At 37.4% G+C, this 66,473-nt stretch overlaps 4 protein-coding genes across 9 annotated transcripts; 2 read left to right on the top strand and 2 right to left on the bottom strand.

Moving 5' to 3' along the window:
- Positions 1–19,346: 19,346 nt before the first annotated feature.
- On the bottom strand, positions 19,347–34,574 carry elac2 (elaC ribonuclease Z 2). Of its 2 annotated transcripts, XM_042505800.2 has the most exons (25): positions 34,482–34,574; positions 34,041–34,261; positions 33,220–33,270; positions 33,057–33,127; positions 32,152–32,216; positions 31,961–32,018; positions 31,806–31,874; positions 31,627–31,716; positions 31,260–31,315; positions 31,112–31,170; positions 30,346–30,418; positions 30,149–30,261; positions 29,971–30,069; positions 29,724–29,862; positions 27,823–27,908; positions 27,411–27,532; positions 27,159–27,255; positions 23,726–23,864; positions 23,577–23,615; positions 23,366–23,475; positions 22,631–22,730; positions 22,427–22,547; positions 21,880–21,958; positions 21,387–21,531; positions 19,347–19,771 (listed from the first exon to the last, which is right to left on the bottom strand). In XM_042505800.2, the coding sequence occupies exons 2-25, from the start codon at positions 34,247–34,249 to the stop codon at positions 19,532–19,534; spliced, it is 2,430 nt and encodes an 809-aa protein (XP_042361734.1). In that variant the 5' UTR covers positions 34,250–34,261; positions 34,482–34,574; the 3' UTR covers positions 19,347–19,531. The 2 variants fall into 2 exon arrangements, with proteins under 2 accessions (XP_042361734.1, XP_042361733.1); XM_042505799.2 differs by having other exon boundaries at positions 34,041–34,560.
- A 942-nt stretch (positions 34,575–35,516) lies between these two features.
- map2k4a (mitogen-activated protein kinase kinase 4a) lies at positions 35,517–49,859 on the bottom strand. 5 transcript variants are annotated; one of them, XM_042504694.2, is made up of 13 exons: positions 49,394–49,859; positions 48,478–48,513; positions 46,488–46,520; positions 42,946–43,048; positions 42,683–42,857; positions 42,483–42,602; positions 42,268–42,387; positions 42,130–42,181; positions 41,918–42,045; positions 37,543–37,620; positions 37,229–37,377; positions 36,941–36,986; positions 35,517–36,301 (listed from the first exon to the last, which is right to left on the bottom strand). In XM_042504694.2, the coding sequence occupies exons 1-13, from the start codon at positions 49,542–49,544 to the stop codon at positions 36,188–36,190; spliced, it is 1,305 nt and encodes a 434-aa protein (XP_042360628.1). In that variant the 5' UTR covers positions 49,545–49,859; the 3' UTR covers positions 35,517–36,187. The 5 variants fall into 5 exon arrangements, with proteins under 5 accessions (XP_042360628.1, XP_087947364.1, XP_042360629.1 ...); XM_088091238.1 differs by lacking the exon at positions 46,488–46,520 and having other exon boundaries at positions 42,946–43,036; positions 49,394–49,858; XM_042504695.2 differs by lacking the exon at positions 46,488–46,520 and having other exon boundaries at positions 49,394–49,858.
- Positions 49,860–51,392: 1,533 nt separating this feature from the next.
- Positions 51,393–54,130, top strand: tmem220 (transmembrane protein 220). The gene is made up of 6 exons (XM_042505661.2): positions 51,393–51,552; positions 51,639–51,668; positions 51,763–51,823; positions 52,117–52,240; positions 53,552–53,611; positions 53,745–54,130. Exons 1-6 carry the CDS (start codon positions 51,445–51,447, stop codon positions 53,875–53,877), a joined length of 516 nt encoding a protein of 171 aa, XP_042361595.1. The 5' UTR covers positions 51,393–51,444; the 3' UTR covers positions 53,878–54,130.
- A 140-nt stretch (positions 54,131–54,270) lies between these two features.
- Positions 54,271–60,596, top strand: sco1 (synthesis of cytochrome C oxidase 1). The gene is made up of 7 exons (XM_088069269.1): positions 54,271–54,683; positions 56,145–56,264; positions 57,744–57,834; positions 58,187–58,384; positions 58,476–58,568; positions 59,844–59,959; positions 60,078–60,596. The coding sequence occupies exons 1-7, from the start codon at positions 54,513–54,515 to the stop codon at positions 60,210–60,212; spliced, it is 924 nt and encodes a 307-aa protein (XP_087925395.1). The 5' UTR covers positions 54,271–54,512; the 3' UTR covers positions 60,213–60,596.
- The last annotated feature ends 5,877 nt before the right edge of the window (positions 60,597–66,473 follow it).

Consider the following 66,473-nt stretch of genomic DNA (forward strand, 5'->3'; position numbering starts at 1 on the left):
CCCCGCCTCTCGCCCAATGACAGCTGGGATAGGCTACAGCCCACCTGTGACCCTTGAGAGAACAAGCGGTTACGGACAATGTTATGGAATTGTAAGCATGACAGCAACCGTATTCCACAAATTTAAATGACACATTTGGATATTGACTTTTTTTTCCATATTTGTTTTTCAAGACTATCCAGGATGTGAAACCCATACAAGATAAACCTTATTGTCAGTAATAGAAATTAGCATATTTCTTTTTTTTTTTTTTAATAAAAATGATAGACACAATGAAAACCTCCCATCACAAGTTAGCAGAGTCCAAATAGATGTCTGAATCTGTTTATTTACTAACATGACAACAAGTTATTGTCAGCCTGCTCAAGGCAGAAAAATATTTCTCCTGTCCCCTATTTACACATAAACACATTTCCATACATATGAATTTCTTCCATAAGTACAGAGCACAGAAGAGCAACTTTGGAGTTCATATGTTTTGCTTAAGGCCACACAGGGGATGTTGGATTTGGCAGGTGTAATAACTAACCCCCCTCCAGCTACAAGCCCACAGCTGAAACTCACCTGCCAGTCAGAGCTGGGGACCAAAAAGTCCATCTTCAGGCCATCCTGCATCACCAGGCAGATTACAGCCAAATCAACAAATTTATAATTAAAGAGCTCCGAGGTTCTCATGAATGTGTATAAAGCCTATACTCTATGTGTACTTGACTTGTACGTGCGGAATGAATCAAAACCAGCTTGTGTCGCTCTGCAGCAGTAAAAGTTTTTGTAGCATATAGTAAATTTAAACCAAGGACACAGCCAGGGATTTATAGAAAGGCTGAGATTATATCACCACACTGTACAATGATAATAAGCCTCCACCAATTCATCACCACAGCCAGGAACCCTTACCTCAGCTAAAGTCTCCATTCATTTCTCCTCAATAGAAACTGTTCTGTTTTTTTTTTTTTCCATTTCTGATTCTTCCTCATGATAAATGAAAACTTCCCCAACTCAGAAACACTTGACTTCCCTGTGGATTTGTGTCTATTCAGAAACATTTCACTGAGTTCATTCATTTGTATTGTAACATTCCTCATTCAGCAGACACAAACAGCAAACCGCGCTGTTTGTACTCACTTAAAAAAAAAGATCTGATCTGAATGCTGTTATCAAAGATTTGTCTTCATTCTGAGAGCACACAGCTTTGTTTGCTCCTGTTCAGACATAAATGCGAAAGGTTATAAACATAATATAAAATAATTCTCAATTTGTCAGTGAGTAAGCATTTTCTTGTCAAACAAAAGAACAATTAGAATGTAGTGTTTAAAGGTCAAGGTCCCTGTGACCTAGTGTCCATCTTATTTTCATGAATGCATAAGATGGCCTTAAGGGAGTTTCCTCAAATTTGGCACAAACCTCTTAAACTCAAGAATGAACTGATTAGAGTCTGGTGGTTCAAGGTCAAAGGTCAAGCTATATGTTTTTTGACAGTAGCTCAGAGCTTATATGCTCAAAAATCAGACAAGGCCTCAAAGATATAATTTGAGGCCTTGTCCTTTTATTTCTAAGAGGTCAAAGGTCACATGTGATATCATAATGTTCTGCAAAAACTTGAGTGGTGCATGGAGGGAAACAATCGTGTGGCGATATTTCTAGTTTGACAATGAATTCCCAAAGTCACCCAAAAAAATAGACCTGAAAAAGTATTTTAGAAAAACCTTCTCAAACCTTTTACCAGTTTTGATATATCATAAGTGAATCATCGGCCTGTTTGAAAAAATATCAACTTTATGGCGTTTGGATACTTTAAATCTATGACATTACTTAGCTCTGATTTCCAAACTTGTCATAAAAGCAGTGTTTTTAAATGCTTTCATGCTTCAGTTGTCACACTTGTCATCTGAAAACACTGGTACACTAAATCCTTGTCGTAATCTCTTTTTTTCTGACAACTGCACTGAATCACAGCCTTTATTTTGAAACGGTTTGTCAGATCAGATTTGCAAACACACTCCAAACAACTTCAGCACAGTCCAGACAGACACACTACTCATAAACAATATTCAGGATTTTTATGAATCTGTTCTTTAATGTCCTGATGGAGGAAAGGGGCTGACATCAGGCTGAGGTCTTCACTGTCTTCTTAAATCAACCTCTCACGTATGTCGCTGTTAAAGAAGATAAGACAAATCCGTCTTTGTCTGCCTACCTTCCTCCCCCCGAGGGAGATATGTTTATCTCCTCATTGCATCTCCACACTGACGCCACTGCAGAGTGTGATTATCCTTTTCTTCTTCTGCTCAGCGGTAAAGAAATGTTGTCGCTCTTTTTTCCTGGCTGCTGCTCACTTCACTGCTGATTAGCTTTTGTGGGGAAAAAAATGTTCACATTCCTCACTCTGAAGAGAAGAATTCAAGATCACAGCCCTTTTATTTCAGAAAGGTGGGAATGTTCCTCTAACTTATCATAACAAGGACACAGTGTGATGAAGCATGGGTTTTCCTTCGTCTTATCAGGGGTCTGAAGTAGCATCAAGAAGCGAGGAAAGCCTTTTTTATTCTGAAGCATAAATGCAGCAGGACTGTAGGGAAATCAAAGCTGCGGAGGTGGATGAGGAAGCTGAAGGCCAGTGGGCACAAAAACTCTAAAGATTTGACATGAGGAGATGTGAAGTGTTGGAATAACCGGGGTAATTGGAAGTCCTTAACATTGTGCTGAAGAAAAGAGGCGTTACATTCCTGATTGCACCGACGGATCCATCGGCTCCTTATTCAGACTCACTTTTACATTAGTGTGATTCTGCATTTAGTGTGCTCTAAAGGAAGCCAGTCAACAAAGAATTCATGATAACGTCAGACGAGTGTCTAGTCGCCCTTGTTTTTGCGATGTGTCCCACACAGTATTGGCACTAGTCTGCCTTTGACTGCAAACTCAATTTAAACTTGATTTTATATCACTTTAAATAATAAATAAATAATCTTGTAATTAATTTTACCAATTTATGTTTTATCTCTGTACTCTTTTATTGTAAATCTGTATCCTTTATTATATTTTTTTAATTTTATAGCCCTGAAAAGCAATTTCCCTGTTGTATGAAATGTGCTAAACAAATAAAGCTGCCATGCCTTGACTTTTTGGCCCTTTGGATTTTTTTCAGCGTGTTGATTTAGCATTGCAGCTGGCAGAGCCTGGTGGTAAATGAAGTTGCTCTGATTGGCAGTTCCGCTCTGGCGAGAGAAAAAGTTGTGAGGAAAACAAACAAACAGCTAAGTCAAGAGGGTGTGAGATCCAAACAAACTTGCTATATTAGCCAACTTTTATGTTTTTGGGCTGCCCATCTGTCCGTCTCACTCTCATGATAACTCAACAACACCTTGAGGGAATATCTTAAATTTTGGCACAAATGTCAACTTGGACTTAAGGATAAACTTGACACAGGTCAAGGTAATTGTGACCTTGCATAAGTCTCATTCTTGTAAACACAATATCTCGCTTTCCTAAAATTGGGCACAGAAGTCCACTTAGTTATGATGCAGTGTCATAAAACTGATGATTAGCGTGGGTATATATGAATAGACTGGGGCTGCTTGTAGAAAGTCAAGATGGTGTGAGATCTAAATGAACTTTTTATATTAGCAAACCTTTTTTCTGTTTTTGGGTTGTCTGTCTGTCTGTCCATGTAATTCTCATGATATTTCTTTGAATTTGGCGCAAACGTCTACTTGGACTTTAGGATAAACTGATTTGATTTTAGTAGTCATAGGTCAAGGTCCCCGTGACCTTGCATCCCTCTCATTCTTGTGAACACAATATCTTCAGCCGGGATTTCCTAAAATTTGGCACAAATGTCCACTTAGACTTAAGGTGGTCAAAGTTCACTGTGACCACAATTGGGGGCCCTATAGGCAGAATTGGACTTCCTTTCACACACCTGTTGTCCTCCCAGTAGACTGAGGCTGCTTGTAGAACCTGAAACAAATCACAATGTGTGTTTTGTTGGATCACAGACAGTAAAAATGCACTCCTTTTTTCACAGTGAGTGACTGAGTGTGTATGTGTTGTGGTGGGAGATGTCTACATGTCTCCAGTCACACACCTGCTAACAAGCTTCTCTACACACTCCCTCACTGTTTACCATAATGAATGTTTTTTTCATTATATCATGTGTAGCTTCTTTGGTAAAATTGCCCTGACGACATATTTACAGTCCTCTCTTTCTGCTGAGTCTCATCTCTTCTTTCCCTGTTGATCATTCAGCTCATCAGATAAAGCTCGCCAACAGCAGAATACTAGATTTAGTTTCTTTAAAAAATACAATGGAAAAAGAAACAGAAAATACCTCCCATATGACTCATTGTTGCCTGAGAGAACACTAAACTCAGGTGTTTCCTAATGAGTACAACAGAAAACCAATTCAGCGTTTTGTCAAGCTAATAATGTGCAATGACAGAGCCGGCGCTAGTAAGAACATACTGATATATTTGTCTCTAAGCGAGCAGTTTGGTAAACATTTATGGCAAAAACTTTTGTTTGCCAAGTTCTTTAAAATCATTTTTCCCTGTTTTTCCTCTTAAAACTCCCAAGTTTACCAGTTAGGGAATAAATAAGTGAAACAGGTGTGGACGTTAAGCTTGGTGATGAAGTGATCACCTGCAAGGTGAGCTGTGAACTGCTGTAGCTTGAGAGCTAAATGTAACAAAAGCTCCCAGAGCTTCTCCCTGTTTTCTCTCTACTGGTGTGCTTACCTGATATTTCGTTCACCATTGCACACCACTGTCAGTAAAAAATGAAAGAAAGATGGAGATAAAGCTACAACAGGATAAAAAGTTCACACAGTTTATTCAAAAGACAAAATCATTGATCAACTCCTGTTGCATGACTGTTTCACAAACCAATGTTGTTTTGTGGAACAATTTTTAACCGACAGAGGAGGCAGAATAAAACTGATGAATGGTGCAACACATAAGCTATGATAGGTCCTCTACTTTGGACTCTCTGGTTTTCCATCCTTCAAAGGTCAGTGCTGTCAGGACAGCTTGCTGTTTGTCAACAGCACAAATTTGCATGTCAAAATTCCCCAAAATTGAACAATTGGGCAGATTTATTTGGCTGATTCAATTGAAATGTATTAAATTTGCCACAAAATATTTCCATTTAAAATCAATCCCCGTTCATAGTTCAACCTGTCTTTTGCCTTGTCAAGTTAAGGTAGTCACGTCTTGACGACAGTCCTGGATTTAACAAACCGTATTCCAATCACCTGTGTTAGTCCTGGTTAGGGAGTCTATGCACACAGTATTTGGCTTCGGGCCACTTGTAGAAACTTCAGTAAATGATGAAAAAAAATCTGGAATTTCTTGAAATTAAAAAGGACAATGTTAAAGCAAAAATCAATAAAATCAGATTTTATGTGATAAATGGTTCAAGAATTGACCAGTAAGCTCTACTCGTCTGCCTGTTGGCCTTGATTAAAATGCTGCAGATAATTCAGGTCTTTTCTTTATCTGAATTTAATTCAGGCTGTCATTAGTCCTGGGCAGGATTCACAAAGATAATTTCAACCTATGCAACAGTTTTAAAATAAAATGCCACATTTCAAATCGAATTTCTGAGCTTGTGTTTACGATGTTGTGTAAATGAAGGAGTGAACGTAGAGCTCAGAAAAAAATCTCCATTTATGAGGTTGTGAAAACCAAAGGAGGAGACATTCATCTCTCTTTTTATTTTACAGATTTCAATTTGAACTCAAAAGTCTAAATTCATTCACAGCACAAAGCTGTTTTTTGTGTCTTATTTCCACGAGACAACTGAAAAATCACAATTGTCCAAGAAAAAGTCCACTTTAGAGTCAGGCTGAGCTTGAAGCGGACACTTAAAGCTGTGTGAGAGTAACCGGATAAAAATGGATTATCTTATCTTAAGTGCATTCCTGTAGTGTTTTACTCACACTGTTTAGCTTCTATATTTTCAGTTTTAAGTGACTTTTTCCACATTTTGTAAATGTCATGACAGTATGTATTAAAAATACGCCTAGAGATGTTATATATTTGTATTATTGTCAACAAATCCCATGAAAAGACCTTCCTTGCTATTCTCTACCTGTCCACCAGATGCACTCCACCTGTCCCTGTCACCTGACTCTCTCCTCCACCTGCTCACCTGTTCCTCATTCCCAAATTATCTCTGGCAGTATTTATACCAGACCATCTCCACCTGTCCTCTTTGCTGCCAAAATGTACCAGTGGTGACAAACTGATTCTACCAAGTATTGCCTGTGTATCCAAGCCTGATTTTTCCTCTGTGTGAAGAAGCTCTGGTGTGGTCCAAAACCTATTAAAAACTAATCAATGAATCACACTGTTGCACTGGGTGACATGCTCCTACATTAACATGAACAAACAAACATTGTTTTATTTTGACTCAATCCAACAAACACCATCCTGCTGCCCCAAATACTCATTGGTGCAACAAATGTGGAATAATCCACTGCTGAACATATTCCCAGTCAAAAAAGCATTATTTCCTACTGTTTGTTTGATCAAAACTACATCAGGTGTTTTAGTAAATGGAACCTATTTTTGAAAAAAATAAACTTCATATTTTTTAGTTGTTTTTATACATTTTTCAGTAGCAAACCGGAACAGAAGTCCAAAAGACGAGACAAACTAACATATTCTTGTTTTTTGTTTTCGTTTGGAATATGTTGACTTATAGGAAGTATGTAAGAACTGCTGTCATCCTTTAAACAAGAATTTCAGCCTCATGGTTAAAGTAATTTCTTCTTCATGGCAGACACCTTGTCTTATCATAGCAGGAACAGCACAGGTGTAATTCATAACATTTCCATTTAGTTGTGCCAGAAAGCCAGCATGCACAAGAACCAGAGATGTTTTAACTGAGAAAATCTAAATGGACTCCAGCCATCATGATTGTAATTAATTCCACCTGTGCTTTTTCCTGCTGCAACAAGTCAAAATTACTTTTGTTCGGCAGATGTATTCTCTCTTTTCTCTTCGCCGTTCCCTCAGGATGGACAGGCTGTCGTCTCCTCTGTTCAGAGCACCTGGATCGAGTGCAGATTGACTGACTGAATGTTTTTGATGTGCAATTTGCCATTATCCTCCTCCTGTCTGATTTCAGTTCAGAGACACAAATGTCCACAATGCTCTAGCTAATTGCTACACGCCAGCAGGCAGTCAGGTGCTGGCAGCTGTGTGCAGCAGTGTCTTCATCCAGGCTTTCAAAACCTACTTTTATGGAATCATAATGCATAACAAAATGCATTTTTATACATTGTTTGCATTATATTCACCTGTTGTTTCTATAGGCTATAAAAAGCATTGAAAGTTGTATTTTTTCACTAAAGAGGCCAACAGGGTTTACTTGCACAAAAAAATTATTATTCCAAACATACTGAAATATTTCAACTAAGCTGTTTAAAGTCATTCATTCATACATTTTCCGTAACTGCTTGTCCTTGTAAGGGTCGCGGGGGGTGCTGGAGCAAATCCCAGCTGTCATCGGGCGGAAGGCGGGGTACACCCTGGACAGGTCGCCAGACAATCGCAGGGCCGACACATATAGACAGACAACCATACACACTCACAGTCAAACCTTAAGGGCAATTTAGAGTCACCAATCAACCTGACCTGCATGTCTTTGGACTGTGGGAGCAAACCGGAGACCCTGGAGAGAACCCACGCAGACACGGGGAGAACATGCAAACTCCGCACAGAAGGGCTCCCGTGCAACTGGGTTTTTAACCAGGTCTCTGCTGTGAGGCAAAAGTGCTAACCACGACGCCACCGTGCTGCCCAGGCTATTTACATATCTAGTGAAAATTAATATTCAATTAATACTCCCGTTTACATGCAGCCCTGAATACCTTTATAAACACCCTAAATATTAGCCTAACAAGTTGTTTATCATGTCAAAATATCAAAAAGTGGATCAGCTGGAGCTGCTTATCAATTTGCCTCTTTGCATCAAAAATAGGGTTGTTTTTTTTAAAGTCTCCTCCTTTCAGTCATCTACCACCTTGATGAAAAGGCTTGTGTTATATTTGTGCCTAATCAGAACCTGTTGATATACAAGTCTTAAATAATGTTTAAAAGCAGATTTGTGTCTTCCTCTGAGCAGAATTGTGGGTTTTTCTTCAGGGCATGCATCTTTCCAACGTATCCATTACAAGGCACAGAGCCAAACGTCAACAGACAAGAGGTCGTGTGCTGCAAACAGCTGTAAAAAAAAACGTGTAGTCCCGAATGCTGTAAACATACCAAAATAATGCTATAAAAATCTGAATAATACTGGCATATACCACATCATAACCAGAAAGTGCTATAGCCAGAAAAAGGCCTACTACCAAATATGTAAATATGACCCTGCTCAAATTCAGAATATTGTCATTTTCCTGATAATATTGGGATATCAGTATGCATGTAAACGTAGCCACTGATGCATTGACCTTCTTATGTTACGCAGGTCCCCTGATTCCTCTCCAATTCTCCTGCAGGACACTTTTCTCTGTGAGCTTAATGTGCAGCTCTTGTCTTGCTTTTTCTGTCTTCTCTGTTCTCCTGACAACTTTGCCCAATTACTGTACATCTTTACCAGTGTGTGTGTTATTAGAGTTGACTGTCAGTATCACAATGTGTGTGCTCTGACGTTACTAGGATAAGAAACAAGTGCCAAAAGAAAAAGAAGGAAAGAAAGTGACTGATATATAAAAATGAAATCGGACAAATACACATAAGATACAATAAAAATAATATAAATAAAAGAAATATTTTTAATGTTACTGAGCAATTATCCATACAGTATCTCTATAAGCAAAAGATACAGTTGCATGCAAACGTTTTTCATGTATGTCCATACAACACGTTTTTATCCCAACTTGTGAAATGGTGACGATCTGTCAGTGACCTTCCACATCTACCTATTATGTTTAGGAATTCTTCTCTATCAGCTGTTTACACTCTGGGATGCAAACTGGTTACTGGCAGCGTTATTACCCGATGCTGGCCTTCAGCATTTCATGCACATGCGATAGTTCCGTCGAGCCGCGTTCTCAAGTGATGCCACACGTGCATGTTGCATGTGTCCAAGTGCGTTCTCATGTGATGCCATCCAGCCTTGTTGCGGTTGGATGCGGAAGGTGGCTTGTGGCATCACGCTTGTACACCGAAAGCACTGACACAGCAGCGCTATTTGACAACTTCAGAGTGAAAACGAGCTGGTCTCTCTGTATATATGCAGGAGTTTTCCCCACAACTGGGCATTTGACCCCTTGTTTCCTTCAAGTGGGTGATATTACTGGAAGGAGGAAATAGTTGATGTATTAAAGAATGAAAACAAAGGTCTGTGGAAAAAAAAACATCTTTTGGATGGATTGGCACAAATATTTGTACAGACATTTATAGTTCTCAGATAGTGAGTCCTAAGACTTTGAACATATGTTGACCTTTTCTCCAGTGCCACCATAAGGTTGACATTTTTGAGTTAAATTTGTCAATAACTAGTTTTAGTATTAGATGGATTGCCATTAAATTAGGTACAGATATTTCAGCCTCAGAATAATTTTCAATCACTGTGGTGATCTCTTGACCTTTGATCTAGCCCCATCAAAAGGTCAGAATTTCAATTTGTCTGATATTTTGATTTGTGACTGAATACCTGCAAAACATTTCCATCACCATCAGCTGCACTTTGTGTTTTGCACTAATTAGCAAATGTTATCATGTAAACTCATGGAAAGCCCCTTTTACACATCCTGTTCAAGGTGGGAATGTTATTGCAGTGCAGTTATTCCTCCAACACCATTTCCTGTAAAACGTACAAACATAGAATGGTGTGTTCCACCACAATGGAGGTAATGACAGAGCTGAACAGTCCCTCCAGGATTTCACAATCACAACAATTAATCATCATATCCCCATGAATTTTGTGCGACCTTGCAAGCTTGACCAATAACTGCATCTTCATTACAAATTTGAGTATCCAAAACTAATTAAATCTAATTTCACTGTGGAGTTGCAATCGGTGTATTGATTCACTCAGCCTCTCTTTCCGTTTATCTTGACACTGCTGCTGCAGGATTGCAACTCTGTGACCAAGTCCCTGCTACACAGTAACAGGGCTAACTGCTAGCATCACACAGGTAGCAATACCCAGCAGTTGCAGTTTTTATTTCTCCCACAATTTTTTTTTTGCAAAAAATGCCTATAAACATCATAACATGCATAGTAATTTTTCAGAAAATCAGTTGTAATATCATGCTGCAAAAATCACAAAAACAGCTCAGGAGATCTTGGAGTGACTGGCTAAATCAATGTTTGTTTAAAAGTTGGGAGCCAGCAAGATGCCGATTGTGTTATACGTCAGGGCACTTTTGCTTTTGGAACTTCAGTGAAATCCAAAACTGAAGAACAGGGGGACTTTAGCAATGCTAGCACTGTGTAGCTCAGTGAACAAAAACAAAACCTCGGCATCAAGGAGGATCTTCTTGAATCGCAGAATCTCTGTTTAAAAAATATGGCAAACATCACACCTGCTTAACATCAGCCTGTTGGCTTTGTAATTTTGAGTATGTATCCATACTGACATTAGATTGTAACTCAAAATTGCTCCAATAAATCCATAATGCATTCACATGAATAATATGTCATGACTTTGTTGTATAAATAGAAGTCTGGATTGATGCAGTAAATAAAAGAGGTTGTTGAATTGGGCTGCAAATGCACTTAATGTGACAAATAAAAACCTACAAGTTTATTCAGTGGGATTAAAGATGTATTTATGAGTCACTGAGGACCTTTATAGATTTTTATTAATAGATTCAGAGGCATAATTGAAAGGGAAATGTACAAGTCAATAAACTGGCGCTGAGAAGACTTCCTGCAACAACAAAGACATGTTACATTATAGGAATGAGTCACCGTGGCCTGATTCAGCCATATTTCACAACACATTTTTTTAATTAGTACATGATTGACTGCAGCAGGAAGTAAATTACTGTTTTGAATCAGACATGCTCATTATTGTACCAATGGTTCAATAAACACAATAAATGGATCAGCACAAAGAAGATGTCCTATGTGTGATTTTGTTGTGGTTTATTTTCAGTTGGGGAGTGTATTTTATTTATCAGAGTAGGAGGATGTCTGGGATGTGACTTTGATTTCTCTATGATAAATGGTGTGATTATGGAGATTAAAAAAAACTCACATGTATTTCAAACCCACTTGTGGGTTTGAGGGTTCAGACGTTTTTTAAACCCTTCATAAAATCAGACCTCCCGTGGTCATTGTTTGCATGATGCTGTTTAATTAGATCTAAAATAAAAACCATACCAGCTAGAGCATTCATCCTTTTTTGCAGCAGAAAGCAAAGGCTTCCCCATCATTACATCATGACCTCACATTATCTTACCTTACATGCCGTGCAAACGTGGTATTTGCCATTATTATGCCAATAGCTCTGTCCATGGGGGATCGCTGTTGGCATAACCCTGTATATGTCAATCTAAAATGAAACTATAATAGCTATAATATTCGTCCTTTTGCTTTGAAAGCTAAGACGTCTGTCTTCCATTTCATCACATAGCACACTCTTAATGATGTCATTGCATTATATTACCTGCAGTGCAAAAATGTGTGGTGGTGCCAGAGGAATGAATGAGGACTCTGCTCATAAAAAAGCATATATCAAAAAATAACTTTTGAAGTGCTAAGAAATATTTAGTTTGTGTTTCAATATTTAAAAATCTTTTGGATTAATATTTTTTTTTTTGGGGTGTAAAATCTGATGACAAATGATGGGGGTTTTTTTAATTAACAAGTTCAATATTTTCATCAATTATTATGGTTGACTGACTTAGATTGGGTTGCAAGTATTTTAGAGATATGAAGCATTTGAAAATACCCAAAAAGATACAAATGGCACTGGCTGACCATTTCTATTGCAGAGGTCAAAAAGTTAAAATAAATACAAAATACAGCTATTTAATGTTGAATGCCTCTCCCCTAAGCCAAATCAAAAAACATAATTCCCTCTCCATGCTTGTAAAAACATTTAAAGTGCCTCCTTCTCATAAATAAGGAACAGTCCCTCAGTGAGCTTAATCGGCACTAAAGTGAGACTTCAGCAGGAAGGCCAGCAGGCAGTGGATACTATCAAGAACCATTAAAATAAAAGTCTGACTTAATGAGGGGTGTAAAATATGCTAAGCCAATAATATAATGATCACTTATGTCCTGTTAAATGACTGCAGGCCTGAAGAGAGGCCTCTTCTCCTCCATCTGCAGGACACGAGTGCTCTTGATAGTTTTGTTAGGAGTCAAAAAAATTAAAAGTTCACATGTTGTTTTACTATCATATAGGACACTTGAAACATAAAGCAGCACCTCACCTTCCTGTCACCTCTGTGGAGACGTTCAAAATGAGGCTGTTACATCTTGTTCTTAGTCGTTTTCTCCAGTTTGACATGGTGCCTCGAGCTGTATGGGAGTTTTCAGAAATGCTGAAATTCATCAGTATTCCACCACATCTGTGTCAGTCACTTCTCATACTCTAAACTGTCTGATTTTGGAGCAGCAGCTACGATGTTTTCCTTCATGAACAAAGCATCAAAAAACAAGAAACTTGACCCAAAAAAAAAGCTGCCTTAATCCTCAGATTGAGTGATATTTTGAGGAGAATTTCCCTAATCCACACATTGCACACAAACTCTCATGGGAACTTTATTTCACAAGTTAGGAATAATGCATGTCAGACATCTTTTTACAGTCTCACAACGGGCTCCTTAATCCTCTTTATCTGAATGTCAAAACAACAAACAAACAAGGAAAAAAAAAATCAATGTTAGTTTATCCAGCTTGCCATGTTAAAACAAGGATTTTCAATGCTGCCTCCTCGCTTCATTCTGTCTCCTTTTTTTTTGTTTTTACGAAAGCAGCAGCAGGCAGGTGTGATTTGTGCGGCGACCGCTTGTGAATATCAGAACAGCTGATTGTTTTCTCGGATGGGGGAAGATCTTTACTTTATTCACATGCAGGGCCAGGTGGGTTCCAGTGCTTTCCGAGCCTCCTGAGGTTTCTTTCTCAGACGGTGTGTTAATGGCGAGCAGCCATGCTGGAGGGGGAGAGGCTAACCCAAGAAGTGCATAGAATATTAATGTCCTGTGTCGCGCCGCCTCTTCTATCCGTGCACAAAAGCTGCTTTAGAAAAAAAGACACAATCCTGAAAGTTATCAAAGGTCTGACTTTGGTCTTTGATCTCTTTTTTTGTGCTTGGCAGCAGATGGATAAAGGTGTCTGACTGTCCTGGATGAAGATCTAGATGTGAGGTGGCAGCTGATGGACAGTAATGCAGGAATCCCGGTCAGATCTGCAGGGATAGATCTTCTGCCCACAATTGCCTGGACTGTGACCTCCAATCTGAGAGGCTCAGGGCCCCAGTGCCCCCCCCCCCACTTTTTTTTTCTCCCTCCACACACAAGTCCCCTCAGATTACCTCACACTTTGATTCCTGCCAGAGCAGAACGGGGGCTGCTCTCTGAATCAGCAGCCAGGCAGAAAATGTGAAGAGAGGTGGCGAGCAGGGGCTGCATAATTGACTTTGGATTGAAGCGGAGGATTCAGGTGGAGGAGGTGTATCTGATTGGTGGCGTCCCGCTCTGTTCAGATCTGTCTCCCTTCATTCCACAACAAATAAACAATGACAAACATGAATAACGCAGGTGTCAGTTAGTTTGATGATGTTATATTTTAATGACTCCCACTCTCATCCACGGCTATTCCTAGGTAGTCAGTCTCAGGATTAGATGGCGAATCCAAAGATTGCAGCAAAGTTTTTTCTTTATTAGCCTTCATTTAAAAAAAAGAATTCCTTAAGGAGCTAACCCATATTCGCAAATATCTGCAATAGAAGAAATAATACATTATCCAAAGTGGTGTAAATGGTGGTATTTCCAGGGAACGATAATTCACCATCACAGGGCCCATTCACCTACATTACAAAAAGTACTATGTCCTAAGTCTTCTTTAGGGATGTTGTGCATGTGTTGTAATATCTACCTCCATCCCAATAGAATAGATGTCATTTATGGGGCAAACAGCATTGAAAAAAACACATTTTAAAAATTCTCTGTATACAAACTATGCATCCTGTCAATAATTTTTATTGGAAGCACAACTTTCTATTTTAGTGGTGTTCAGTAGCCTCTTAAACTCTAATTTTCAAACTACATTACACTGAATCATGATTGTTACTGAAGGAGTCAGCAGCTTTAAGCAGTGGAGCTCAGATGTGATATGTTACATCCTGGTTAAAGTCCAATTTAAATGCTAGGAAACCAGAGAGGTTAGAATGACATGAAAACAGTTGCTCTTTAGCCTTTAAATGTATCAAGTTAAAGGTAGAGTCTGCAGTTCTGCAGAAGGAACATCCAAACAACACAGCCAAGAGGGCTGTGATTGTTTGGATGTTCAGCATTGAAGCCCATTTCACAGGGTCTTTAAAAAAAGAAGAATCTCAAAATTAGAAATAATGAGTTAGTATCTCAAAAGAATGAGAAACTTTCTCAAACTAACTTATTTATCTAAAAAACGACTCTCAAAATAATGATTTAGTATCTCAAAATTTTGAGAAAGTTTCTCAACATAATACATATCTCAAAATAATGAAAAAAATCTCTCAAGAAACTTTCTCAAAGTGCCTTACTTATTTAGAAGAAATGACTTTCTCAGAATAATGAGTTAGGATCTCAAAGTAATGAGAAACTTTCTCAAAATGACTCACTTCCCTTGAAAAAAAAAAGTTTATCAAATAATGACATTGTACCTCAAAATAATGATAATGACCTAGTATCTTAACATACTTTCATAAAACGACTTGCTTATTATTTAGAGAAACTTGCATCATTTTAAGATGAATTAGTACTGTTACTCTTTATTTTGAGATGCTATTGAGATATTAAGTCATTATTGTGAGAGGTTCTCAAGCTACTGAGTTATCATTTTAAAATATTGTAAGATACTAACTCACTTTGTGATACTAAGTCATTGTTTAAAAAAAGGTTGTCTTAATAATGACTTACATGATCTTTTTCTTTTGTTTGTTTCATTACTCAGGCAGAAAAGGACTCACATTGCTACATTATCCTAAATAGGAAGAGAATATAGTCATAAACTCTTGTTATTTATGTTAAAATACTGCTGCAGCTCTGTTGGCGAGGACATGGAAGAGGGAGTTCAGCTGGCATATTGCTGTACAGCTTGCTCTGAGCCATATTGTTTGTTTCCCCTTTACAGTGAAAGGGCTGTGTATGAACACAGATATTTTTTTAGCGCACACACAAAGCAGCGAGTGGAGTGTGAGGAGATATTTACTGAGTTTGACAAAGAGTGTATTGGATTAAAATCGCAGACTTCACCTTTAACTTAGGTTCAGCTTGTTGCTGTTTTTCCTTGTTATTGGGGTGAACTGAGTCTAGACTTTGTCCAAAGCAGCAATTTAAAGCCAGCTGAAAACATTATACTGTAATGGTTGTTGATAGCACGTTTCTCAGACGGCTATTACTGCAGGAGAACTCTTCAAGCCAATGTACAGGAAGCCTCATTAGTCACCTACAAAGTCAACACTAACAAGGCAAAATGCCTTGATGATCTTTATTGTTCTCTATGGATGAACAACAATCACAAAGTTAATTGCTGAGCACAGTGACATTAAACAAGACGATGAGATTCAAATAATCACCCAAGTTGGCCAAGCTTAACTTGAGGAAAAAATAAAATCAAACAGGAACACTGTGACCCTAACTCTTTGTCACGGTTTCTGGTCAAACTTTTATGCAACAATTTCACTTTAACCTCCAAATAAAGTGTCTGACACCTTGTGGTTCTTGGATAATCTGAGCTAAATTTTATCAAGCCACCATGTTCCCAGAACTCAGCAATTACTCTGGTGAGTTCATACAATGTTAGCTCAACTAATAAAACTGATGGTCAAAACTAAAAAAAGAACACCCTTCATGTAATAAACAAACATCAGGAGCAGTGAGTAGGATTTAGTGTCAGAAAATTATAGATTACAACTGCTGAAACTTCTCCTGTGTGCCAAACAGGAACCTCTGGTTAGGATTCTTTCAGTGTTTAGGGTCAAGGAGGGTTTTCACCCGGAGTTGAATAATCTGTAGAGATCTCTTCCTCTTCAAAACAAAAACACCAGATAATTTAAACTAATAAAAACACTGAAAACAGTTTCACAAACAAATCAGTTTTTTACCAACCCTGTTTGGCACGTCGCAAACAGGAAGTTAGTCTAGCACCTGCTAATGTGTGCTCACTTTTTTTCTCTGGTAACGTAAGATCCAGATGCTCAGGAGGTTTTTACCGGAAGCTGTATTATGCGCTGAGTATTTTATCTCTTCAAAACAAATAGACCAGGTGTTTTCAAACATGGAAAAGACTAAATAAAGCTCTTTTATGTTAAAAATATGTGTTTTTCCAAGGCTGTTTGGCATGTCATAGAGGGGCTGCTAACTACAGTGGCAAATGCAAATATGCTAATGGCCCTGTTTTTAGTATTTTCTTTGTCCTTCCTGGGTTCCTCTAAAAACATGCTGGTGCACTATGGCAGCTTCCATGGATGAGGATCCACTCCCTATAGATATAAATCACTCACTTTAAAGTGATGAAAATACTTTATTTTTATTTTAAGGTGATTATAAACTAATGAAATCATCATATTCCATTTTTGCCAATATAACCCCCTAAATCCTATACAGTGGCCATTTGTCCTAGCATGCTTGACCCCAAAAATTTTAAATTAAATTTCCTCAAGAAAGTCAGACAGGAAAAAAAGCAGGCCAGTGAGTTTGTGCACTCAGGTGGTTTTCAAAAATGCAGCATGATGAATACATTTGAATTGTGCCCTCAATATTGGTTTGCGGTGGTCCATTGCTGCGTAAGTGATGATTAGGTTTATCAATCCACCATTCTGACTCTGCAAGGCTTGTGTAAAAAACCTATTTGTGCCCCCTCCCTGCTTATCATTCATGCCTCCTCTGTACAAAGGCGGCCTCGGTGGCAGCAAAGGCCCCTAAATGGACTCCAGTCTCAGGAGCAATGCATCTTCATCTCACTGCTTCACACTCCAGAAAATAGGCTAATCGCTGGCCCACCGCTCAACCCAGTAATCTCTAAAAACTCACATTTACCACAGAGTTCTGGCACCTGTCTTATCTGAGGAGAGAGCAGGGGATCCTCTCAGTGAAGAAGTCAGCTTTAACTTTGGCCTTGAAATTAGAGTAAAACCACAGCTGTTAGTCATTTTTCTCATTTTATATATAGGGAGTTAATGCAGGAGAAGAGCTGGAAAACAAGGCAGCAGTAAATGTTTTCTCTGTGAGTTTCATCTTCTCTATAATTGAAAGGTCAGCCTCTGCAATCAAAGTTCACTCATGCCTGCAGACGCTGCATGTGGACGGCATACTGCTTGTGTCATATGTCAAATCAAAAGGGTACATAAACAATCCCCATACTGAGCAAACTGAGCCACTATCTTCAATATCTCTTAATGGTTTTAACAGAGCTGCCAATTACACTCACCTGACCCTCCCACGGGCTCAAATTCTCCGCCAGTTTCCTCATCGATGCTGTGAAGAAGAGGAGATTCCTGCAGCCAAGTCACTTCTTATGAGCATTATTACCATGTTGGCTGATTTGTCTTTCTCCTTTGGGCCCCAGTAACTGGCTGAAGGAAGCTCTGGTGGCTCACTGAAGCCCCCATGTGGACTGAAGTGGAAATTTTTTACATCAGTGGCGTCAGAGAGGTCTCGACTGCAGCTCACAGATAAAAGTTTCCATCACATGAATGGACACATTTTTTTTTTTTTTTTTAACAGGATCTGTCGCTGGGAAAGCACATAAAAGTCAAACTGAAAAAAAAGAAAAGTATGTTTTACTGCAAAACCAGCAGTTTAGATTGTAGGAGTTTTTGTTAAAAGAATTTTAAAAAAGCTCTTAAGTTCCTTTTTTTGTAAATTTGAACAAAATCCTACTCGTGGCATAATCCTCATAAATAGACACCTGGATATATATGCAGAATCCGTAGGCGACAGGACAAGATTTGGGGATTGGGTGTGTTCTGGTTTCCGTTGGAAGTCTAAGTAGTATTAGCAAATAGTCTGATGAATTAAGTTTCAGATATCTTTGTTTAGAGATTAGCCGAAAAGACCAGCATATGTGTCTTGGCCCAGACACCAGAGCAGCCTGAAGTAAAGGCTCTCGCCCCCAGAGGGTTTACTGTCATCAAAAGATTGTCAGTGGGTTCTGCTATAGCTTGCACCTCTGCTAATGTCATGAAACAGAAATGTGTGTTTAAGCGTAACATAAACAAAAAATTGCAAGTATAGGTGGATGTGACAATAAGTGTGTTATAAACTACCAGCCACAGGCCGACTGCACAGGAGCACCTCAAGCCATCCTGAGGCTTTGTCCACACACACATTGGTATTTTTTAAAACACATCTTTTTCTGTGAGTTTTGGCCTCTTGTCTTCATATGCCAACTGTTTGAGGTCACTGAAAACTGATCTTAAGTAAAACTCCTTCAAGGCTTAAGAGTGTTAATAAATCTGTTTTCAAGGTTTGAAGCATCAGTGCTGACTTAACTTGCTGAAACAGCATGTTTGTGGCTGGAAGTTAGCATTTATTGCATTAGATGCTAACATCTGCATGTTTAGCAGGAATATTTATCATGTTCACCAGATGAGTTTACCCTGTTAGTATTTACTAAATAGCACAAAACAAAAAGTACAATTGAGGCTGACAGGAATGTCAAACTTCAGCATTTTTGTCCTGAATTAGTTTTATCATTTGTCCAGCTGTTTCAACCTGAATTTATAGCCTGCAAATTAACCTCAGATATATGTGTTACATAGTTCCTTATATAACAATGTTAATCTATACTCTATGATGCCATTTACACTAAAAAGCCTAACTAAAAAATAAATAAAACTGGACATTTTTTTATCTGATAATGGTACTATATGAAAAAGATGGGATTAACAAAGTATTAACAGTCCACCCTGAGGGGGGAGGGGGGGGGCAAGTCAACCCAATTAATGGAAATCCATCCAATAATAGATCATCATATGCTGTATAAATAAAATATGTATTGGAACAATATCCACTTTTCAAAAAATCATTAATAGCTTTTAAAAAAAAATCTTCTTTTAAATGCATAAAAGCTGGTGTTAATTGAGCTCACCTTCGTCAGGGTTGAAGTATAATATAAAATACAGGTGACAATGACATACTGCAAAAACTAGATTGGACATCATCCTATGACACAACAGACTGTCTGGTATCGCTTTATTCTCTTTAATGAAAAACAAAAACTCTTCTCATAGCTCAGCTTTGTACACTGCAATGCAGAAAATATACATGATTCTTCTTTAACCAAACCACATGAGCCGAATAAAAATCTTAAATAAGGGAAACTAAAAGTCTGTATGTCTTAAACAGATCATCGCTGCAGCTTCAGTTGATCTTCAGCCTCTTCGTCTCTATGTTGTGCGTCGCTGCCTCCTCCTGGTCTCTTTTGGCACCTCGGCTGATGTCGCTCGTCTTCTGCTCACTGTTCACCTCGGAGCTGCTTCCTTTAGGATTCCAGCGCTCCCTCCTCTCTCTTCTCTCCTCCATCTCACATATGTCCTCGGCAAAAAGGGTTTTAAGTGCTGGACTGAGCCTGGGGAGGATTTTAAAGTCCCCAAAGCGAGTCTGAGCAAAGAGGAAACAGGAAATGGTCAAGTGACTTTACCAGGTCTGAAGTGTAACTTCTAAAAGCAGTGAGGCTCATAAATACTGTGGCAGAGTGTTTCCTTAAATCAAACTTGACTTTAGCCTCTTTATGTACTTCAAAAGGAGAAATCAGCAGTGAACTAAAACAATATATACTCTGGAGTGCAGACAAACGTACTGCCTGCAGGCTCATATTAACACAACACCTCAACATTCAGTGTTTCCTCAAAGTCAGTGAGTTACATTTGACCCATCTACCAAGCACCAGAGTAAATTCCTTATAAGTGATAACATATTTGGCAATAAATCATTTTCTGATTCTGATACTGTCTGAAGTCTTGTCTAAGCTTTAAATTAAGGCTTTGCCACAGTTTTATTTATTTAATTATATTCACGAAAATTCCTTCATATCCTGCATTATACTGTAACTTTATTCTCTTGTTCATACTGCTGTTTTTAGCTTGCTCTGACTATTTTACCATTTTTAAATGATATCTCATTTTTATCTCCTTGTGCTTGTTGTTTTATCGTCTTATGACATATTTTTATGTCTTATGTAAATCACTTTTGATTGCCTTATTATCGAAAACTGGCATTCTTTGTTTATATTTTCGATTTGGACTCTTATCCAAAATTAGCAACAGGAAACATGTTGTTCCCATTCAATCTATATCATATCATATAATTATATATATAAAAACAACACTTATTAACTGTGAAATCATCAGTCTAAGAATCCAAAATCAAGGTTAACTTGATAACCTTCTGAGCTTTGATGCAAATCACTTGGTCTTCATCAACAACTAATTTATGGCACTCATAGGTTGAATGCACAAATGATTAAGTTCAAATTAAGGAAGTTACATTCTCTTACAACATTTGAACATTTTGAAAGGTTGTACTCTTTGTGCAATCTCACCTGTAATTGCTTTTCTCAAGTGTAAATATGTACATTGTGCATCTGTCTATGTTTGAACTGTATGATATTATTTTACACAGGTCTCTCTTAAAAATGAGATCACAATCTTAAAGAGACTGTTTAAAAAAGGATCAAATTAAATAAAATTAAATGTTTGGGTCAAACACTTTTAGATTTGTATTTGTTCATTTTTAGAGGTAAAAATCTGAGGCAAAAGTTAACACAAAAGTACATCCACTCAGGGTTTTACACATATAGAAAACTCATTCATGTTCTTATTTTGGAGAATATAACACCCAAGAACTTTCATCTGGATATTTTTTTGATCAATTTTTTCCTAAAGCTTTAAAGTTTTCTGATTTAGATCAGGAATTATTTGATTAGAGACTCAGTATAAAAAGAATATAATGCTGGTGCAATGGCACATTACAAACAGTAGCTAGCCCAAATGTAGAACAAATAGTGTTGACATAGCGTTCAGATGGTGCTTTCAAGAGCAATCGTATAGGCAAGCAAAAGACTCTTCAAGAGTTTATTTGTGCATGCAATGCTGCACCAGGTAGCTGTCAGGTTGTTTTTTTTTTAAACTTCACAATACAGTCGTGACACGCATTCAGTCAGCAGTGGTTGAGATATTACATGAGCGTGACCGCCGTCGTCTACAGTGATTCTTACCCTCATGTGGTCGAAAGAAATCCCGACTCTGTCGCTGAAGTCTTCACTGAAGAGAGGGATCTTGGCGTAGCGCTGGCTGAAGTGGTTCAACATGATGAACTCGGCGTTCATCTTCATGCCGATACCGATGGCCTGGGAGGTTGTGCTGTCAGAAAACATGAAGCATAAAGTCAGAGATTCACCACTTTCTCACTAAAGCTGCTCGGAGGAAAACTGTTGACGGGAATACTGTTTTCTATAGACATAAAAGATGTTTTTGTGAAGACTGACGCTCACTCTGGCACCATAAAAATGTCCAAAAAATCAATGTCAATATCTGAGGAGAAATTTAACAATGCACTCAACAATAAGTGGAACTTCAAACAGCCATTGAGGGGTACTTCTTTTGTTGGATTAAAACTTTTTTTCTATTTTTCTTCTTTTTTTTATTAATTTGCATGAACGACATTAAAGCCCTGCAGGGAGAGTTTGTGCCAGCGTTTGTTTGACCAACCTATGTCTTTTCTCTACAGCCTCCTCCTCCAGCCCGTCTTCTAGCGTGGCCTCGTGGATCAGTAAGGTTGCATTCTTTCCTGAAAAAGACAAAAAAAAAGAAGCCAAATCAGAGGCCTGACTCACAGAGAAGCACTTACAGCCTCTTCCTGTCCCACAGGAAATCAATCAGGTAGTCGGCGTAATCAAGATTCGGCACGCCCTGTTTGTCTGCTGAGCTGAGCCATCTATAATGAACAGACATGGGATACACTCGCTGTCTCTTTGGAGGCTTTGCTTGGACAGAATCCAGTCAAGCAATTTAAGAAGAGTCAATGAAGTGGGATCCCATAGGAACCATTACAAGAGCCTGCCAGCTACAAGAGTGATCGAAAGCATTAAGAAATATCTGATAAATTATTCAGATACAAGCCGTGCAGTCTACAGTTAGATGACCTTACATGAATCTTTGGAATATTTAAAGTCTACGCTCAATTTGCTCTTACATACAGTAAGTCTAGATACACTGAAGTGAAATGTGGACTTTAATCATTCTGAGTGGTACTAACCGATGTGTACGAAGGCGTCGCAGGGCATGCAGTCGCCAGAGAAGGCCACTTTCCAGCCTGACTGGTGAGTGAAGCTGCAGGCGTAGGCGTTCCTACAGTGTCGCACTGTGCACGTCTGGAACTAAGATACGCCGGAATAAAAAGATGAGTAAACTTTCACAAACTGGGAAGACATTAATGTCAAAGGATGGGATGTTAAAGCACCTTTTCCAGATCATTCATCTTCAGCATCGCTTCGATATATGAAATCATCCATGGTTTTGGCTCCTTAGCACCATCGCACAGAGTATTGCTGGGGATGTGGCTGACACAGAAAACAAATGAGATTAAAGAGCACAGGAGTAAAGATTATGTTGTTATAACTTTATCAGAGGGTTCGTCTTTGTACAGTCAGTGGTGGAAAGTAACATTACTCAAGAGCTGCACTAAAGTTAGGTGCAAGTACCTTAAATTGCACTTAAATATTCCTAGAGGTGCATCAATTGTGAAATTCTGTGTCGATACCCATGTGTTTGTTCTTTATTTTGCTTCTGTTGTTATTTATTACCCTTTTTGTGCCAAGAAATTGCCTCGCTGTTGTAAGCCTCCGTGAACCAGTCAGGTTGCACTGACAGTTCACACCCTTGTCTGTGAAGACATGAATGCTCCACAGACACCCCCGCCCCCCCGCCCCGGCAGCACAGAAGATCTATACTATCAGCACAGTTTTAAGGTGGACACCCGAGATTCGTGTCACAAATGTGTCCCCTTCTGTTCCTGAGACATAACGTTGAATAATGGCCAGATAAGTTTTCTTTCAGAACATTTTATCGTCACACTCAAGCTGACTTAAAATGTCATAACTTCATCATTTTATCCCATCGGTCATTTGTGTGAAATTTTGTCATAATTAGCATATGAATTTGTGAATTATTTTATTTGTGAATAGCGTGGACATACAGGACATGTTGAAGGATCCTCTGGCAGTGATTGTGATATTGCTTGAGCCAGGTCATCATGTCCCACGGACCCACCAGGTAGATGGGACTGAACTCTTTTCCTAACGTGGTCTAAGACACACAAACCAATGACAATTATTACACATTTTCAAACATTAGTCGACAAAGGAAGGGATGTATTAAGGTTTATGTAATCTTTTTCATGTACATACCAGAGCTCTTTCCCTTTGATAGAGCAACAAGAGCAGCCCCTAAAACAGAGGGACAGCTCAGGTTACTGGTTCTTCTGAAAGAGCTCACTGAGATTATCTGTTTGTTCATATTTGAAACCACAACATGGTTATCATGTGTAGCTGCTTACCGTGTGGTGATCAGCATGCATGTGTGAGATGAAGACGGTTGAGATCTTGGACAGAGCCTCGTCCACAGCGTCCCCATAGTGTCTGCAGAGCTGACCAAAGGTTCCCTCTCCACAGTCCAACAGCACGGCCTGACTCGGACTATACGCAGGCACAAACACAAGACGGACTTTAGGAGGAAATCATTACCAGACATGAACTGAACAAGTGCGTTTACAAAAAAAAAGTATGCAACACTTTCTTGTAGTAAGTGCTGTAGCCACATTTTGACAAAGAAATACTTTTCGGTGCAATAAAACTATAAATATATCATTATTTTTTAAGGGTCATTGTTTCAGTTTTACACATACTTTGCACCTATAAATTAACAGATTTTATCACCTTGTGAACGCTATAGCCACTGAGTCCATTTTTACAAGCTCCTGTTAAGTGTGCTCAAATCTTATTCTTAGTTTCAAATAATACAAAACATGTCAGGATGATTTTGGGGGGGGGTATGAAGACACTCAGTTGCTCTGAGGTGTTACTATTTTTTGTCCACCCCATAAATATTTATGGGGGAGGCAAAACACCCCCTATATAACTCAATACAGCTTAACAGCACCTCAAAGACATCTAAAATGACCACAGGGATCAATCAACACCTCTGTCTGGTGTGTAATGTTGATAAGGGTCACGTGACTACAAAATTTTATGGTGGAAACTTAAAGGTTTAGTGTGTAGGATTTAGGGGGACATATCGGCAGAAATGGAATATAATATAATGGTTATGTTTTCTTCAGTGTATAATGACCTGGGAACAAGAATCGTTTTAGTTACCTTAGAATGAGCCGTTTATATCTACAAAGAGAGCTGGTGTTCATCTGAGGAGATCGCCATGTTGCACCGCCAAGTTTCTACAGTAGCCCAGAATGACCAAACCAAAAAACTGGCACTGGATTGGACCATTTGTGTTGATTTCAGTTGCTCATTGAAGACAGCAGCCCCTCCACATTTAGCTAAAAAACGCTTTTTAATATGAAACAGCTTTATCTATGTTTTTAGTGTTTTAAATCCGCTGGTCCATTTGTTTTGTAAAGAAAGAGACCTATTTGGATAATTCATCTGCTGGTAAAAACCTCCTGAACAATGAACACTGAAGGATTTTTTAACTGTGAATTCACACTAGGCACATGGGAGAAGTTTCAGTTGGCTACAATCTGCAATCTTTATAGCTCAGTGCCACTAAATGCTACACAGTGCTCCTTTAAAGCCTGCTCCAGAGGAGCTTAAACTCAGGACAGTTCTTGACTGTGCATAGGCATGAGCCACTCTGAATCATACAGCAGTTGACACATATGCACAAAGTCATATTGTATGTTTTCTTGTTTTTCTCTGTGTGTTTATGCTTGCTACAGCACACACTGTCTTCTTCAGACAAATAACAAAATGCATTGACTTTTATTGCAGGTTGTTGCATCAGACTGATGAACGAGTGCATTTCCATTTGATGTATGGACTTCTCATTATTTGGTACTTGCTGTTTTTTCTCTTTTTTTTATTCATTTTAGTTGAATGTCACAATTTCCCAAAGTTGATTAGAGGGTTATTCAGATCACCTGTTGCACTGGGCGTGAGGACTGACTTAAGATTTAAGAATTGAGAGCAGCTTGGTGCATTTCTCCTCTGGGCCAATCAGGGTGTGGCGGCACCCTGAGGGCTTAAGAGAGGTGAGGAAACACACACTCAGGGCATTCTGATCCTTCCTCAATTGAATGCAGACCTCATGTTGGCAGATGCAGAAACTCAGCTCTTTAGGCCCTTTTGAGACTTCAGTGTTGTCTTAATACTAAGTCACTTGCATCTGAGCAGTTCTTGGTGCTTTTGTGCAAGAGTCTGCTTGACTCATGGTCACATAATGGTACAGGCTTTTTATAGTGATTTTGTTTGGTGATGAATTTCACTAAGACCCAATATAACCACTATCTTCATATGTAAACACATCAGTTATTACTGAAGACACATTTATTATTGAAGAGGCATTGGTTTACCAAAGAGGAATTTATCACTTATTGAAAGGTACTTTCTTGAGATTTGTATTTTTGCAACCCTTAAAAATATCTTGGATTTAAATATATTTATTTCAATGTGAGCATTACAGAGCCGTCAACTGACTGGGAAAAAATAAAAACAATACAAAACTGCATAATAGGTGTTCTTTGGTAGAAAAAAAATTAAAGAGATAAAACACAAATGTACCATTCAAAGATGTGAAACACAGTAAAGCAGATCATTAAAACTGATTTTTGTCAGATTTTGTTTCCCTGCATTAGCCCATTGTTCACCTTCCTGCTACAAGAAAAGTGTTTACTGCAGCTAACTGTAAATTGTCCTCTCTCTGTGGACAGCTGGCAGTTTACTTCTTCTTATTCCAGATTCCAGATTTTTCTTCTACTTGTTCCTATTTTTATGTCCTCATCTTCACATATTTTGTGTACATGTGTTGGAAGGGTACATCAAAGTGAGAAAAATAAATGCTGAAATGAAAAGAAAGTAGATACTGCCGTGCAGCTGTATGTCAAGTGTTGCACTTCTATCAGTTTACATCCATGTCTGTGAAAACATGTACACTTCACACACAAAGGATCTATATACTTAGCATCAACAGTTTCAAAGTGGTCCTTGATGATTTTTGATTCTTCACCGTGACGTTTGACCACGAGGCTCTAATAAGGTCATTCTTGAGTGGATGTTTGCGCCTAATTTGAGGATACTCCCTAAAGGCCATCTTAAGATACTGCGTTCCTAAAAATTAGACGGCTGTATGGCCACAGTGACCTTGACCTTGACTACCAAATTATAATCAGCTCATCCTTGAGTCCCAGTGAATGTTTCTGTCAAATCTAAATAAATTCCCTGAAGGTGTTCTTGAGATATTGCCTTCACAAGAACAAGACAATGTAAGGTGACTGTGACCTTGACCTTTGACCACCAAAATCTGATCAGTTCAGTTGAATCTGCTCCAACGTTTGTGCCAAATTTGAAGTAATTCCTTCAAAGTGTTCTTGCACTCATAAGAATGTGATTAATGCAAGTTCACTGTGACCTTTTACCACCAAAATCTAATCAGCTTATCGTTGAGTCCAAGTGCATGATTGTGCGAAATTTGAAGAAATGGCCTCAATGCGTTTTTGAGATATCGCATCTACAGGGATGTGCCGAACTGACAACCCAAGACACAATGCTTCCAGTCTCAGCTATTGCCGGTGCTGAGGCATAAAAAAATGTCAATTTCAAACTGCAGGATGAGATGTGTTACAAATGCTTTTATGATCTGGATTATTTTCCACTTTTCATTTAGTTTTAAGGAACAAGATTATGATTAATCAACTACACACAATTAAAAGAATTGAAAAATTATCTCTGCATGTTTGTGTGAAAACCTGAAATTCGTACCTGATATTAACTAATGTGCCGCTGACGTTTCTGGTCTTCATGGGAAGAGCTGATCCTGTTCCCAAGAAAACCACCTCTGGGTATTTTTCTCCCTTCCCTGCAGTAGAAAATAAAACCATTTTCTGCAATGATACATGATGATATACTTTTTTTTTTCACATCTCTGAAGGACCATCCACTTAAAAGTAAAAAACATTTTGTTAGGCTTTAAAACTAAAAACAGCCCTCTGGGGTCTGACGAGGAGAACTCACCAGAAAGCTCTGCAGCGTCAGTGGAGCAAATCTTTCTGCACTTGTCCACTTCTTCCAGAAAGTTTGGGACCTCAGAAGCCTCTTTCACAAACTCTTCATCGTTGCAGGAGGGGATGGCGTCTCTAACGAATGAGATACAGAGTCAAGAAGACACACACCACTGCCCGCAACAACACTGGCCGAGAAAACAGCGATTCTTTTCACATCTGACCTTGATGCGCCTCTACAGTGCTTGACAGAAACAGCGGAGAAAAAAAACACTGACACTTGTAAGACGAGGTTAAAAAAGAAGAAAGGAGAAGAAAGCGACTGAGTGCAATGGTCCATTCCAGATTGTTTTCTGTGACAAGGCAGCGCTCGGAGCTGCAGAGTAATGTCGGCTAAATTGGGGGGGATTGAAGGACAAACTAACCTTTGCCACTCCATTACGGGTCTGAGCTGGAACTTGAGTAGACACTCGGCTCTGACGTTGGGGACGTGCAGGGCAGCCCGAGCCTCCTGGGGGATGAATACAAAGTTTTTGATGTTTTCTTATAACTACTTTTTTATGGATCATACTTGATTTATCACTTTGTGAACTCTGCTTTTAAAGCCAAGTAGAAATACAGTTACTGAGAGACACCGCAGTCAATACGGTAATAAAACAAACAGGATATAAAAACACAATACAGCAAAAAGGAATGATTATAAAGTAATGTACTGTGGTAAACTCTGACATATAATACTTTCTTTACTAAGGTCAACCGCAGTAAGTTTCGGTCAAAACTGAGTTATGACTGAAATGAAACCTTTGGATATATTGTGACATAATTTCCTGTTTCAATCTTGTTTCGTTGGAGAGAAAATGGGGTGTAAAAACTGCAGTAACTCCAATATAAAACCAACATCCAAGGAAAACTGCAGTAAATGTAGCTACTGTGCTCAGTCTTCGATTCTTGGTGATTTCCGATTCTGTCCTGCCAAGAAAATAGTAAGCATATTACGGCGAACAGTTAACGTGATAATGAGAACAAAGCAAATGACAAAATTATTGATAACCTCAAAATGACCAACTTATTTTGCATCAAGCTTGATGAAGTAAAATTTAGCACACAAAAACAAAAAAATAAAAAAAAAGTCTTCCTTAAAAATGTCTTACTCAAAACAGACATTTACAAATGCAACAAACAGAATTTAATAAAAAATTAAAACATGTTATTCGCAAACTGAAAAAACAAACAAACAAAAAAAAACACTAAAATTGTAGTTACTGCACTTTGCCTTTGCATTATCTTTATAGATGCTGGGTCATAGGTTAAAACATTATTCATGATTTTTCACAGACAAAAATTATTTTATGAATATATATTTCAAGGAATACCTCACCCAAAAAATCACCATTACTTTATCAGTTAGTCATACCATGTTACCTGTTAATTAGTGAAGAAAACTAATATTGATTTATTGATTGATTGGGGACAATGTTTAGCAAGAAAAATAAAGATAAAAAATATCCGTTCACAAACTCATAACACAAATCATGCAGTATAATCCAAGTCTCATTTATCCAATCATATTCTCAATACTGCCAAACATGCATTTTCACAAAAAATATTTAGAACTGAACTGAAATTGAAACTTATCTGTGCTTCAAAGCCAGATTGAAAGCTGCTGCTCTACCACGGCCTCGATCGTCTCAATAACTGTGTGACTTTTGTCATATATGTACAATGACAGCAGATTTTGCTAATGGGGAAAAAACCTACATACCAAAAAGTTAAATGAATACTGTGATATGGACATTTAACAGCTGCAGCTATCGGTTTCTTTCATTATAGATTAACTCCTAACTTGACTGATTATTTTCAGATTAATGTCGGATAAAATTGTTAAAATGTCTACGGAAGTTTCCTGAGTCAATGGTGACATTTACAAATAATCTTGCTAGTAACCCGTGTCTAACCAACAGTCCAAAGCCCGAAAATACTTCATTTACAGAAAGTATGAAACGGAGAAAAGCAGTAAATCCTAACTTTGGGGAAACTGGAACCAGTCAATGTTGATAAATGATCTGATTGTTATAATAATTCATTTTTGTTGATTGGAAAACCAAAGTAATCGACAAAAAGTTTCAGTTTTAAAGATGAGAAACATACCCCCAAAATGTGCAGTAAAACAAAGACTGAGAGGGACATAATATGAAGAAAACTGCAAAGACTGCAGTGGACTGGAGGCTGATTTATTTTAACATGTACAATCAGACGTTTCACCTTAGAAATACATTGCATTCATTGAAATAATACTATGAGATGCATGTGTGTGGTTTTGTGGTACCTTCGTTTTAAAAAAGCTGAGCTGTGGAAAGATCTCTGGGTGAATCATGTTCAGCTGAGCCTGAAGCTTATGACTCCGGATGTTGTGGACCATGGAGACTTGTTCATTAAGGATCAGGTGTTCGGTTGTGGATGAAAACCTGCAGAAACACGCAGAAAACTCTCAGACTCGCCATGTTTAACTAGATGCTAAAAAAAAAGAACAAGTCTCTTTGGAGTCTGGTGTCAAAGAGAGAGAAAACACAAACCTCTCCATCCACTTTTTGTATTGATCTGTTGACAAAACAGACTCTGGAGTCACATGGACGACCAACACAGCGGGGTTCTCTGTCCCTCCTGTTTGATATCTAGAAGAAACGACAGACTCAAGTTAAATACGGAAACAATTTTAATGAGTTCGCACATCACAGATAATCAAAGTGCTACCTTTGTAGCTGCTCATTGGTGCAAACAGCTTCAACAAACTCCTCAGACGGACACTCGACGATGATAAAGACTGGTCCTGGGTAAGTGGGAGTGCAAACCTGCTCCGGACGAATCTACAAGACAATAAAAATAATTAGCGTCTGCAAAAAAATCAGAGCTGCAGCCTGATACAATGACGGAGCATGTTTATGCGGCACCTCTTTTCCTTTGTACGTGATGCTTTTGCCGTCCTTCAAAGCTGCTATGATCGGACCGATGGCTGCTGTGCCTCTGAGGGGAATAAAACATTTCATTATAGTCATAATAGTTTCTGACCCCAGCTTTATTGCAAGACATCAAAGTATTATTAAAATATTAGAAACAACAAGAAAAAAAATCTGTTTTACATTGCTTTGTATTGTTTGTGGGCCAAGTCTGGGATATTGTGGTGAACATTTTTCATTATTTTCTGGACTAAACAATTAATCAGTTATTAAAAAAATATATCTACAGATGGATCCAAATGAAAACAAAACTTTAATTGCAGTAAAATTTATAGTTTGTAAACTTAACAATAAAAATAATAAGAAGAAAAAGCATCTTTAGATTTGACCAAATATTTAATTCCGAAAATCTTATACAATATTTATATTGTTTTAATTATTATTTATATAATTATTATAGTAAATTGTTATTGGTATTATCAGTAATAATAATAGTCATTATTGTTGTTGTTAGTATGTAACATAATTAAATACTAGATTATTAATTTAATTTTTATTATTAGAACAACAACAATCATAATATAACTAACAACAGTAAGATATTTGCATTTAGCTGTATGAATATGATGATTAAAATGCCACATCAGAGTCAGCTGAGCTCAAGAGCTTTGTATTGAAAGCTTGTGTTAATACTGAAATTTATAAAAATCAGTGACTTCAGAAAAAGCACCATATTAGACATTATTATGAGCCCACTCACACAGGCAAACCGAGCTCCTTGGCTTGAGGGACGAGGAAATTTCCTTTTTTGGGGTGAAGCTGTCAAAGTGGAGAAGAGTAATCTCACAAACAAAGTTCCTTCATGTGTTTATCACAAACAAGCTGACAACATTTTTTAAGTTTCCTACCTTACATATGAAGGAAACCAAAAGAGAGTTATCTCTGGTTGTGGGCTGTTTGGGAGCTATGAGATATAATAAAAAATAAAAATAAAAACAAGAAAACATCATTCAGTGTGGCACTCAGAATATAGCAATGTCTACGCAGATTAAAATTTAATGCCAGCTGTATGTTGCTAATTTATTTCTCTTATGTTATTGTAAACATGATGACATTATCCTCTTTAGGATTACATGTAATACGTTAATTTTTTAACCAAGCTGACTGAGAATTAATCTTAATTAATCAGTAACAAAGCCCGAGCTTCATGACATTCCCTTCAGTTTGTGATGTATGCAAAATCTCTAAATTTCTTCCAGTGGATCCCGCACTAACCTGGACTAACTGGATTGTCTTCGTGGCTGTTAGTGTGGATGCCGTCTGAGGAGGTTGAGGAGAGCTGACTGCCATCACCCGTCAACTGAGCTGGAGAGAGAAAAAAAAGAGTCAGCTGTCAACCAAAAACACTGTAAGAAGTTGTCTTAAGTGAAAATCAAAAAGCAGGAAAGACTCACCAAATATGGGCACCTGATAAACAGTCATTGTTTGGTCGCTGTACGTCTCTTCAGTGTACGGTCGAACCGCTAGAAGAGTATGATACAATAAACATCACACAAGACTGATATTGTACAAATAATAATGCTAATTGAGTTCAAAAACTTGAACATACACAGCTTGATATGTTCCAGTGGTCCAGAAAATGACTTGATGGCGCTCACAAAGCTTTCCTGTAATGAAAAAATAGAGACAAAGTATATATATATATATATATATATATATATATATATATATAATACATGTAAGTTTAAAAAAATGCTGCAGACACACACACAGTGAATAATGTATGCATGAGTTTCTCACCAGCTGTGGCGGTCCAGAGAGAACACACTGTGGAACACCGGTGTCCTTCAGCGTTAAAATCATCCCTGCAGAGGAAAACAACACACATGTTCAGTAAATAAAAACATGTATCTTTAGTCTCTGTTATGACATTAATTTATTTAAATCAATCAATCAATGCGCCTGAGTGCTTTTTCACCAATTAAAAAAATGTCTACAAAGCTAACAACTACATTCACTTCATGTAATACACTGTATCATAAATTTGAATTTTTATTCTATTGGATAAATGTGTTGATACTGGTCACTATGAGTTTAGATCAAAATCTATTATTAAAAGAGTTGGGACGTTTTTGCATCTTAAAAGGTGTGTAGATTTAAGGGGATATGTTGGCAAAAATGAAATAATAATAACTTTATTTAAAACCAGAGTTTACAAAGTGCTTTGACAAACAAAGCAAAGCAGAAATGGGACACAAAGACAACAACAGAAAGCCAAAGAGTCCTATTGAACACAAGCAAGAAGAAACAAGGGTAGATTTAGTGTAAAATTTAAAGCAGATGACAATATATAATGTGAGATGCAGGACACATAATGCCAATATAAAATAATACAAAGAAAAACAACAACAGAAGCAATGAAAGCAATACAACCACAAATAACGGGAAGTGCAACAGATAAAACACAAATTAAAAGGATACATAACACATAAAAAAACACATAAAAGCAAGTCAATAAAAACGGGTTTTAAAAGCGATTCAAAAGATCTCTTAATCTCTGAAAACGACACTATGATAGCTGTGAGAGTGAACCGGAACAGAAAAGTTGCAGACAGACTTTTAAACATTGAGCTAAAACTCACTACAAAGCTCTGTAGAGCTGAGGGGAGCTTCACATCCCAATTAATCAGACAGATGCTACTGACCTGATAAACCTCCCACATTCTCCCAGCTCAGTCTGGTTAGGAAGATGTTGTCCAGTTGAGCAACTTTCAGTCTGTCAGAGGAAAAAAAAAAATATTGATTCTCCTTGTCTCTGTCCATCAGACTGACTCTGATTATAAACAATGTGTGTTGAAAGCAGCTTACTTGTGCTCCTGCATGAGTCTCTGTGTTCCTTCACCACAGTTGAACAGATATCTGCAGCAGAGAAGAGGGAAGTTTGTAGCCTTTGTAGACTGCATGATATTTTCATATTTATTCATAATGTATTTAATACTATTTCTATTAGAATGTAAAAGTACAAGTCTGCATATTTGCTTACCCTATGCATAATCCATTTTAGAGAAACAATACACCAGTCTGGATGGATACACTGATTAAGTGTTTAACAATCCAATATCATAAATGCAAGTCATCATCTTTAAGATTTGCCTTTATTTTGAAGGAAAGGGGGAAAAAAAGTTATCGTCATTTTATATTTGAAACTATGGTACAGAATTATTTAATTTTTCACTTTTCACCAAGTCCTTGTTTTTACCTTTATTATTATTATTATTATTATTATTATATTTATTTATTTCATTTTTTAAACTACTTTTCAGGTAATTTTCTACAAATTATTTGCTATTTTTGGGGTCATTGCTCAGTGCATTCTTGCCATGTTTTTGCCCAGGTTCCAAAGAGTTAATGTCTGGATCTGATCACATATGACACTTGTACATCACTGCAGTCAGGTGACTTAAACCACTGGAGGCAAGCAAAAACAAGATTTTCAGCTGCGGTTAAATATATTACTACGTTGATCATGTCTACATATTTTTGCCAATTTATTCCACATTTTCTTTAACAGACAATGCTTAACTAGAGTACATAACCTACAACACTTTGTGACTTAAATATATATGTGACATGCGACTGTTTTGCACACATAGCCCTGTGAGACTCATGAAATATCTGTGTATTTTTACCTGTTGAACTCGGAGAAGACATACAGTGTGGCAGCATTGTCCCTGCTCCCAGCACCGAGCACCTGCAGGTACACTGTGGACGGTCCCTGGTTTTCTCGGTTCTCCCTCTTCTCTTTGGTCTTAAACCGCCGCAGAGGCTCCTTCTGTTTGGCTTTCCTTCCTCCTGGCGGCTGCCTCATCTCCGGGTTATTACTGTTATTAGCAGCCATTGTTCGGAAAAACTGGAAAACAGTCCGATGTAAAGGAAAATCACAGCGCGCGACAGTCGGAGGAGCAGCAAAGACAGCTCTGTCTTTAACATACTGAAGTAAAAAGGGCCTGAGCTTCACATGGAGCGTATTCATATTAAATACGTCACAACAATTTAAAATAGCCCGCTACGATTGATTTTTTAATACTTGTTTATACATTTACACACGCTTTTTATAAAGGAGTTATTACCTAAAGATAGCTGGATGCACATTCAGCAGGACTTTAGAGGTTGGTCAAACATGTGACACTTCTTCCGGCATCTAATGATGACGTCAAGGATTCTTCTCGCTCATTGGTGTGTAGCATTATTTACAGGGTCTATGGACCAATCACAGCCGCTCTTTGAAGGCGTTAGGCGGGGATAGAATACATCCATGGGATAGAGGAGGGGTTTAACATAAACGAAACACTACAAAATAAAACGACCTGATATAATAATACACATATTTAGCTCTTTTAAAGCATCTTAACTCAAACAACTCGAAAATATCATGATTATTAAAATAAAAGAATAAAAAATATGAATATACCCATTATACATTTGTAAATAATAATAATAATAATAGAATAAAAAAGATTACTGGACTTGTGACTCAGCATCTGGGAAAATTACTCTCTACTTTTGTCAGATTATGACACAGGCAATGTAAGATAAGCATTTAATGTGCTTGCAGTGGTGGAAGAAGTATCGAAATATTTAATTAAATAAAAGTAACTACACTACAGCTTTCCCTTAGTTCCCTAAAGTTAATTTAGCCCTCTTAATTACATTCTTATGCTTATTGCATCTTCCCATGTTTTTAGCAGAAATCACAATAATTTGCTCAGGGGGTTAGGGTTAATGTCTATGAATGATGATGTATGACAATAATGTAGCCCAGTGTCAACCTACTTTTGTTCTAGAATGTCATCCCAGAAGCTGCATAGTAATGCATTATGAATCATAAGTTATACCTTTTATTTTTTTGTAAAAAGTGAGTCAATAGCTTTGTCGTACAACAGCTTATAGTTTCGCAAATTAATAAGGCTGAATATATGTTTTTTTCTTGAATCATTGGCTTGTTCTAGATAGAATAAAAGGCTTGAAAACATACTGTTGCCATCACAGATTGACTTTAGGACCACATGCAGCATCACAGCAGTATTCAGACTCAGAATACATAAATGCAAAACTCCCCATATATTTATGTTCAACCCACTGATAAAAAAAGAGACAAAAGACACTTTTCCTTTGACTTTCTTTATTCATATATCAGCATATAGTCCACTGTACAGTGAGGACAGCAGCCTCTCAGCACTGACTGAACTGCAGGTCTACCATGATTCTGACCACCGACACTTTTTAACTGCTTTATACCCAGAGAAGCAAAGTTCCATTAAGATACCAAACACAATGCTTTCAGTTACGCACATGGAAGAGGTGGGACAATTCACAAAGAGCATGATTCCAGTATGTTGAAGAATCTCCAAATCAAATACTCCACATGATTTTTTTTCTGGTTCTATAAATACAAGTTCCACGTTATTATTATTATTTTTTTGTCTTAAATCACTGTACTAACCACTGAGATGTGTCCTCTTTAAGATGAGTCAAGACCATATGATTGATTGATTCAGCTGCTATTATACTTACATGACTGTGCGTCTGTGTTTGTGAACAAGAGAGAAACAGAAGTGTTGATATATTATACAGACATGACTGAAATGAACACCACTTTCATTGCAAATGGTGTTGTTTTTTTTTTTAGGCTTTACAATTCTCTTTTTAACACTGCAATAAGGGGACCAAGCAAATTTACACAAGGATTTGTTTTGTTTACTTTGTCTTTTTTTTAGTGTATTTATTGTTGCAGACTGGTGTATATTTATTGATGTATTTCTATCTTGTCGTGCTATCAGTCCATATACATAGGCGAGCTGGGAGACGCTGGCATTTGATCCATGAGCCTGCAGACGTAACCCGCTACATCGACCGAGCGCTCCTCGTACATCTGAATGAACGGATCTTTCTGTATTGGAAAAAGAAAAGAAAATAGTTATACATCAATATAAACTTTTACAAAACAAAACAAAAAATAGAATTACTGCCTCATGGTTGTATGCCTCCCTGAACCTGTCAGTTAAGTTACAGTTTAGATCCATGTTTGTCCAGAGTCATATGTAGCCATGACAGTTGACAATGCTTACAATATGGACACTGCTGCAAATAAGCCACAAATTATGCAATGTGGATGCTTTACACGTAACTTCAAGTGGACATTTTTGCCAAATTTGAGGAAATTCACAGAAAGCCTTCTTGAAAATGAGACAAACATGAGGTCAAAGTGACGTTTACCTTCGACCAAAAAAATAAATAAAAAATAATACAATAAGGTCATTGTTTAGTCCAAGTGGCCATTTGTGCCAAATTTGAAAATAAAAAACCTCAAAAAGTTTAAGATACTGATTTTGAGAATGGGAAGGATGAATGCACAGACAGATGGACGGACAAACCATAAACATAATGCATAAAGCTACAACTGTACCAAGAATGGATGCATTAAAAAACAGAATGTGAGAAAAAAAACATATAACTAGATTTTAATCAATGTAATACATTATTTTACAATTATATACAGAGAGGCCAGTAGCCTTCATGGTTAACTCACCAGTAGCTCTTTGTACTTTGGCCTTTTCGACTCATCCTTTGTAAGGCTTAAAAAGAACAAAAAAAAAAAATGTTAAAAGTGGGAGGATGCAGTTCAGCTATTTGTCCACCAGATGGACACACAAGCAAGCAGCAGCAGTTTGTACTCCATGAAAACATCTGTTACAGCCCACTTCTAACAGCTTCAATTTCCTGACATTAGAACATTATTTCAATTCAAAACACAGTTTTTCCAATTTTACAACTGTAAAACGTTGCTGTAAATGCATTCCCAGCAGTGTTTTCTTACCACACATTGACAAAGGAGATGAATTTGGGAGAGAAGCGCCTATCCTCCGAGTTGCTGAGTTGTGGTGGGTCTCCCCTCACCACCTGGGTCAGCTGGTCAAACACACTGTTCCATTTTGGGTAAGGGAACCTCCCCGTGGCCAGCTCATACTGAAACACAATATGCATAAACATGATCAGGACAAACTGGTATTTTAAAACTACAAGTCATGAGTGAAATAACATGTAAAGGTCTACAGATAACTAAAGATGTGAGGCACTTAAAAATGGCTATTTTTTTTTATTTTTAACTATCGGTGTCAAGCGAAGACTCACCAGTGTGATTCCCAAACTCCAAACATCTGAACGGACGTCGTAGCCCTGCCTGGACGCACTGGGGTCTATTCGTTCCGGCTGAAAATCAAACAGGAAACATTCAAATTTGAGTTCATACACAAGAGCAGACAGCAGGGTTAGAAATTAGCACTAGACAAATGCTAGTAAAATATGCAAGTGGCTGCTAGATTTGCTTCACTTACCAGCCAAAAATACAGAAGTTATCAATCAGCAGGTACACAAAGAAGTTAATATCCAACCCTGGTAAACAGCCAAAAAAAATCCATACTGTATGGATTTATGACCATCAAAATGTTCATATGGCAAAAAGACGCTTTGAAAAAATAACCTGAGTTGGTGCTTCAGTTTAGCACGTTTTCAGCTAAACACTGTGATCTAATGATACACACATGGACTGGATAAAACAAGAGGAGAAAAACTGAAAACATAGCACTGTACACAATCACGAGTGTGGCAACATTTTCATCTGAAGCCAACTAAGTAGAAGTAATATTTGTAAAATCTGAAGTAGTATTTGAATAAGGCTTATTTTTACAAAGCTGTTTGGTCTATAAAATGCCAATTAGTGTTTCCTAAATGCCTTGTGATGTCCACATTTCAAAGACAATCAACTTGCTTTTGTAGATGAGTAAAGAAACCAGAAAATATTCACATTTAAGAAGATTGAATCAGAGAATTTTATTCATTTATTTAAAATATATTACTAAAATGATAATCAAATTAGTTGAAAATTCAATAGATGACAAGTAATTTATTAATCGTTACAGTTTTATATAATAGCTCAAACATTTAAAATCAAAGAGGTGTAGGGCGGCACAATTCATCTAACTGCATTCAATAAAGGTCACGGTCAACTTTATAGTTAATTCTGCCATATGTACAGGACATACTGGTGGGATTACTATACATCCATATCACAGAGGCTGCGATTTTTTGATACAGATTAAATTTGCCATAAATGCAAGCAGTGTGGTGCTACAGACCTACAAATCATATTTAGCATAGGGGAACATGCTTGTTTACACAGACTAGCAAAAAAATACATGATTATCATTTTTATATATGTTTTTTTTTCATTCATAATTAAATACACGCTAAAATCGGAAAATTTCTCAAAATAATTGCAATATGCTTTGTTTTGTGCATATTGTGCAACCCTAGAGAGGTGTGGTGCAATCTGAGAGGGTTGCTGTGAGTCTTGAGAACCACCAGATGTCACTGTGTGTGTTAAATTCAAAGCCTCATCTCTTTCTCAGTATTAGCAGACAGAAAGCTCCCTCAGACCTCCTCTGCCCATCACCACAAAACTTGTTCACTTCGACAGCACCAAGCTGTGTGTAAACAACTGATCCAGCATTTTTAACTTTTAGCTTTTTAAAAAGGAAAAGTATTTAATATTAAAGCCCATGTGGGAGCCTAAAATGTTTCTTTAACGTCATTCTGAGTACCAGAAACAGGTGTTCAGCCTCAAACTGAGTCAAAACAAATCCACTGCTTGACAAACACGCCCCCGAGAACACCAAGACAGCTCATCACCTCTGGGCATGTTTTCACCTGCACAGCAAGATGCCATCAGCTCTCCAGCTCACACATGAGGAGCATGTTCCTGCAGCGTGGCTCTGCATGCCTCACACGATCACTTCTGCCAATTCTGTCATTTACAACCTCGCCTCCGGTTCATCGCAAACCGCAGAACAGACGTGGTTATGAAGTGTGTGGGGAGGCTGCAGAAAAATCTCCTGCTGCTGTGCGGAGAGAAGGAAGCACCTCGCTGGCCCATTTACAGGCCTGATTTAGATGCTGATGTCACCCAGCAGAGTGGGACAGTCTGTGCTGCAGCACTGATGGGTTTTATGGAACAGCAGCTGAATGCTGCAGAGAGCCCGCTCACATCTGCCAAGACTAAAAGTGTTTAGTCTCCACAATCACAGCAAATAAATTGTTTTAACTATAAACAGCATTAGTGGGGAAACAATTAGACAGCAGTTTTTAATAATCAATTAACTGTTTTATGGTTTCAGCTTCTCCAAAGTGAAGATATGTATCTTTTCTATCTCTTATTATTAAGAACTGATTTTTTCCCTACTGCTGTTAAAGGAATACTTCACCACATAAATGACCATTTGCATTTCAATTACTCACCAAGTCTTACATAGAATTTGTGAAAGAAAACTTTCTTTTTCTGAACAAAGAATCTAAAATTGGAGAGAATTCTCGATAAAACTGATAAATGGATGTTTTGTTATAGTTTTGCTGTCGTTAAACCCCTATGACTCCAATTCATCGAATCTTTTCTCAGTTTTTATATTATTAATTCACTGTCGAAGTGTGCAAGAAAAAAATGTTTTCTTTGTTTATTCAGCATAACACAGGGTAAGTAATTGATATCAATATGAACATTTAGGGGTCGAAGCATTCTTTTAACGGGCATTTTTTAAAATAGAGATTCTGTTCATAATGCTAAGAGATAGAAAAGGTGTAACAATAACAATAGAACAGATGTGAGTCCTCCTCATTTGTTCTAATTTCTGACATTTTATGGACTTAATAATCTGTTTATTAAAATAATGACAGTAATTGTTAGTTGCTGCTCTAAACAGCATTACAGCCAAACACCATCATCTCAACCATGACCACAAAAAGTTGTAAATAAGACCTTCTGGTGATGTGAAAACCCATGCATCCAACACTCTAATGCTAAAGAGCGAAAGAGCATGTTGTCTATACTCAGTTGTGGCCTCATATCCAAACAAGAAGTCATGCTCCCCAGCTGTACTGAGGTCAATTTTTCTACGTCATAAAACCTGCAGTAACCAGCACCGCAGTGATCAAACACCTGGAGAGTCTGCCAGCTGGAAACAAGAAACTGGAGTTGAGATTCCTGCTGTCTGAGCTCACAGCCGTGGGAAGCTCCTGTGACTTCCTTCAACCCACGTCATGAATGAAGCTCCCTGCTTCGGCTTTTCAGAGGGCAGAGTGTGTGTGTGTGTGTATGTGTGTGAGGTGGTGGTGTGCCGCTGGGTCATGATAGTGCCTAACCAAATTTAGAATGGAAACTGCTGTGGAGAGACCGGGGGGCGGCTGAGAGGAGGAAGGGGGACGTAACCCCTCGAGAGAAAATAACCTCGAGTGATGACGACACGCTGAGATCACTTCTTTGAACTGCCAAAGATTTGGTGCTCCTCAATTATGTTGCATGCACTCGCATATGTTTACACACTCACTGGCGGCTCACCAAAAACATGGCCTCATTAACACGCAGTAGAGATAGTGAGATCCAATTGATCGTATAAGTATTTTACGGTGCACAAATGGCAATCACTCAGCTTCTAAATGTGTGGATCTGCTGCTTATCATCATTTTGTGTCATTGTAAATGAATATCTTTAGATGTTGGTCTGTTATTTGGCTAAAACAGGCACTTTGAAGACATCATCTTGGGCTCTAGGATTCTTGATGGACATTCAATCAATGAATTAACTGATAGGTCTTTTTTTTTCTTAAGGAAAACTCCACCAATTCTATAGACACATACATCAAGATTTGTTATCATTACACATCAAGTATACCCGTCATGGAGAGCTCAACTCTGCCTGTGAGAGCTGTTGTATAAATATTCTCTGGTGCTCTGTGCTGAAAAAAAAACCCATGATGATGTCAGAGTGACTTCATCAGGTTTATCTTGGTTTGGGCTTAGACATTTCCTTTTGTATAAACACTTCATCATTTTATCCTATTATACACTGATGTGAAATTTTGTCATAATTAGTGTATGAATTCTTGAGTTATGGCAAAGAACATGTTTTGTCAGGTCACAGCGACCTTAACCTTTGACCACCAAAATCTGATCAGTTCATCGTTGAGTCCAAGTGGAAGTTTTTGCCAAACGTGAAGAAATTGCCCCAAGGCTTTCTTGAGATATTGCTTTCTGGAGATTGAGATGAACGCAATGGTTACAGTGACCTTGACCTTTAACGTCGGAAACTTAATCAGTTTGTTCTTCAGTGCAAGTGAACATTTGTGCCAAATTTAAAGACATTCCCTCAAGGTGTTTTTGAGATATCCTGTTCAGGAGTATCAGATGGATGAGGTCACAGAGAACTTGACCTTTGACCCATGACCACTATAATCTCATTGATACATTGTTGAATCTAAGTGGATGTTTGTGCCAAATTTGAAGAAATTTCTTCAAGGCAGTCTTAAAATATTGTGATCATCAGGATGGTACGAATGCATGGACAGACTGACAGCCAGACAACCCAAAATCATAATGCCTCCTGTCATGTGTATCGCTGGCACAGAGCATAATAATCTGTTGTGACCATTTACTTAACCACAAGTTCAGTGTTACTTACTGCCATGTATGGTCTGCAGCCTGCATCTCTGGTTTTGGCGATAGAGTCCACCAGCTGACCGCTGATGCCAAAGTCACACAGCTTTATGTTGCCGTTCCTGTCCAGGAGGATGTTTGACGGCTTAATGTCTGAGGGAGGGTGAAGAGAAACGTGGTTAAAAGACATCTAAAGGTGTGCGAAATTAGAATGAACGAGATTAGGTATCGTCTTACCTCTGTGTATTATTTTCAAGTTTTCTTTTAAGTGGTTAAGTGCCTTCACAGTCTGAAAAACACAGAGAAGTTTAAGCAGCGGCAGCCGAAAATGAGGTGTCTTTATTTTTTTTTAAAAAAAGGGTCACAAAAACTTACAGCTAATGTTATTTTTCCTAATATTTCTTCTGGAATCACTTCGTCTAATGAGCAATATACAAATTTGTAAAATTTGTCTAACGAGGTAGCCATAAGTTCCATACAAATCCAACAGTCCCCCTAAAACACAAGAAATTGTGTTATAGAGAAATTGAAATACAGCGCTTTCTTATTTATTAATGAGAATTATAAGTCGAAATGCAACTTTGTGTCACCTCTCTGAACAGAGCGCCATAAAACTGCACGATGTAAGGACAATCACTACTTCTCATGACCACGTCCAGGTCCATCAGCAGCTGCTTCTGTTCCTTCTCATCAACTGTCGACCGGATTCTCTGCAAAAGAAAGTATAATCAAACACCTGTAGACGACTTGAAAATTGCACCTGGATATCTACATATTTGAGATAAATCACCTTGACTGCCATGATCTGGTTGCTCGGCTTGTGCACCATCTTATTGACAGAGCCGTAAGCCCCTCGGCCGATCTCGCCCAGATCTTTGAGATCCTCGGCTGTGAAGTCCCAGTGCTGCTCCGGAGAGATCTTCAACTTTCCTGATGACTCGATACTGTGTGTTCTCAGCCTCTCTCTGCCAAACAACAAGCAAAATATCTAAACTTAGTAACACTGGCTTTATTTTACAGGACTGACATGATGAAGGACGAAGGTCTACTCACATGTGCGGGTTCTGAAAGGGCGGCCCGGCCGTGTTCAGTGTGAATCTGGTCGTGGGTGCGATTAGAGGGTTGGCAAAGTTCAGCTTCAGGGCTTTGCGTTTACCTGATCGGGCAAAAGAAACATTATATGTGATCAGATCTTAACTGAAGTAACACATGTTGAGGATTGAGCAAGACCAAAAGCAAATTAAACTCGCATGGAAAGTCAGAATTATAAGTGAGTGAAAACAACACAAACCATAAAATGATAACAGGGAATGAGGAGACAAGTAAATTTATACAAATTTACTCAAATTCATGAATGTCATGCTTTCCATAGAACAAGGGGATAGGAACTGACAACTTCTGCATCACAATACATGGATATTTTGGAAAAGACATTCTAAATTTGCTGTCATATTTCAAAAAGTATACTCACCTATGAGCCTGGGATAAGTGATGATATTCTTTATTTTTTTCTTTTTGTCAACAAATCCATGAAAAGACCAAAACCAAGACTGAAAGTATCTCCTTTTCTGTGACACAAGCGACACTGTTTTCCAAAAACTATCAAAAACACATGATTGAACCATTCTGTGTCTCTGAGTGACATGTTCCATCATTACCACAAACACACACACTGTAGTTTATTGACTCAATCTCAAATACTCACGAGAGCACCAAATGTAGATTAATGCACTGCTGAAAATAGTCCCAAACAAAGGCATTATTTCCTCCTCTTTGTCTAAAACTACAATGACCTGCAGCTAGGAAGTTAGTATGTCTAGCCGTGTCTTTTTTAAAAATTATTATTATTTTTAAATAAACCAATGGGCCACAGACAGTTGAACACATCATTACATTTGGTCTTTTCATGGAACTTCTTAACACAAAGAAAAATACAGAATATGACCTTCAGTGTTTATTGCTCCTTTACTTCACTCATGTCAAGAATGAATGTAAAGTATGAATGCATACTGTTCAGCCTTCAAGAGAGGCTTTATTTGCAAAACAGCATTTGCTAAAACCATTGAAAGTTCATTATATCACATTATATCATGTTTTTATTAAAATTCTGTTTGCGTTATGACTATACATTAGGGGTGCAATTCACAAGTTTCCTCATGGCACAATATAACATCCATTCTTTGGATAAAACATTATTTGTGGATTATATCAAAACATTTTTGACTCGATGCAATTCAGTGGCATGTCATCTATATGAGACTAGATTATTAAATGTCCTCATTGTCTTTTTCTTGGCTGTTTACCATTGTCTGCCTGATGATGTCTGAATAATCAGGAAGGAGATGCGCTTGAACAAAAATAGTGACAGATGTGCAATGTAAAATTCAAAATAAGGGCGTATCTTAAAGATGTTTTTAGTTTGGATCAAAGATACTGGATTGTTGTTCACTGAATAAATATATTGATCCAGAGTGATGTATCATTACACCCCTACTCAGTCTTACACTTAAATCTATGGTACTAGATTGTCCTCATTGTAAGAGTGGGCGATAAGGTATCACAATTTATTTCTCTGTTTGTTTTAGATGTATTTGTATATTGCAGTACTGGTATATACCATGATTAAGTAAATACTCTATTATTTATTCTAGGGCCCTCTGATTTGCAATATGATGACTGTGAAAGTTGATTTTTTTTTTATCCTCTCACTGTATAAAGTGTCAAATCACCCAACCTTATCTAATGTTGATATTACCTGGTCAGCAGCAGCCTAACACGCTGAGCTAATCATGAGTTTGCTGCTCTCAAGCTTTCAGCAGAACTGAACACACTCACCACAGTCTTACACTCAAATATACAAATCCTAACGTTTGATGCAGAAACAAAAACACAGCATGCTGCTAAAACCCCAAACACCTACATTCACAGTGCAGACACACACCAACCCACACAGAAACATCAAATAAATAGAGATAAAAAAAGAAAACACTAATATATGACATGCTTCTCAAGGCCAACTGCTTTGATTTCACCTTGAATTGTAGCAAAGCGCTCCACGCTTGCTCCACCCAAAATACCAACCACAAGAATGTGTGCGCTTGAATTCCAATTGGCTTGAATGGAAAACATTGCTTGAAATGACAACTTTGGAGTGTGTGTACCTTGTCTCGACAAGCAAGTGCTATGCTGAGGTGCATCCATGCCAAAAAAAAAAAAAGACAAACACTACAGGCACTACTTTTGCTTGTTAGTTGCACACTGAAAACCAGTAAGGTAGAGCTTCCATTACTGAATTTAATGAGAAAATTAATGAAAACACAGTTTAGTTGGGAGAATTCTTCTATCACACCGAGGGAGGACAGTAAAAATCACTTCAGTGGATCTTCAAACATCAATGGAAGCTCTGAATTTTAGGCTTGTGCCGATGAGAAAAAAATTAAACTTACCTGTTATTGTTTATGACAAGAAGTAGGACACTAAATTGCACTTTTTAAGGCAGCACGTTATTTCTGCAGTAGTTGATATGAAAGTAAAAGTGGTTTATTAACCCTCTTTGTAAATGTAATAAAAATTCAAGGCTGCAGCTTTATTAGATCCTGTTATCTGAACAAGTCATGTTAAAGGGAAAGTTCAGATTTTTTTAAGTAGTGTTGTGTGGGGTACTTATCCATAGTCTGTGTATTTTGCACAGAAGATGTCAGTCAGAATGTCCTTAGTTTGAAGAAGCAGGCTGGAGTCCAACATTGAAGCTAAGCAATCTACTGCTGTGGAGGGGGGCCAGCTACAAAACCTGTTTTCGCCACCAAAAAATGTTCAGCCTTAAAAGTCTCTATGAGCCTAAGTGTAGGCTATAATTAGAGTATTTCACCTCTTTCAAACCATTCTTTCAAACAGCCCGTTCCAAATGGAAAACTGTTGACTGCTTCAGTTCTCCGTCTTTACTTGTGTCAATGCCACCAGACTCCATAAACAAAAACAGTCATTTTAGCACACTGAGCACACGAGCTGCAGGTCTGTTGCTACTTTTAGTGAATCCGAACTCACCCTATTAAACACCAAAGTCACACAACAAAACCAACAAACTCACTGTTCGAGGAAGCGGAAGACCAGCACCTCCTGTGTTGAGCAATGTTAAATCATTGTTTCTCTCAATGGAGTTTGGCTTTGAGGGTGTTAAATGGCTTGTTTTTTACCGTTGTAAAACACTCTGATTATAAGGTGAGGCGTTGAAAATATTTTCAATGTAGTGCACAGATATTTATTATTTTTAGGTGGGTAAAAAAAATGTTGTTGCTGGCCCCCATCCACAGCAGCAGGTTGCTTAGCTTGGACTCCAGCCTGCTTCTCCAAATGACATCTTCTGTATGTAATATAGTGTCTATGGATAAGAACCCCATACAACCCCACTTCAGAACATTTTAACTATCCCTTTAAGCACTGAGCTGTCAGCTAGCGGCACAAGCCTACTTGAACCCATCGGAAGTCTTGACTTGGATTAGTTGAGAACAGCAGGACAGACTCCCCCATACCAGACTGTCAGGCGGAAACAAAGGGATGAGAACTGTTGGTGCTGAAGCAAAAGAGGTTTGGCTTACTTGGGGGAGCTCCAGACAGGTTTATCTGAAACCCTAGAGGTGAGAAGACAGCTTTTATTTTCTTCATATTTCACCTTCACTTTGCCAGCTTGTTATGTCGGCTAAGAGACTCCTTATGTTAGTGAGACCTATATTACCTCCCTTTTCTAAATCCCCTCTTCCTGCAATAAAAAAGGGAGCCTGTTTCACCCTACAAGATGGGTCTAACAGGAATCCTGCAGTTTCTGTTTCAAATAATCACAGAAATTGGCCTTGCTTTGCTAACATGTCAAACATTCAGTATCTATCGAAGGTTTCAATGCATCATCTGGAGGGTAATGCATTAGCATGCACACGCATTTATGAAACAACTACGAGCATTTGAGTAGGGTGTGTGACAGTTAGTGTAACAGAAGATGGAGGAGGCAAAATGAACTGCAGATAAAACAAAAAAGGGATCTACTATCATGAAAAACATTTTAAAGTTTAATAAACATTTTCTTGGCACAGCTCACCATCATTCAGCATCATGTCAGGAGTTAGGAATCATAAATTAGCAGCAGTAAGGTAAAAGGTGAAATATGGTCAGGAAAAAGTGAATGAAAGCATAGAATTACACAACAGGGATAACAGTCTAATACGTGATAAATTACGATTATAAAATCAAATACATCGAGGATTTAAAGCCTGGATTATTATCAGTGTTAGGATTAAAACTGCAGTTTGTAATTTTTATGAGAACAACTTTTGTCATATTTGCTGAAAGTGTCACTGTATCCCAAGTATTTAATGAGACAGATAGCCTGTGAAAATATTATGTTCTTCTGCCCCCTCCTAGTGTTTCACGTAAACAACCAATTAGATCCAAGGAGTCGCTAACACAGCTGTCAATCACTGCTCGTGAACTGCGGTCAAACTGTCAAACTAAGCAATGCTGATCAAATATGAATCACGATTCTGTTACTGCATTGCCTATTTCTCACCTCAAACATTTTCAGAAACATATATTAGTGTACTGTTAAGATGTAAAATGAGAGAGTTTGTGACCCGGCTGCCAAATTGAAAACAGTCAAGCCAAAAAAATAAGTACTGCCCACCAGCCAGAACAAAGTTCTTACTTTACAGCTTAACAGTGCACTAAAATATGTTTTTGGACACATTTCTTAGTGTACTGTTCAGCTGTATATGAATACGTTTGTGCCACAGCCGCCATGCTGAAAAAAGTTGACATGAAACAAAACACCACCCACTGACCAGCACAAATGTTCTCATTTTACAGCTAAACAGTACACTTAAGTATATTTCTGAAAACATTTAGGGCAAGAAATAGTCAATGCAGTGACAGAATATTGATTGACATTTGTTCAGTGCTGCCCAGTTTGACAGTTTGACTGCAGTTCACAAGCAGGGACTGACATGATTGACAGCTGCGTCAAAGACTCCTCAGCTCTGATTTGATGTTTTTATTCAGACCCGAGCAAAAGTCCTTAAAAAGCACTACAAGGAGGCACAGGAACAAGAGATTTTTTGACATACTATCTATCTCATTGCATGCAGTGTGGATATAGTGACAGTTTCGGCAAATCTAACAAAAAGTTTGTTTCATAAAAGTTAACAACTGCAGTTTTAATTAAGGTAGTAGCATTTTATTCTTTATAAAGAGGGTTGCCAGTTCTATAAAAATCAGAAATGCAACCTATTCATAGGCCTGACTGTATTGATCAATTTATGTTAAATCAAAAAATAAATCAACCAAAAATGATAAACTATATTTAACATTACCATATAGGACTCTTGAACTAGCTGAAAGGTCAAACTTGATCAAAAAAAGACACTCACACTGCCTGTATAAGAAAATGGAGGGCTCTACCAACCCTAATGAAGCATTTTATTTTATGTTTTTTCCATAGTTATGTTCACTCTGTCATTGTGTATAATGAATGAAAACTTGAATGGGTTTCTAATCAAACTGCTTGTCCTACTCTACTAATTCAATGAAGTGTATAGCTACCTGTTTCACTCTGACATCTCCAGCAGGTGTTGGACTCTGAAAGTTAAAATGAGACACTGTTTGTACAAAAATATAGCATTGAAATAAGCATTTGGTTTGTTTGTGTTGGGAATGAAGAGACTGGTTTGAGATATTTCTGTTGGCAAGTGCTCAAAAGGCCAGAGCAGCTTCAGGTTTCACTGACTTCACTCCATACAAGTACATTCGGTATGTACATGTACTCACTAGTGCACCATACCGTTGTAAAGAATGAACGGAGCCCCATTAAACCCTACAATTGATTCAATTTGGTTTTATACATTGCCAACCATATAAACCAAATGTAAGATGACTTGACATAATTTCTTCGTGTGAAGGTGTTCTGATCAGTTCGGCATATTTAACATTAACATAGCTCTCGTTGAGAGGAAGACATGAAGCCTACTTTGGGAATAGCAGACGTCATGCTGTCAAGGGAGCTGCAATTCATACGTATGATGACACACTGATTACACCTATGCGGAATTGTGTGTCTTTGCGGTTTTTAAAATTCAAGAAATAAAAACTTTATAATTGCCCTTTATTACATAAGAAGCTATGGTTGTAGATGTGTAATTACCAATTCTTTAGACGAAGTTTAACGATTTTCCCGACAAGAGGGGACAGGTTGTAACGTGATTACAAAATGCCTAAATGGTAACATGGACATTATATGCATTTCGTTGGAAATAATCAAAGAAATCATTTATACATTTTGCACAATTAAGAATCAGTAGTTTCCTCTTGGGGAAAAATACTGGTCCGTTCCCTTGGGAATCATTTTCAGTCCTGGGAGTAGCCTGAGCCTCCCACGGCTAGCCCTGCTAACATTAACCTTCACTGCAGCAGAATGGGAGCTCCCAGCTCCCGGCAGATATTTCACATCACCTACACTTACCCTGCATGCTGCTCATTGTAGTAATGTGCTGAGACTGGGACTGGTGGTGGTGGTGTGGTGCAGATCCTGCGTTATTGCTGCTGTTGTGGCTGCTAGGTGTTGTTGAGTTGTTAGGACTGGGAGTCGCCATTGTTGTGTGTTTGAATTCCATCAGCAGCACCGGGCTGCAATGCAGATACACGGAGAGCAACTTCACCCTACCCTCCCAGCCACAATAATTACTGCCTTACTAACGCCAACTTAACGCCGCGAAACGAACCGGGAGCGACAGTAGAGCAGTTTGAAACGCGTTAAATTATAACGATTTTTTTTAAGTTTCTGGTTTCGTTAAAAACGACCTATGTAGTAACGTTAACAAAAACAAACATCCAGCTAGGCTAGGCTAACTAAGCTGGCTAGCAGTACTAGCCGAGAAGCTTTAAGACCCGCAATCAGCTGACCAAGTGACACTGACATGTCAACACCCACAGCGTCCCGGAGCTAACAACAAGCTAACAGCAGCTAGCACAGACCACACCGGATATTACGTTGCGTTTTGTTTTCAAAATAAAACTAGAAAACTAGTAAAATATTCAGATCGTTCAGTAAAACCATTGATATGCGCTGTAAACCATACACATATATACATATATGTCCATGCTGTAAACCTACTTGTAAAAACCTACTTGCATTTCAAATCTTCCTTTAGTAAAAGTGCAGTATTAAATATTTGCATCCCGATACAGGTAAAATGGCAAAATTTAAAATAGTCATAATGCAAAGCAGTATATGCAATGCCACTGGATTAGAATTAGTAATGCATTAATATTACCTTTAATGTTTTAGCTGGGTGGAGCTACCTGTAATAACCTTATATACTGCTGCATACTTTAATCAGTAATCAGTTTTTTTTGTATTTAATTAATACAAATATACAAATTAATATTTTGTAGACCTATTTTTAATATGAATCTGCAAAGTAACTAAATGTATCAAATGAATTAAAAAAATAAAAAAACAGTAGGCCTATTTCCATCAGAAATTTTGTGGAGTGGAAGTATAAAGTAGCATAAAACTGATATTTCAAGCAAAGTACAAGTACAGTGTTTGAGTAAATATACTTTGCTGCATTCCAACAGTTTAGTCATCAAAACAGTCAGTCATTTGTGTTTATAATCAAATAATCAGCTGTCGCAGCGATATAGCCTACAATACAAGGGATTCTTTCTTTACACAGTCAATCTAATAATCAAAAAGTGCCAAAAGTATCCCCACACTGGAAGATCTTATTATATTAGGCTATTATATTAAAATATAAAAGTTGTATAGTAATGTTTATTATTGGTCATATAATTCATATTTATATATATGCCTATTTTTGTGATTACATCTTCTTTGTTTGTTTGTTTTCATTTTTAACACAAATTAAATATTAATTAGCTAGCCTGTTTTTCGTGTTTGAGACTATGTTGATTATCTGATAAGCGTATTGTTGTAAGCAATAAACAATATTGGAATATTTTACAATGTAATGGCTTTACTTTGTAAAGAAATATCGGAAGTCATATTGCTATCTTGTGGCTAACTTGGCATCACTGCGGGCCTGGCGAATGGATGCTCGATTTGTTGTACGGAGCAGCCAGGGCAGATAAAACCTAAAATTTAATCTGTTGTAGTTTAAATAGAAATAAACCAGTATGAGGTTTTTCTACCCACAATAGGAAATATTATGTTAGATGACAATACGAAAAAACTGTATTTTGATTAGAGGACTGTATCTCTTAGTGTGGTGCTGACAGTTATGAAAACCCAAATTGCAAAAAATAGTAGAACATCCGCCTATAATGATGATCTGTGGGCCTAAATCACGTCAAAAGGGAGTGTGTGGTTTGTTTGATGAGTGAATTGTGGTTCATGTCCAAACATTTCAGTGCAACATGCAGATGTTGTAGACAAAACCAAACAAACCCCTCACGGCTTTATCAAAGTAGACTTACTAGGTCGGGATGTTTGCTTTCTTCATCTTTACGTCCCGCTGGCCCGGGCGGTGAAGTGAAACGAAAGAAACAGCAATGGGGGAAGTTTGTAAAGAGAGACACACTGACTCATGGATTGCTGTCATTTGGCGAATATGCAACGTTTTCATGTGTTTCTTCTTCTCTCTTGCAACATATGTACAGGTGAGCTTTTCATACATCATGTACTGTTTTTAGGCATCTTTCTAAAATTGTGATCATTAACCTAAAATGTTATGTTTTGACTTTAGATCAATGATCCAGACGCAGGGTTATGGATGGTAATCGTACATTTATTTGGCATGTTTTGGAACTCTTTAGATTTCATTTCGTTGAACGTGGTTTGTTATTAAAACCAGCATGTTTCTGTTACAGGTTGGTTATGGTGTCCCTGCAGTCCTGTGTGCTTTGATTGGTTTGAAACCAAATGTGACAGGTACACGGATCAATTTGGATCTGTAGTGGTAGTTGTAGGAGAAGCAGTATCTTTTATTGAGAATAAAATCCCTCAGAAATGATCCTGAGCTCAGTAACTTTCACTGAACTTCCTTTCCTGGGACAGTTTCTATTTTCCTGTTTTCCATACTTTACATTGTTGAACTCAGCTGGAATGCATTTGTTGCAGTGTTTTTAGCTCCATCAAGTGGCTTTATCATGATGCTACAGTTCAGTGAAGCTGATAAGAAGCTGCAGAGCTGATTTCTACATGTTTTTTTCCCGTCTGTGCAGAGACTTTGCCCTGGAGGCGTGTTGCAGATCTCCATGTGATGATTTCCAGCGCAGTTGTTTCCATGTTGGGATGGAGACTTTATAAAGAGAGAATCACAGACATCTTCCAGCAGGAGGAGGGCAGGTACACTCAGTCTTACTTACCTTTATTGACTGTTTACTCCAAATAAACGTGGAGTCTGCAGCACTGTGTGATCTAACAAGCACTTTGCAAGTCAAAGTATGCATCCATTGCACATTTTTTAAAAGAAGTGTCTCTGATTTCCTATTTTCTTTCACTTAATCATTCTAAAGCCAGGGGGATATTATGATACCTCCGCTCCGACTGCAGTGACAGTCTGACTCTGACCCCTGTTCCCTTAATCAATGGTTATCCCAGCCAGCAATTTTTGTTTTTTAAAACGTTTTGAGAACAGTACAATGCAACCACTGCAATGTGTTATTAACATTTTCAGCAGCAAGTTAGTAAGTTCTTGGAAAGTTCTTCTTCAGAGCATGTTACCCAAACTTTAAGAATAGGGTAACATGCTCTGTAAGCATCAATAAATGTTTGTCTGTTTTACATATCACATTACATTACATTTTCATTAAAAAATGTCCTGTAATCTTAGACCTCAATAACATGCTCTGAATGTTGCTTTTAAAATGTTCTTCCTTTTTTCTCATGTAACATTGTGGGAACAATTTATAAACAGAACATTCTATGATCGTTCACCTCTCAACATCACAAAACATCCTCAGGACGTTGCAGTTATAATGTTACATCTTAGTCAGCATTTAACCTTATAGGGACATAATTTGAAATGATAAACCCTTCTTTAAAACGTTCTTTGAACATTATATTAAAATGTTGTTGCTAGCTGGGTTTTACTGTTCCCTCTCTTTAGGTCGTTTTGGAATATTTAATCATGATAGTTTAAAAATATGACGTCTAAAAAAAATTTCTGAATGATGTTAAAAGGGAAAGGTCAGGTAAGGGAAGGTATTAAGATTTCCAAATTATTTGATTTATTGTATGTATTAGGTGTAATGTCTCCTGAAATAATATATATTCAGAAAGGTATTTTTTAAAGTAGTCACAAGAAATGTGAAGCAACAGGAAATGTATAATAATGCAAAGATGAGTTGTGTTAATTAAAAGCAAAGAGATCTTCACTAATGTCTGCGCTAAATAAAGTGAAATTGGTGAGACAACAATTGAGGTAAGTGTGTACAGGTATACGCATGGTCATACAGATTTGTAGCGCATAAGTATATATTATATCATTTTATTTTTATGATTAGAGTTCTCTCTATGCTATTTACAGCAGTGAAATCATGATGCACTTGGGGTTACAAACCCAGTACAGACAAAAAAAAGCTCATAAAATTTCAAGTGAATCTGGTTTGGTTAAATAGTAATAATTTATGTTTAATTATAATTTTTCTCTTTTAGAGAATTTTCTGGTCTCATGTTAACCATTGGTTGGCTTCTTCTGTGTCGCCACTCTGGAAGGTAAAATTATATTAAATCCTTATTACAAATAAAACCAATCTTACATAATGTGGTTTAGATCTATTAAAAAGTTGTTTTGTTTTTTTCCCAGTATGTGTTTTGTCCTAATCTTTACTCCACTCTTCTCTATCAGGGCTCCAGTCGGGATACTCAGAGTCTCAACAGCTGTTGCCATCACAGTCTTCCCCTTTGTGGCCTGGCTTTATTACTATATCAATGAGGAGCTGAGAACAAACTGGCCATCACATTGTCAAAATGCTATTTAGATGTGAGCTTCCGGTCTCTTTCTGGCTGTTTAAATATTCCTTTTGTTATGCTCTTTGACTGAAAATCCTGGACCAAGAATGCTGCCGAAGTTAACTTTGTGGCATATCATTATTTCTGACAGCTAAGGTGTATTGAAATGGTGTAATTAAAAATCAAGAAAACTATTTTTTCATCAAATGTTTACAATTATCTTGCATCAGTATTACAAGCTTTGTCTTTAATTTAAATGTTAATTAAAATGTTTTAATTGAATGTGAAGTGTTGTTTTCTTTTTTTAACCGTCAAATTAAGTTCAATATATAAATTATATAAAATATTTAAAAAGTGAGTAATAAAAGTTATGTGTATTTTTGTGTCTTTAGTAAGCTCGTCTGTACTCTGGGGGGCAGTAGAGAGCACATCGACTGAAAAGATCATAGAAGAAGACGTCTACGTAATTTCCTGTATTCAATAACCTGAACACTGACCTGAGAACAGCCTTTTAAACTCCGAATTAGCCGTTTTAAGATAACACCAAGGTGTAGAGCTGACCCCAGAACAGTAATTTGTATGCCGTATTTCTCCTCACATATCACGTTTTATAAACTCGTAACCCGCTTCCTCGTTACAACAGCGGCTCTGTCAAGGTCCTAACATGGCCCTGAGCGTTTTATATCCCAGCCTGGGATGCCGGTTGTTGCACAGTAACGTTAAACTCTTACAAAAATGTACCCGGAGCCAAACTGTCAGACTCTCACACACTGTTTTACGGAGAGAAACGGGACTGAAACACACACTGTCACCGCGGAGAGCTCCCTGCAGCCTGGTAGGTCAAAGCTAGCTGTCTGACATCAGGTGTAACACCAAACTCCGTGTAGACATTTAGCTAATTAGCGTTTGTGTCAAGTTCGTAGCCACGCTGCTTAGCTACAACACGACTTTTATTCACTTTAATAACAATTTCGAATACATAAAACATGCAGGCTAATATTTTTTTTGAGAGGAACTCATTCTTAAAACCTTATTTTTCTATTTAGTGTATCACAATATGTTTTTATTGAAAAAGAGCGTCGAAATTTTAGACGAAGCAGTTCTGCAGCTCATAAAATACTAGCCAAAATGGTTGCCTGAATCGAAAAGACACTGAATAATTTGGAAACGTCTCTAGTTACGTCTCTCCGTCATCAGGGTCCTCGCGGATCCTTAAAAAAGTCTTGAAAGACATTGGATTCATTTATCTAAAATTGAGGTCTTAATGTGTATTAAATTGGCTTATAATAATCTTTCAAAAGTCTTAAAAACGGTCAGACATTGGAAATAGGATTTTATGATTTTTTTGTTTCTTACGGTGCCTTCTAAAATTTCAAAATAATTGGCACCTTTTTTGTTGTCAAATAATAAAATAAATTCCTCCTCTTACGTATTCAGTCCATGGCATGTCATGTTTTATGTTACAGTAAACATTTGGCCAAAATAATTCCACTCCTTTAATTTTGGTTATTAGAAAATTGGTCTTAAACTTAATTCCGAGTGATATTAAAAAAGTCCTCAACAGTCTTAAATCTTCCTTGCCTTAACAATTTGAAATTCCTTTAAAACAATTTGGAAAAAAATTATCTGCAATAACATAATTTTATGAGGAATCAACTGTGTTCATAATTGTGTTTATCAAGTATATAACACTTTAAAAATCCCTTTAAATAATAAAATTATTTAATATATATATATATATATATATATATATATAGATAGATAGATAGATAGATAGATATATAAAATATATATTATAAAATATTTTTTTTACTAGTAATCAACTTAAAAATGTGTGTTCATAATTATGATAACAGTCCGAAACACTTTAAAATTAATTTAAAATAATCTGAAATACATAATTTTTATGAAGATTAAACCTAAAAAATGTGTGTTCATTATTATGGTAATTGAACATTTAATTAGCATAATTCTGATCACATAACCCATACAAGTTAATTTTCTACATTAAAAGAATTTTTCAAGTTTTACATATTTAATTACCATATCTCTGAACACACGTTTAAAGTTTATTACTCATGAAAATAATGTTATTTCAACAAATTCTTTCACATTATTTAAAAGGAATTTTATTAAGCTGTAGGAATGCTGCATCATGCAACACCACCTTGTTTGAATGGAGTTTGGCATAATGTTCAGAAGTATGCTGTCTTTATAGCCACTCAAGGCGAGACATTATGATGCAAGGTTTCTAACTTTAAGCACATCTTCTTTCTCTCTGTTCACTCATTAACAGGTGAATGTGAGTCAATGGTACACCTGCAGATCAGCTCAGCGGCTGTATCAACACTCCTTGAGAGCATTTTCTTCAATACCTCCACCGCCTTCATCAGGGGATAAGAAGAAGAAGTCTGGGGTAAGTGACAAAAGTTTATGTTACAGTTGCATGGAGTATTCACATGTCCTCACAAAGAAAAAAGTTTTAACAAGGCATTGTCAAATGTAAAAACAGTTAGTAGAGGTGTTATTTATCATGAAGTAGTAATTTCCCTATTTTGCAGAAGTAGTTAACAATAACTGCTTGTCATATATTAAAAGGCCCATACAATGGTTTAACTGATATTGGATTAAAAAGGCTAATGCTGTTCAAATAAGATAGACAAAGGATTCTAAAAGTGGCTGCTTTGTGTACATATTGTATGCTGTCAACTGTGACCTTCAAACTTTTAAATCAGTGTATTAACTGCTATTATGTCTATAGTACTATTGTACTATTATGTCATTTCTCTCATTTGAGTTTTTTAGACCTCTACACCACCAAAAAGATCAATATTTACCTAAAAATGTGGGGTCTTGTCAGATAATTTCACACGTAATTTCTGGGATTTAAAAGATTTGGTGCATTTTGTGTTTGTTGTTTTTTACTGCACTGTGAGACATACGTATGTCCCACCTTTGTGTGACAACATAGTTTATTGTTCTAATTTTTGTATTTGTTATGATTTGATCCTTTTTTTCTTTTCTTTCTACCACAAATTAAGGACCACATATCAAACAGAAAAAAGAGAGAAAGAAAAAAACATTTGGGACTGTATTGATTGTCTGCTATCTATTTTATGCATCAAGAGAAACATTTTAAAGATGCTCTTTGTTGTCAGCATCAATGGACCGGTTAGAAATGGTCAGCCATCATTATAAGCGTAGAATGTTCAATCCCTAGCTCCCCCGTCCACATATCCATATCTCGTCGTGTATTTGAGCCAGGAACTGAGCCCCCAGGTTGATCCCGATGCATGTTTGTTCATGTAAACAGTAAGTCGCTTAAAGCGACTTGCATTTGGGCAACACTGACCTTGTCAAATGGAAAGGTGAGAAATAATAACGATAATAACTATTGTAAGGCAGTATGGAGTGTTTATAGTGCAAATATGCAATGTTTTATTGTTTTAAAACTCTCAACCCCACCTGCTAATGAAATAATGACAGCATGTTCATAGAAATATTTATAGCAGGGAAATTTAAGCTTAAAATGAAATTATTAAGACCTCTAAGGCATGTATCATAATCACTTATACACACAATTATTTAACACAGGACCAACACTATCATTTAGAGTTAGAATCATTCATTTTAGACAACAGTTTGGCAGTGCAATCACATGAACAGCAGTCAGGTTTCTGTGAAGTTTATCATTACTCATTACATGAGCTCACTGTGATGTCTCATTTTAAAAAACCTCATTAGAGTTGGTTAGAGAGCAGAATCTCTGAACATCTGCTTCAGGCAGTGTGGAGGAAAAAAGAGCTTACAGACTGATCAATGACGCAGTTTCCTTGGGAAAAAAACCTCCCATTAATAATAATTTTTTTGTTTTTTAATTGTCTCCATTTCAAAGCCTGTGACATGGAAATCTTTAGCAATAACATTTGCTATTGGAGGCTCTCTGCTTGGAGCGATGAAATTTTTCAAGAAAGAAAAGGAAGAACGTAAGTATTTTACCTCTTTACTCTACTGTGTGCATTAAGGTCATGTTAATATGTAAAACAGGTTAATAAATCATGGGTTTATATTAGAACCAGCTCATTTCTGTGTTAAATTAGTGATAAAGGGGCACCCAGTATCTCACCTGGTAGATCAAGCACCCCATAAACAAAGGCTTATGTCCTTGCTGCAGCGGCTGTGGGTTCAATTTCAGTCTGTGGCTCTTTGCTGCACGTCCTCCTCTCTCTCCCCCTTTCACACTAATAACTATCTTATCTAATTGTTGCAAAAGACAAAAACTAATCTTTAAAATCAGTTGATAAAGATGCTACCCTGGCCTCCTGTTTAACTTTGCAGTCATTGAAAAAGAGCGGAACAAATCCATCGGGCGACCAGCGCTGGGCGGTCCGTTCTCGCTCATCGATCACAACAACAAGCCCACCAAGAGTGAGGATTTCCTCGACCAGTGGGTTCTCATCTATTTTGGGTTCACTCACTGCCCCGACATCTGCCCGGATGAATTAGAGAAAATGATTGAAGTGGTGGATGAAATAGGTAATAAAAACTTTCATATTGCACAAGAGAAATTTCATGTGTAGTATCCTAATCTTCCTTAAACATCATATTGTTGTTCGGCTGTCCACAGACAAAATAAAGTCTATTCCAAACTTGACGCCGATCCTCATCACCATTGATCCTGACAGGGACACGCCAGAGGCCTTGGCTGCGTATGTGAAAGGTAAAAAAAAAAAAAATTCTATTTTTACTATAATTTATTACACATGGTGGTAGTGGTTCACCAATATGTTTGAATTTGGGAAATTGAGACCCTCATATTTTCATGGATCTTTCCAAAATCTACTTTATTTCCCTGAGAAAAACCTGTCTATGTGTTTGAGCACTGAAGACTAATAGGAACTGAAAGACAGACACCTGCAAACAATAATGAAACTGTTATAATAAAGTCCAACGCTGAAATGCTTTTATTACAGAAATACAACTGGATCAACTTTTCAGCTGCAGCACGTTACTGTGAAATCATTTTCCCTCAAGAATGCTAGCTACAGTTCATATTAGTTACACAAAGTGCAAAATCTGTCAAAAACAGATGGTTCAACAAGTGAGATGTTTCAGGCGTCAGTTCCCACATCAGCAGGTGGAGCATCAAGGGCAGAGAATTTCACAAAAGTTAAAACAAAGTGTCCAATAACAGTGCTCCAAAATGTTATGGTGAAATCTCTGATGGAGTTTCATCATTGCACGCCAGCACTGTTAAACTGGTCAGAAGATGAAGAAATACTGTTAAAAAAGCATCAAACAATTGTTCTGCTTGGCATAGTGTGTTTTCACATAAAAGACCGAGTGCTTTTGAGGAGAATTACTGTCATACTAAAATGTTGCACATAATCTGACATAAATTAAAAAATAACAACAGAAAAGTCGAATAAATGCATTTCATCTTCTATATGATTTTCTGTATTAAAATAATGTTGCGAGATCCCAGTTTTGCTGGAAAAAGTGACTTATTCTCAAGAGGTAATGATCTTAACAAAAAATTATAAGACTAAATTTATACACAGACATGTCTACTGTAACTATCCTCAAATATGTGTCTTCTGTGATTATGTGTTTATCGATTAAAAGTTAGAGTTGAAAAATGTTTAACTTTTTAAAAGCGCTGCGCTCGTCACTGTCACCAGCCGTCCAATCACATCGGAGACGGAGCGGGATAAATACAGCAAAAACCAACCATCACAGAGGACAAATACAAGTGCTGAGCAACATTAACTGGCATTTCAAGCTGGGGAAAGAAACACTTTGGTGGACAATGGCCTTATTGAAGTACCACCAAAGATTGAAAGAATTTGGTTGGACAAAAGCATATAGACTAACTGACCAGAAGTTTACAGCCCTAATACATATTGTTCATTATTTCAGTTATCAATTATTGAAATATTAAAGATATTTTGCTTTTTCCTTCATCAAGTCTATTAAAACATTATTTATTTCTCAGAGTTTTCTCCAAAGCTGATTGGCCTCACAGGTACGACGCCTCAGATTGAGCAGGTTTCCAGAGCCTACAGAGTGTATTACAGTCAGGGACCAAAGGACGAAGACAACGACTACATTGTGAGTTATTCTGCTCCACTGTTCCTCATACAACATGTCGCAACAGTGCAAGCATAATAATAAGTTAATAAAATAGTGTTGCCCATGAGGTCTCATTTCCGCCTCTTGTTGTCCTTAGGTCGATCACACCATCATCATGTACCTCGTTGGACCCGACGGAGAATTTGTGGAGTATTTTGGACAGAACAAAAGAAGTGTGGAGATCACCAACTCGATAGCAGCACATATGAGGAAGTACAAGAAGGCAAAGTGAGCAGCAGATCAGTAAAAGACCACTATGGACCGACAGATTCTGTCCACAGGTGTTAACTTAAATCACTACTGCCAGTTGATATATTTATTTTGACCATGCTGATGGTAATGCGACTGCAGTAACATTCCTTTCAATGAGTGGTGTGCAGAAGAAAACAGGTCTGATGCCTGTTATTGCTTTTCATGATACAGTTCACACTCCTGCTGAGTGGACATAATTTGTAAAAGGCTACAAGTGCCCCCTCTTAAAATTTATTGTACACATCAGCTCCAATGAGCTCAATATCTTTGGTTTCTGATGCAAATAAGGAGGAAATGTCTGAAGACAAATGGTGGACATAAAGTGAGTGAACATTTGATTTTTGTGATAAAATCCAAAATACAACTCTGCTTTTGATATATTTTTTCATGCTCAATAGGCAGTACTTTGCAATATAAAACTTGTTACCATTACATCTGAATGCATCAGTGAGAAACTACTAATCAGGAGCAACTGACAGCCTACAGCACGGGTAGAAGTTAAGACTCCCAGTGGTAGTAGTGGAAAAGACACTAAGCAGACTGCACCAGTTTTTACCAGGATTGTTTTATTTGTCAAAGAACTCATGCCATCCAGATGATTTGACTAATGCTATTTTGAGTGATAGAAGTGACTGAAAACAATGTACAAGAATAAGACCTAGAAAAAGTCTTTTCTTTTTATTTTAAGAAAATGTGTGACTGAAATCAGGAAACTAACAACATTTTTATTTATTTTTTTAAACTAGACATTTTTTTCAATGCATACCGGTTGATCTTACTGAAAATATTCTTGGAAACAGTAATTAAGTATAAATCTTAATTTATGTTTATGTTAATTGTACTTTATATCTGAGTGTGAAGTTAACTTGAAATTCAGCTGTATTTGCTTTATTTTGTGAAGTTGTTACTTAAAAATGACAAGTGAAATTTTAGCAACTCTAGTAAACTAAGTTTGTCTAACTTAACTGGATCATGACAAAGGATTTGGCATGATGAAGTTAGGAGATCGGTAAGAGCTGTTGTCTTAAAATGTTGAAGAATATACAAATATGACTGATTAATGTGCAACCAGCAGAATACAGATATATAGCACAGTACACTTGGTTTACTAAAGTTGCTAAAACTTAGAAAGATTGACTTCACAACTTCACAAAATCAAGTAATTACATCTAAATTGTAAGTAAATTCAATTGATATAAAGTAAACATGAATTAAGACTTGTAGTTATATTTTCATATGTATGTATATATATATATATATATATATATATATATATATATATATATTTTTTTTTTTTTCTTAAAATAAAATCAACTTGTTAGATTTTACAGTGTATAAGAGAGCCTGAAAGGAAACACAATAACAAGCCACCGTCAGAGTAGTGTCAGAAACCTTTTTGTTTGGTGGCAGCTGTTCTCACTATTAAGCCACAGGTATCTATAGAGATGGATGGATTACTTAATTAATCCCAATGGGAAATTAGGATCAATATCTTCTTGGAAATAATTTTCTGGAGGCCAACAATTTGTACAATTAGCCAAACATCACAGAGGATATGGAAACTTAAAGCCCTTACTCAGTTAATCATTGCCCTAAAACTATCCATGCGATCCAATTCCCCTATTACCGCGCTATTTAGTATGCCCCAAAAAGATTTGGAACATCCTATCTCATACTATGTCCAATGCAGTATGCCAAAATGTCCTACAGATGTCCTACTTTATCCGGTCAGCTGAAGAAATAATGACAGAGGAATGCATATGTAATTTAACTGTTGTAAATATAAAATGTAATAATCTACTTTGTATGCAAATATAACTTAAAAATCAAACTACATACATAGAAATTGACAACAGCAGAGCTCTCTGGTTTGACCTCCGTCTCTGTCCAGCTCAGTGAATGGGCTTTTGTTGTAGCTCCGAGGTAATTTAAGGTGACTTTGTTTGGATCTGCTGCGTTCCATATGGGATCCCTTTTCTTTTCACTTAAAATTTCTTACTAAGGACAGCAACAGATATAAAGAAGAGGGACAAAGTTCAAGGCTCAATGTCATTATAAAGTATGTCCAAAATTGTATGCATACTAACAACACATTCTTTGCAAAGGTAGCTGCACTATGTACTGAAAAAGAAAAAGTATTGGATAAGGAATGCAGTGTTTTTAAGTCAGTTGCAGCAAGACAACCTGAACATCATGTTAAAGGGGAACTCCACTTAAATTATGAATTCCAATATGTTATTTCCATCCGTCAATATTTGTGATCATGAGCTACTCTCTCGAAAAGCCAGAAATCAGAGAAGAAGGTTACAAACATGTGATGTTATCAAGTATAAAGTCTGGAGCTCCATTGACAATGAATGGAAGCCACATTTTGGGATTATACCCATGAGCTTTATTCTGTTGTAGTGTTTTTGGTTCTGAAACAGAAAATGTTCCCATATGCTCAAAATATTTTCCTGGCTGATACGATACGCTATCCAGACTTAAAACCCTATGACATCACAAAATTGAGTTTTAGCACTCTGGATTTTGAGAGAGTTGTTGGTTACTACTAATATTTTTGGGCTGTCTAAGACTGTAGGAATAGAATGTATGAATTTTGAAAATGTGCATATTCCCCCTTTAAATGTGTACATAAGCCCCTAGAACTACCTTCTATGTTCACATTTTGGAGAGTGTCAAATCTCCAAAATGTGAAATCCTCTGCTTTAGCTTTTCGCATTTAGTAAGAAAGGCTGGTGGAAACATTTTGGCGCAATATATTTATATATTTTTTTATATATATTATATATATAAATATATTATATATATTTTTATGAAGAGTGAAAATTGAGTGCATGACAGCATTAACAGCTTTCGCTTTCTCACTAGACATGCATTTACATAGTTTAATAGTTAAATTTTAAATTCCTTTTGTGGTCAATCCTCAGTCAAGTGCAGCAGGTTTTAGGGACCGACAAATGTGTTTGACAACGGCAGCTTTATGATGCAGTATTTACCTTTTTGTGAGATAAACTGTGCAGTAAGTACTTGGTTTCTGCAAAAATCACTTTCTGTTGGACTGAATATTTAATTCAGAATGCTGCTCTTTTAGTTCATTAGTGTTGTCAGGAAGGCTGAGCTCACCCATAATGAGTAATTGCTTTCAGACAGAAGTTAACCACAGACTGATATTATCATTAAAAGCCTCTGTTTGCTGGAGGAGGCTGATGACATCCAGTAATAGTTTGTTAGAAAAAAAAATACGTCATTATATTAATATTTAAGACCTACATTCAGAGAAACATTACATTTATTCTAACCTGAACTGGCCACCAGCCAGTATTGATTTATTAATATCTTGTCTGCCTGCACACCTGTTGTGTTCCTCCTTTAGAAATTGGATTAGAAAAGCAAACACAGCAGTTGTCCAGCAGCCAGACACCATGCTCATTCTTGGAGGAGAGGCCTTTCAGCGCGGACTGCTGTCACATGGAGCACTCAAAATGGAACAAATTGATTTCTGGATTGATTAATTTATTTTAAAAAAGACCTTCATTGTCTTTTATGAGACTTTATTCTGTTTGTTTCCAGGCGTTTCACTTGAAAAGGTGTGTTTCAGGCCAGATAGATACATTAAAACAGGTGTAAAAACAAGTTGAACAGTGGCTTTCTGAAAATGCACTTTAAATTTAAAATAGTTACTTCTGAAATTTAAAGTTAAACTAGATTAATTTCAGCCCCCTATGTTAACTCTCAGTAAGAGTATGTTTGCACACCACACTGTGAAAGGTGCCAGGATTTTTAAAAATAAGCATTTTGGGAATACTTGGTCGCTGTCTTGCTGAGCGATAATACGATTAATATCACTTTTATATCTGTACAGTGAATATAAAGCTACAATTGGCATACAGTTAGTTTAGCTTAGCATAAAGATTGGAAACAGAGAAACAGCTAGCATGGCCATGTCAAAGGTAACAAAATCCACCTACAAGCATCTCTAAAGCAAACTTAACATGTTTTACCTCCTTTCTTAAATCTGTACAAAAACCAGTAGAAACTGTAGTTTACTGTTGAAATATCTTTAAAATAGCTTAAGCTAGTTTAACTTTTGCTACACAGTGGCTACAGTATTAGTATAGTACTAAAACATTCTGTAACAATAGCATAAGCAAGAAGACTGAACTCAGAATGACCGTTTCACTGCTACATCTACCTGAAGTTTCACAACTTTGGCTAACATTAGCTACCAGAAGCTACTTTACTAGTCACACCAGGCTAAGGGCTACAACAGTCAAACCCATGTATAGTAATTTTGATTATTAATTCAGTTGTAAGAGGATTTGTTTTAATTTACCTACATATTTACCATAATTACTTAAAAATGCAAAGTCTTCCATTAATCTTTGGGGGGAAAAAGTCACAGTTTGTTTACCTTCTGTGGTACATATATTGTATTGATTGCTTTTAATATAAAATGGTACATGATTTCTTGAAACTCCTAAAACTTGTGAAAACAGACAGTAGTACATTCTGAAAGGTCGAATTTTCAGCCAAAATAGTTACAAGTTTAAAAACTATTATGGCCTCACGTTGTGTTAATCATTGCACACTGACTCTGAAGATTTTGTCCATCACTAAAGTTGGAACAAGTTTTATTTTCTGCATTTTTTCATATCCGTCAAAAACCAGAAACTTGTTTAGCCAAGAAGTAGCAAAGAAAGTCTGGCCAAACCTTTGGGACATATTGCCTACATTGCAGCAATATAGAGAAACGGCAGAAGTGGACAGGGGGCCAGTGAGAAGAAGTGAAAAAATATGGCAAATTGTGATTGAAATCTTAAACGACAAATAGAGGGCAATGTTGGCCTATCCAGAAATGCATAACAGCAATGATGCTTAGCGCAAATTCTTGGCTGCACAGTATCATTTAATTTTAACCCTAATTCAAGTAGCCGCTGGCAGAGAGTGGCTACAGCCTGGAGGTAACTCAAGTGGAAAGAAGCAAGGGAGCAAATATGTCTTTCCATATTGACCCAAATTGCATATTTTCACTAAAAATACAGCAAGAACAAGCATTGGACCCAGTGTGTAAGATTTCTATGAATAATGATTTTTATTAGATTATGGATTTAAAAAATGCATACAAAAAATACAGCCTTGAGTTGCCAAGGCTTTAATTTTGTTGTACAGTATAGAGTTGAGCTCAACTCATGCCCATGATGTGGTAGAGTCAGACAAGATATGGAAACGACACTATACCAAAAACATTTAAGGGATGAGCCAACACCTACTGCTGTTATGTTTGTATGCAACGAATTTACGTTTACTGCCTTGATACAGAAGGAAAGAAGGTTAAAGATCGAGACAGCACAACAAGCTCCCACTCAGTTATCTTATTGTCAGTAGATGTAAATTATAGCACTGTGCTCCTCATATAAAACATCTTTCAGTCACTTCTTCGTTCTTGTGAACATAAACTGCAACAACCATGAAAGTGAAAACTTAACTGAATTTGGATTGACAGCACTATTGATCTGTAAGGCCTCTAGGCTCCACCAACAGCTCCCACAATCAGCTCACTCGTGGGCAGATCAATCGGGCTGTCAGTCCAAATGAAGTTAAGTTCCCGCTTTCATGGTTGTTGAAGATAAGATTCACAAATGTCACAGATCAGTGAAGAAGCTGGATTTATACCCTGTCCAGCAACGTAGTCTGAAAGTGACAAAAAACACCTGGGTAACATGTAACAGTTTTGTGATCAAAGGAAACCTGGCATGATTGGATGTTTTCCATCTTTTCGGATGTGCTCTTTCATACTTTCATACAGTGTGTGGTTTGCAGTAGCTTTACTCCCAGGCCAGTCCTTGTCTCCCCCGTTGACCCCCTAATCCTGTGCAGATGCACCCGTCGTCAGATCTATTTTCCCCCAGGGTGAGGCATCAGCCTCTCTACCACACTACCAGCTGATGAGGGATTTTCTCCCTGCTTCTTCTCTTTCTTGTCCCGTGACCCTTGAATTCACATCTCGTGGCCCCCTCACAGTCAAACGTCTACACAAACATTTGCTGTCGTGTCGAGACGTGACAGAGGGGTCACCGCACTGTACAAGTCTGCCTGCCTGGGCCATGCTTGTCTACCCGGAGCCAATTATAATTGCAGCTGTTGCCAGACCTTCAAGTGACATTAAGAGGCTATTAAATCAGCACCAATTAGACTGTCTGTGATGCACTGCCAGACAAAATGCCCACATCGCACAGCT

The sequence above is a fragment of the Plectropomus leopardus genome, chromosome 18 (genome assembly GCF_026936395.1).
Source record: "Plectropomus leopardus strain MGB_pleo_1.0 chromosome 18, ASM2693639v1, whole genome shotgun sequence".
In the NCBI taxonomy this organism is placed as follows: Eukaryota; Metazoa; Chordata; class Actinopteri; order Perciformes; family Serranidae; genus Plectropomus; species Plectropomus leopardus.

Bases quoted from the DNA above. Each gene is read 5' to 3' on its own strand.
- elac2 (XM_042505799.2), bottom strand. From the start codon at position 34,384: ATGAATACGCTCCATGTGAAGCTCAGGCCCTTTTTACTTCAGTATGTT. The intron at 31,316-31,626 runs GTTAGTGCGGGA...TATATCTCATAG, and splicing joins AGACAATCCAGTTAGTCCAG to CTCCCAAACAGCCCACAACC. The intron at 31,171-31,259 runs GTAGGAAACTTA...CCACTTTGACAG, and splicing joins TGGTTTCCTTCATATGTAAG to CTTCACCCCAAAAAAGGAAA.
- map2k4a (XM_042504694.2), bottom strand. From the start codon at position 49,544: ATGGAATTCAAACACACAACAATGGCGACTCCCAGTCCTAACAACTCA. The intron at 42,182-42,267 runs GTAAGTTTTTGT...TGTGTTTTTCAG, and splicing joins TAGGAAAAATAACATTAGCT to ACTGTGAAGGCACTTAACCA. The intron at 37,378-37,542 runs GTGAGTCTTCGC...ATTGTGTTTCAG, and splicing joins GGAGTTTGGGAATCACACTG to TATGAGCTGGCCACGGGGAG.
- tmem220 (XM_042505661.2), top strand. From the start codon at position 51,445: ATGGGGGAAGTTTGTAAAGAGAGACACACTGACTCATGGATTGCTGTC. The intron at 51,824-52,116 runs GTACACGGATCA...CCGTCTGTGCAG, and splicing joins TTTGAAACCAAATGTGACAG to AGACTTTGCCCTGGAGGCGT. The intron at 53,612-53,744 runs GTAAAATTATAT...CTTCTCTATCAG, and splicing joins CTGTGTCGCCACTCTGGAAG to GGCTCCAGTCGGGATACTCA.
- sco1 (XM_088069269.1), top strand. From the start codon at position 54,513: ATGGCCCTGAGCGTTTTATATCCCAGCCTGGGATGCCGGTTGTTGCAC. The intron at 54,684-56,144 runs GTAGGTCAAAGC...ACTCATTAACAG, and splicing joins GGAGAGCTCCCTGCAGCCTG to GTGAATGTGAGTCAATGGTA. The intron at 56,265-57,743 runs GTAAGTGACAAA...TCCATTTCAAAG, and splicing joins ATAAGAAGAAGAAGTCTGGG to CCTGTGACATGGAAATCTTT.